This window comes from Panicum hallii, chromosome 9, assembly GCF_002211085.1.
Source record: "Panicum hallii strain FIL2 chromosome 9, PHallii_v3.1, whole genome shotgun sequence".
In the NCBI taxonomy this organism is placed as follows: domain Eukaryota; kingdom Viridiplantae; phylum Streptophyta; class Magnoliopsida; order Poales; family Poaceae; genus Panicum; species Panicum hallii.
Window position 1 is genome coordinate 39,407,350 of NC_038050.1, and position 72,089 is coordinate 39,479,438.

A 72,089-nucleotide genomic window follows, 5' to 3' on the forward strand; every position below is an offset into this window, starting at 1 on the left:
ACTCGTAGCAATTAGTTTTAATAAAATTTGCCAAGACTAAAAGCTAATGCAGTTGAGTCAGCTAACCTTAGAGCCTCATGCTCGTGTTATACTTGTTGAGTACTAGTTTGTGCTCACACTTGTCTCTCTACCCTTCTGTTCTCTTTCGGATATCTTCGACTGCTGCTCAGTGCCCGGCAACGTGGAGGACTACGTCAGCGGCTTCGACGACTTCTAGGCGTTTGTCTCCCAGTCGACGTCCCTGTGGCGCCCAGCTTTTCATGTATTCATTTTACGCTTCCGCATTCCTTGAACTGATTCTTGATTCCGTTGTAATAAAGATATTCATTTATTAATTTATACGCTTTTATTCGTGACATGTGTTGTGATATCTTGATAATCTGTTGTATATATGCGTGACTTGATCCTGGCGCATATATGATTGCTCGATTTATGTTCTTATAAATCGGGTGTGACATAACGTCCCGATAAACCACCGATACACAGGATCAAATAAGGTTACCTCACACGAAGGTGAGTCCAGAGATACAATCACCATCACATTTTACATCACAGAGGAAATTACGTTACAAGGGTTTCCAAAAGAGGTACGAAGATTTAAATTCAGAGAAAAGATTACAAGCTATTAAAACTATGGTTTTTAGCAGCGGAAAACATATGCGATGATTTCAACTCGTCGTTAAGACGGATGTCATGCTAAGCCCGAGCACGACATCGCTCGATATCACCAGTGCTGGCCGGGGACGGATCCCATTCCACGGACCAACCTTCTGAAAGAACACAGGGCCAGGGCAAGGGAAGAGTAGGGTCTTCCAGACATTACCTGCAAGACATATAACTAGCAAGGCTGAGTGTACTAATACCCAGCAAGGCTTACCCGGGATTGGGTATACTTAGCCCATAACTAGACTTATGAAAGCTTATAATGGTTCTGGGTTTAGTTTCAGCTGAAAAGTAACAAAGAGTAGATCCTTAACTTCAAGTTTTAGCTTTCAGATTCTAGTTAATTATCCATTCTAGGTAAGCACCTATAACTAAGCAAGCATGGTATAATCTTTGGTCAAGCATCATCTTTGATAACCATAATATTGCTCTTGTTACTCTATGCGATAAAGGGATTAAGCAGTCTCAATCTTCGTGAGAGGCGGACGATTCAGAATCGAATTTTTCAACCTTGCAAGGTAAACCTAACTCACACGCTTGGAACATCCAACATTTGCTCCGAAGCAACCGTTTGCCTTTCATTCCGACTCGTGGACAGGTCCACCACAAGTGACTGCAGGAACATACGCACATCACTCGTGCAGGACATACGTCTGTAGCGCGACTACAAAACCCGTATTCCTGGTTGCCCTTGCAACACATATTTCCCCAGTCGAACATAAGTAACCAGAAGAAGCAATCGAGTGGTGGGAGGTATGTCCACTCCTCGGGCTGATTGGTTACTAGGCTTACCGCTTACCATATTTCGCGGCATGTGGTTAGTACTTTCAAATGCTTAACCACCGCTAACACACCCCGAGGCCTTATCCAATTCAACAACACAGACGGGGTATCACCTCAACCATGATACTTCACAAAACTCCCGTCCGGCATCCTTATAGTGATAACAGGAATGTAATCATTACAACTCCTATATCGCGCGAGTGACAGGAAATGCAGCTAGGGTTTCAAGCAATTCCTGAGAACTTAATGCATAGAATACGTAAATAGATATAGATTGCAGTATAATTAAAATAGTGGGTTATGTCCGGGGCTTGCCTTTACTGGCGGGGCTGGGGTTAGTCAAGTTAATAACGTCCGAACTTTGGTTCGGGCCTTCAGAGAATTCTCTGACGAAGTTCTCGGGATCTTCAGAATAACCTCCTTCTGGTTCCGGGATTAGCTGATAATTTCCGTCGGCGGGAGAGATGAGTCTACATGATATGCAAGATGAAGTTCAATGGATGCACACACTTTCATCTTAATTCATGGTAAAGTTGCATTCCAAAAGCTAACACTCAAGCACTCATGGCATAAAAAGGAATCTAAGCCTTGAATCATAAGCATTATCTCATGACTAAAGCATTAATTAATTGAAAAATAGAAATTAAGTATTCAAGTTTAAATTAAATCCAAATTTGAATGTGAACCCTAAGTAATTAGAGTTATAAGGTTTTGAAAACTTAAACACAACTTATTGTGTATTTAAAAGATTTTTATTAACAGATCTAATTAGATAAGCTTCACTGAAAAGATTTAGTTAATTGTATTATAAACAAATTGAATTAATCCAAGATAAACATTAAAACATAAATTAGAGTTAAATTCAGATTTAGATTTGAATTTAAACTTTTTGAGTAAAGAATGTTATAAGATTTTGAATATTTAAAAATAGATTACTTCATAATTCATGATTAAGAGATCTTAATTGATTAAAGTTTAAAAGGTATGCTTAGCAAATTTTTGCTCAAAATAATTTGAAATGGTTATCTTAAAAGAAATTAAATTATATCATGAATTTAGATTTGAAGATTTTATATCGCTTTATATGTCATCTATAGAAATTTGTATATCAAAAATCATGATCACAAAGTTAACCTGTAGGGTAAAAAAATTGGAATTGCTGGTTGAATATTACATTTCCATGTCTTAGATTCAACATTGATTCAAAACTATTTGGTTTCAAATCAAACTCACTTAATAGAAGTTATAGAGTTCAAAATCTAGTTTCAAACAAAACTGGTTTTGTAATTTTTGGAATTCTCTACAATTCTCTATTGAATTTACAAGTCAAAAATATCACTCACATGAAATAACGAACACCCATTCACTTCTATTCTAAATACAGTACAAACTATCTATTTTCACAGCATGGTCACAAAACAAAAGTGATAGACTTTGAAATGTCAAGTACAACTGGTTTCATATTTTTTTGAATTTTCTACGATTTTCTAGGAGTTTTCAAAGTTCAGCACATTGGAAAGGTTGAAAACTTTCATTTGGACCCTTGGAAAGATTTGTGACTTCGCAATTGGGTCCCTCTGCCATAGATGGCCGGAGCAAGCTCGGGTTCATCCCGATTCCGGCGATGGAGTGGTGAATCCGCAAGGGGAGTAGGGTGGGGAGAGAGAGGGCATCCGGGCGCACCGTTTGGCACACTTGGGAGGAGGAAGAACGGCCGGACGTGGGCCACCGGCGTTGAGGCAGTAGGGCGGCGGCGGGCGGTACTGGGGGCGGCACTCCGGCGAGGGCAGGGCGCAAAGGGGGTGGGGAACAGCTTCAAGAGGGCTTGGGGGTGCTATTTATAGGGAAAGAAAGGGAGGAGAAGGGCGGACGGCCGGGCGCCACGGCGGCGGCACGGTGGCGCGGCACTGGCAGCTCGGCAAGTGGTGGTGGGTGCGTGGCGGCACGGGAATGGGTGGGGGAAGTAGGGGATAAGGGCGGGGAAGGGATAAGGCGGCGCCTGGGGTGGAGAGGGGGGCGAGGGGGGCTGCACCGACGCCGGGATTAAAGAAGAAATGCGGCAGCGGCGCTGAAACAGGGAAACAGGGGAGGCGTCCAGAGGAAGAAGACAGGTTGTAGGCGCCAAGGACCTGTTTGTAAATTGCAAAAACTTCAAGGGCCCGGAAGTAAAACTAAATTTCCCACTGATACAGGGCTCAAATGAAGAAATGCCCAAAATGAAAGTTGTACAACTTTTCAAGTTCTACAACTTTGCTTAAGGGTTTGAACTCCGAAACTCAAAGTATGCATCTTTATTTTTAAACTTTGGACTAACTTTAAATTTCATAAAGATTTGTCCTTGTTACATATTTTACACACAACTTGGGCCTAAATGCAAGTTTCCAGGTAAGCCATGATTACTTGCATTCTTATAATTTGGCCCCTAGTAACTTTTGAAAATTACTTTTGTAACTCGTGCATTTTGCACAAAAGGACTCATATTTTTATAAAATTACACATAGGGTCTTTTTGTTACAAATACATCCAACCTTTAACAAATCAACCCATGCATTACATTTTATACATATTATGGTACAATTTTGACACCTAGGGTGTCACAGCCCTTCCCCCTAAAAAGAATCTCGTCCCGAGATTCGAAGGCAGAAAGAATCAGATGATTAGGTTTGGGGATTGGCTTGAAGGAAGTTTGGGAAATTTTGTTGAAGATAAGATTCTGTTTCCCAGGTTGCTTCTTCTTCAGTGTGGTGATCCCATAAGATCTTTTACATCTTAACTGTCTTTCTTCTGGTGGCTCTTTCCTTGGTATCCAAAATTTGAATAGGTTGCTCGGTGTAAGACAGATCAGGCTCAATCTCAATGGCGGTGGTTTCAATGATCTCCGTAGGTACTTTAATACACTTCTTGAGTTGAGAGACATGGAAAACATCGTGAATGGCAGCCAATTGAGATGGAAGGCGGATTTTGTAAGCCACTGGGCCACAGACTTTAAGAATCTCAAAGGGTCCAACATACCGTGGTGCTAATTTCCCTTTTATGCCGAAACGTTGGACACCTTTGGTAGGAGATACTCGGAGATAAACAAAATCTCCCACTTGGAACTGCAAAGGTTTCCTTCTTTTATCTGCATAGTTTTTCTGTCTAGACTGAGCGGTTTTGAGATTGGCTTGAATAACCTTGACCTTATCTTCGGCTTCTACAACCAGATCGGGTCCGAAGATGTGGCGTTCACCGGTCTGAGACCAATTCAAAGGAGTTCGACATCTGCGACCGTATAACGCTTCAAAAGGAGCCATCTGAAGGCTAGATTGATAACTGTTGTTATAAGAGAATTCAGCCAAAGCAAGATATTTATCCCAGCTTGTGCCATAGTGGATAACACAAGCTCGGAGCATATCTTCAAGAATTTGGTTGACTCGCTCAGTCTGTCCATCAGTCTGGGGATGATATGCAGAGCTTCGAATTAGTTTAGTTCCAAGAGCTGACTGCAACTGTTCCCAGAAGCGTGCAATGAATTGGGGCCCTCGATCAGAAATAATGGTCTTAGGAATGCCATGCAACCGAACAATTTGATCTAGATAGACTTCGGCATACTTCTTAGTGGTGTAGATAGTACGCACGGGAATAAAATGAGCAGTTTTAGTAAGTCTATCTATAATTACCCATATAGAATCATGCTTTTGAGATGTATTGGGAAGACCAATAATGAAATCCATACTAATGTCTTCCCATTTCCATGATGGAATGGGTAATGGCTGAAGTGTACCAGATGCCTTGAGATGATTGGCTTTAACTCTCTGGCACGTATCACACTCAGATACATATTTGGCAATTTCTCTTTTCATTCTGGTCCACCAAAAATTCTGGCGTAGATCTTGATACATTTTGGTACTACCAGGATGAATAGAGAACTTGGATAGATGTGCCTCATCAAGGATTTGCTTGCGAAGCTGATGATCTTTAGGTACAACAATTCGATTGTTGAACCATAAAGTTCCTTGATGATCAGTGTGAAAACACTTATATTTAGCTTCTCCCTGAGATAACTTTGATTTAATAATTTTGATACCCTCATTATGTAATTGAGACTTGATGATTTTATCTCGAAGGGTATTCTCAATGGATAAATGATTCAGACTACCTTGAGGAATGATTTCTAAGTTGAGTTTCCTCATCTGATTGCAGAGAGTGTCATTGAAAGCCTCAACGGATAAGCAATGACATCGTGCCTTGCGGCTAAGTGCATCTGCAACCACATTGGCTTTGCCAGGATGATAGTGTACCTCAAGATCGTAGTCTTTGATCAATTCTAACCAACGCCTTTGCCTCATATTTAAGTCAGCTTGGGTGAAGATATACTTGAGGCTCTTATGGTCAGTGTAGATGTTACACTTAGCACCCATAAGATGATGTCTCCAGATCTTGAGAGCATGAATAACCGCTGCCAATTCAAGATCATGAGTTGGATAATTTTGCTCATGATTTCGAAGTGCTCTCGATGCGTAAGCGATGACTCGGTTGTTTTGCATAAGAACACAACCAAGGCCAGTTCCAGAGGCATCGCAATAGACATCAAAAGGCTGAGTATTGTCCGGCTGAGCTAGTACTGGGGCGGTTGTCAAAAGTCTTCTCAAAGTGTGGAATGCTTCATCACACTTAGTATCCCAGCAGAACTTAACTTCTTTCTTCAGTAGCTCAGTCATTGGTTTAGCTATCTTGGAGAAGTCTGGAATGAATCGGCGATAATATCCTGCCAATCCAAGGAAACTTCGAATTTGATGGACTGAAGTTGGAGGTTTCCAGTCCATAACCTCCTGGACTTTGGTTGGATCAACCGATATGCCTTCACTGGAGATAGTGTGTCCCAAAAATTTCACACTATCTAGCCAAAATTCACATTTCGAGAATTTGGCATAAAGGCGATGATCACGTAGTCGTTGAAGCAAGACACGTAGATGATTCGCATGGTCTTCTTTAGTCTTGGAATATATCAGAATATTGTCGATGAAGACCACGATGAATTTGTCAAGTTCCGGCATAAATATTGAATTCATAACATACATGAAATATGCCGGCGCATTGGTAAGACCAAATGACATAACCAGATATTCATAAAGTCCATATCTGGTTGAGAAGGCCGTTTTTGGAATGTCACAAGGCCTAATCTTGATTTGATGATAACCAGAGCGTAAGTCAATTTTTGAGAAGACCTTAGCTCCAGCTAACTGATCAAACAATATGTCAATGCGGGGAAGAGGGTATTTGTTTTTAATGGTAACCGCATTGAGTGGTCGATAGTCGACACATAGCCTTAGGCTATTGTCTTTCTTCTTTACGAAGAGAGTAGGACAACCCCAAGGTGACGCACTTGGGCATATAAAACCTTTATCAAGGAGATCCTGGAGTTGAATTTTCAATTCAGCTAATTCATTTGGAGGCATGCGATACGGCCTCTTTGAAATAGGAGCGGTGCTAGGTTGAAGTTCAATAATGAACTCGATGTCTCTGTCTGGTGGCATCCCAGGCAAATCATCTGGAAAGACATCGGGGTATTCACAGACCACTGGAATATCTTTTACTTTGATGTCTGTGATGGCATAAGTACAAGAGTACAAATACTCTTGCTGAGGCAGATAGAGGGTAATTGCTCCTTGATGTGGTGAATCAATCTCAATAACTCGGGAAGAGATGTCTAGCAGTACTCTATGTTCCGCCATCCAATTTGTCCCAAGTATAATATCAATACCCTCTAGGTTTAACAAAATCAAATCAGTTCTGATTTCTTTGCTACCCAATTGAATTGGCACCCTTTTGACCATTTGGCCAGATGAAATTTTTCCTCCCGGGGTAGAGATCACATAGGACCCCTTAGTAGGGCAAGGATCAAGTCCTATTCGGATACTGCAATTGTTACTAATGAAACTATGAGTTGCTCCAGAATCGAATAATGTAACAACTGGTTTGTGGTGTACCGAAAATGTACCCGACATGATAGGAGCTCCATCCGGAAGTTCTGCAAGGGTAGTGAAATTGAGGTGTCCATACCGGACTTGCATCATCGGCCTCTTACCCTTGTTCTGATCATTCTGACTGGAATTCTGCCCTTGATTAGGTCTTTTGAGTTGCGGACAATTTCTAAGAAGATGATCCGCACTTCCGCACTTTAAACAGCAATGAGTGTTACTTTTCTGTCGAGCTTGTTGAATATTCGGCCGTGGGCCAAATTGTTGTGGTTGTTGTAGAAGTATAGGAGGTTGATACTCTTCTTGCTGTTGAGGCGGCCTAAGAACCAGTCTGCCGATCGGAGCATTTCGTGGTGGTGCTTCAGGCAATACATTTTGATCAAACTGATACCACGAGGGTTGAACGCTCGTGGATCCAGTGGAGACCTTACGCTTCTTTTCAGCACGGTGTGCCGTAATGCAATCCTCCTGAGTTAGTGCCATGTTGACCAACTCACTGAAAGTATTCGCCTTGACAAGGTTCAGATGTTCTTTGAGCTTAGTATCCAAACCTCGACGAAAGCGATCCTGCTTCTTGGCATCATTATCAGCATGATAGCCCGCATACTGACACAGGTGGTTAAAAGCCTGTGCATACTGCAGTACAGTGCGGGTGCCTTGAGTAAGTGCCAAGAATTCATTCAGTTTCCGTTCCACCAGCCCTTCAGGTATATGATGTGCCCTGAAGGCATTACAGAATTCTTCCCAAGAGATGACATGACCATCAATTTGCATAGCACAAAAAGTATCCCACCAAATACGGGCAGCTCCATGCAATTGTTGGGCAGCAAATCGAGCCTTGTTGGAATCCGCACATGGAATCGTAAGAAGAGCAAACTTAGATTCAATGGTGTGGAGCCAAGCATCGGCATCCAAGGGCTCCTCCGCTTTGCTGAACAGCGGGGGCTGAGTACTGAGGAAATCTTGATAGGTTGCTGCCAGAGGTTCGTCACGACCTTGTGACTGCTGGTTTTGTTGCTTCTGCTGTGCTTGAACCAACAGATTGAGAAGTTCAGTTTGCCGAGCCATAGCCTAGGCTAGATGTGAAAGTGATGGGGATGGTGGTTGGGAATTGCTGGATTGATCTGCCCGGAAACCTTCCGGGGTTCCACGTGTGGCTCCAACCATCTGAAACAAGAATTTAGATGATAAAATTTATTTACCCTGCTGAAGACTTACAGGGTAAATAGGATGAGATATCTAATTTTGATATAGCAAGGACTGGAAAGCAGAAAGATACTTAAGAGACTTAATCAACACTACTACAAAAATCCCACTAATCACACCAAAGATCAACATTCTAACACACATCCTTAGAAGAACCAAAACACACATTATATGATGATGAATTATGCATGCACGTTCTACTCATCCTCACAAACCAAAAACAACTGCCGAATATCTTCGGACTTACGTGGTTAGTTTCGGTGGCATAATACGTACGTCTCTTACTATTAACTAATCGATAAACCCTATCTGTCCTAGTTTCGTATTCGTGGTTAGTGTACCTGCAGAAAACCACAATATATATCCAATGAACCTTTCATGCCAGCATGTCATGAAAGCGTTCCCATTCATTACTGTTCACTATAGAAACAGCATCTGTACAATTACCGCCGTACAGACAACGTTAGCATACGTTATCGAGATAACGTATTCACGGAGTACCGCAAAATGCGGGGATATGAACAGCGATCGCCATATCCTGCGCCGAACCATATACTCCCAATGTAGTCAACCGAGGTTGGTATATTGGCAGCATCTCAAGTAGGCCACTGCTTGAGAAACAGCGTTCGGTTCGTATCACCGACGGGAAGGCCAAGCTCCCTCAGTTGGCTGAGGATCCTTACCTCCTTACCTCACGATCGAAGATGTCGTTACAGAAAGTAAGGTTGGGTTGTGCATGAATTTAAGTTTTGACAGAAAAGTAATGCTGGTAGTTAGGATTATATACATATATATAGCCACCTCTATTTCCCTTATAAACATTACCCTAGGGCTTTACGTACTATACATAATCCTTAACGAATCCAACGTAGTTTTACCAAACATTTTGTTGATCAAACTTTTATACTGAAAGTATTTTTAAGGTAAAATGTATCTCCAGGGCAACCTTATAGCTCTGATACCAGCTGTGGCAGAACCAACCTGAATTATACCAACTCAAGTACGCGAGTCCACTTCCGAGGGCTCCAACGTGCTTCAAACGGTATAATCCCTTGGCCTGTCGGGTAACGTCCCGATAAACCACCGATACACAGGATCAAATAAGGTTACCTCACACGAAGGTGAGTCCAGAGATACAATCACCATCACATTTTACATCACAGAGGAAATTACGTTACAAGGGTTTCCAAAAGAGGTACGAAGATTTAAATTCAGAGAAAAGATTACAAGCTGTTAAAACTATGGTTTTTAGCAGCGGAAAACATATGCGATGATTTCAACTCGTCGTTAAGACGGATGTCATGCTAAGCCCGAGCACGACATCGCTCGATATCACCAGTGCTGGCCGGGGACGGATCCCATTCCACGGACCAACCTTCTGAAAGAACACAGGGCCAGGGCAAGGGAAGAGTAGGGTCTTCCAGACATTACCTGCAAGACATATAACTAGCAAGGCTGAGTATACTAATACCCAGCAAGGCTTACCCGGGATTGGGTATACTTAGCCCATAACTAGACTTATGAAAGCTTATAATGGTTCTGGGTTTAGTTTCAGCTGAAAAGTAACAAAGAGTAGATCCTTAACTTCAAGTTTTAGCTTTCAGATTCTAGTTAATTATCCATTCTAGGTAAGCACCTATAACTAAGCAAGCATGGTATAATCTTTGGTCAAGCATCATCTTTGATAACCATAATATTGCTCTTGTTACTCTATTTGATAAAGGGATTAAGCAGTCTCAATCTTCGTGAGAGGCGGACGATTCAGAATCGAATTTTTCAACCTTGCAAGGTAAACCTAACTCACACGCTTGGAACATCCAACATTTGCTCCGAAGCAACCGTTTGCCTTTCATTCCGACTCGTGGACAGGTCCACCACAAGCGACTGCAGGAACATACGCACATCACTCGTGCAGGACATACGTCTGTAGCGCGACTACAAAACCCGTATTCCTGGTTGCCCTTGCAACACATATTTCCCCAGTCGAACATAAGTAACCAGAAGAAGCAATCGAGTGGTGGGAGGTATGTCCACTCCTCGGGCTGATTGGTTACTAGGCTTACCGCTTACCATATTTCGCGGCATGTGGTTAGTACTTTCAAATGCTTAACCACCGCTAACACACCCCGCGGCCTTATCCAATTCAACAACACAGACGGGGTATCACCTCAACCATGATACTTCACAAAACTCCCGTCCGGCATCCTTATAGTGATAACAGGAATGTAATCATTACAACTCCTATATCGCGCGAGTGACAGGAAATCACCCGACTTCTACCGGCCCTATTAGCATAGCAGCTAGTCGGACTCAAGTACTAGTATTCATTACATTGGTTCCTAGGGAAATGCAGCTAGGGTTTCAAGCAATTCCTGAGAACTTAATGCATAGAATACGTAAATAGATATAGATTGCAGTATAATTAAAATAGTGGGTTATGTCCGGGGCTTGCCTTTACTGGCGGGGCTGGGGTTAGTCAAGTTAATAACGTCCGAACTTTGGTTCGGGCCTTCAGAGAATTCTCTGACGAAGTTCTCGGGATCTTCAGAATAATCTCCTTCTGGTTCCGGGATTAGCTGATAATTTCCGTCGGCGGGAGAGATGAGTCTACATGATATGCAAGATGAAGTTCAATGGATGCACACACTTTCATCTTAATTCATGGTAAAGTTGCATTCCAAAAGCTAACACTCAAGCACTCATGGCATAAAAAGGAATCTAAGCCTTGAATCATAAGCATTATCTCATGACTAAAGCATTAATTAATTGAAAAATAGAAATTAAGTATTCAAGTTTAAATTAAATCCAAATTTGAATGTGAACCCTAAGTAATTAGAGTTATAAGGTTTTGAAAACTTAAACACAACTTATTGTGTATTTAAAAGATTTTTATTAACAGATCTAATTAGATAAGCTTCACTGAAAAGATTTAGTTAATTGTATTATAAACAAATTGAATTAATCCAAGATAAACATTAAAACATAAATTAGAGTTAAATTCAGATTTAGATTTGAATTTAAACTTTTTGAGTAAAGAATGTTATAAGATTTTGAATATTTAAAAATAGATTACTTCATAATTCATGATTAAGAGATCTTAATTGATTAAAGTTTAAAAGGTATGCTTAGCAAATTTTTGCTCAAAATAATTTGAAATGGTTATCTTAAAAGAAATTAAATTATATCATGAATTTAGATTTGAAGATTTTATATCACTTTATATGTCATCTATAGAAATTTGTATATCAAAAATCATGATCACAAAGTTAACCTGTAGGGTAAAAAAATTGGAATTGCTGGTTGAATATTACATTTCCATGTCTTAGATTCAACATTGATTCAAAACTATTTGGTTTCAAATCAAACTCACTTAATAGAAGTTATAGAGTTCAAAATCTAGTTTCAAACAAAACTGGTTTTGTAATTTTTGGAATTCTCTACAATTCTCTATTGAATTTACAAGTCAAAAATATCACTCACATGAAATAACGAACACCCATTCACTTCTATTCTAAATACAGTACAAACTATCTATTTTCACAGCATGGTCACAAAACAAAAGTGATAGACTTTGAAATGTCAAGTACAACTGGTTTCATATTTTTTTGAATTTTCTACGATTTTCTAGGAGTTTTCAAAATTCAGCACATTGGAAAGGTTGAAAACTTTCATTTGGACCCTTGGAAAGATTTGTGACTTCGCAATTGGGTCCCTCTGCCATAGATGGCCGGAGCAAGCTCGGGTTCATCCCGATTCCGGCGATGGAGTGGTGAATCCGCAAGGGGAGTAGGGTGGGGAGAGAGAGGGCATCCGGGCGCACCGTTTGGCACACTTGGGAGGAGGAAGAACGGCCGGACGTGGGCCGCCGGCGTTGAGACAGTAGGGCGGCGGCGGGCGGTACTGGGGGCGGAACTCCGGCGAGGGCAGGGCGCAAAGGGGGTGGGGAACAGCTTCAAGAGGGCTTGGGGGTGCTATTTATAGGGAAAGGAAGGGAGGAGAAGGGCGGACGGCCGGGCGCCACGGCGGCGGCACGGTGGCGCGGCACTGGCAGCTCGGCAAGCGGTGGTGGGTGCGTGGCGGCACGGGAATGGGTGGGGGAAGTAGGGGATAAGGGCGGGGAAGGGATAAGGCGGCGCCTGGGGTGGAGAGGGGGGCGAGGGGGGCTGCACCGACGCCGGGATTAAAGAAGAAATGCGGCAGCGGCGCTGAAACAGGGAAACAGGGGAGGCGTCCAGAGGAAGAAGACAGGTTGTAGGCGCCAAGGACCTGTTTGTAAATTGCAAAAACTTCAAGGGCCCGGAAGTAAAACTAAATTTCCTACTGATACAGGGCTCAAATGAAGAAATGCCCAAAATGAAAGTTGTACAACTTTTCAAGTTCTACAACTTTGCTTAAGGGTTTGAACTCCAAAACTCAAAGTATGCATCTTTATTTTTAAACTTTGGACTAACTTTAAATTTCATAAAGATTTGTCCTTGTTACATATTTTACACACAACTTGGGCCTAAATGCAAGTTTCCAGGTAAGCCATGATTACTTGCATTCTTATAATTTGGCCCCTAGTAACTTTTGAAAATTACTTTTGTAACTCGTGCATTTTGCACAAAAGGACTCATATTTTTATAAAATTACACATAGGGTCTTTTTGTTACAAATACATCCAACCTTTAACAAATCAACCCATGCATTACATTTTATACATATTATGGTACAATTTTGACACCTAGGGTGTCACACGGCCTAACCCGACCCCTCCTCTGCGCACGCCGTGCCGTCTTGGCGCTCGCGCTGCCCCTGCCTGCCACGGCGCCGAGCAGTGCCGGCCGCCGCGCGTCGCCTCGCCACTGGCCGCCTCTTCCCTGCGCCGTGCGCCCCCAGGTCGCCCCTCCCCGCTACACGCCACCGCCCACCCCTGCACAGCGGCGACCGAGCGCCACCGCCGCCCCCACCGCCATTACTGGCCGCCCCCGAGCTCACCGGCCTCCACCGCGCCATCCTCTTCTCCCCCCCCTCGCCGGCCTATAAATACACCCCGCCGTGCCCAGCCACCGCCACAACCCTCCCCCGCAGCCCTAGCCCCCTCCCCGGCCCTGCACTGCCGCCGCCGCCCAGCCCTCCGCCCGCCGCCCCTGGCCTCCGTGGGCAGGCCGCCTCGCGCCACCCCAGCCCGTGGTGAGTAGAGGAATAGAACCCCCTCGCTTCCCTCTCCGTTTTGCCCCTGCCCCCGGCCGCCGCTGTGCCCCAGGGCCGCCGGGATTGGTGGCGCTGCCGGCCCCCATCCCCTCCCCTGTTTCTGGTGACGGGAGGAGGAAGAAGGGCACATTTGCCCTGAGCCCCCTGCCCCTTTTGCCTATTCCCTTAAGAGCCCACCCCCTTTTACCCCTCTTTACAAATAAAACCCCCCTGCTCATTCTATTTAGGAAATGAACCCCTCCACTACACAAAATAATTACGGATAAGTCCCTGGCTGAAGCGTCCCCCCATCAGGGAAGACTTAAAAGTGTCACTTTATCAGTCCCAGGAGGCTGATAACACTTTTATTACATCAGATGGTACATCACCGTACAACTCTACGCGGTAATGGGCAGTGAAGCGCCACTATCGCGAGGATTACAACCAGAACCCACACAACTACACTAGCTACGAACAAAGGATCATCAGAGTCTTGCGCCATGCGGAGCTCCAACGGTGACCTCACCCACAGGCAAGACTGGGTGCAGGACGGGACCCTACTCGTCGTTCTCGGGGTTGTAGTCGGGATCCTCCACTGTAAAGTAATAACGGGGTGAGTACAAACGTACTCAGCAAGTCCAATCACACCCACGGGGGGGTTATAACAGAATTAGATGCACGGGATAATCCAAGGATAAAGTTACGGTTCTTTTGCGGAAACACAATTATATGCAAGGGTTCGTTTTAAAAGCATTTTTCAAAACAAGTTTTCAAGTGTCTAAGAACGCACAATGTCGATCCTCACAGATCCAAGTTTCAAGCCGCTACCGGACTCCCCGTCCGTCGTAGCGCACAGCACCATTGCCGGATACTTTTCAAACAACTCACACCAGTTCAACCATTTCCCAGGGAGAAACACTAGTTATGTGACCACACCGTAACCTGCCCAGTACCGTGGGCACGGCTATTCGAATAGATTTTAACTCTGCAGAGGTGTGCAACTTTACCCACAGGTGGGGTACCACAGCACGAACACCTTAGTGCCGGTGCAGATCCCATCGAAACCCTTACCCACCGTAGCTAGACCTGACTAGCCACCACGGGATCTATCAAGGGGTCATTCGACCTAACACCGAGGTTTAACCGGGGCATAAGTCACACAGAGCTTATCCCGTCTCCTTGATCACCCGTTGCTCCCAGCTCTCCTGATGGCTATCAGACTAACTAGTGGGGTTAGGCCACGCCGTTGCCCATACAACGGTCAAGTGGTTTGCACGACAGGAAGCTAGGTGAGATGTCACAACAACTCGGTCCTTAGGGGTGACAGGACGGACATCTCCCTTCCACGCTCAACCACACAGGTACGAGCACACCAACGGCAATTCACACAGAAATGCCATCCATCCCGTCTAACTCGCTTTCCAAAACTACATTTTATCCCTTCCCACACACACACATTTCCTTTATAAATCAAGCGGTCAAAGCATGGGTATTTCAAACCAGGGTGGCTATCCTACCAGGTTTCAAGCACGCAAATCCATGCAATTTTATAAAACAGGCCACTGGGTTGTGTTTATAAAAACTAGGACGAAAATATGCATCAAAGGGCGGAATTGAACTTGCCATCGTCAAACCCTTGCGAGAAGTCCTGATCGAAGCACTGTCCTTCGGGTTCGGGGTCGCCGAACTGGTCCTCAGTTGCTTGGTCGCGGTCGGGAACCTCGTCGTTCACTCCGTGTCCTACGACGCAAACAAACAGACACCCAATCAAGCGAAAGAACTAAAAGCTTTTATCGTTGGGCTTGAATCGGAAATAATTTAGTTACGGAGTTAGGGGTGGTATCTCTAGGTGGTATCTTAATGGCATGGCTAAAACTATACTAGAAAGGATGTGGTAAAGTTTTGGGTCAATCGGAGGTCGTTTCGCACATAAAATGACGCGCTAAAGGTGGTTTCCGGGCTCAAACGGGGGTTCGAGGGCTTGTTCGTAAATATCAGAAAAGAGTAGGGATCTATTTGCGAATCTTAAAAATATTCTAGGCATGCTAAAAGGTTGTCAAGTATATCTAGATGTATGCATTGGAGGGTTTGAATTGAAATACAAAACAGGCGAGGTTTCATTTGTAAAACGGGAACGGATAAGGGTACTCTTAGAGAGGGGGGGGGTTTTCTTTGGAAAACAGAAAAACAGCAGGGGGTTTTGGGCAAAATGGTTTCTTCCTCCTCTCCTCCCCCGTGACAGAAACAGAGGAGGGATTGGGGGGGCGCCGGCGGCCCAATCCCGGCCGGCAGGGCACGGCGGCGGTCCGGGGGGGGTGGGGGAAAAGAGGGAGGGGGGCGCGGGGAACCCATCCCCGGCCTCACCTTGGCTCGGGCTGCAGCGAGGGGGGCTGCCCACGGGGGCTTGCGGCGGCGGGCAGAGGTGTCCGTGGGGGCGGCGCCGGGCTGGGGGAGGCGAGGGGCCGGGTGGTGGAGGTGGTCGTGGTGGTGGTGAGCCACGCGGGCGGCCTATTTATAGGCCGAGGGGAGGGGCGGTGAGGTGGGGGAATTGAGGCGGCCGGCGGGCGGTGCGGGCGCCATTAATGGCGTCCCGGCCGCTTTCTTTCGTCGTGGCGTGGCGTGCGGGCGAGCACGGGGCTGTGGCGGCGTGCGGCGCGTCGGGGCGGGTGCGGCAGCGGCGGACGGCCCGGCGCGGCAGCGGCGGCGGCTCAGCGGGCGGCGCGGCATAGCGGCGCCGGGTGCGGGCGTGTGCGCGCACGGCACGCGCGGCGCGGGCCAGGGGCGAGGCACGGGCGACGGGCGCCGCGGCGCGCGGCGCGTGAGCACGCGGGGCACGCGGGGCGCGCGGGCGGGTGCGTGCGCGTGCACGCGGCACGGCCGGGGGTAGCGCGGGCGCGGCGCACGGGGCTGGCGCACGGCTGTGCCGTGCTCGGGAGCAGGGGGGGGAAAGGGGAAACAGGAAGGAAGGGAGGAGAAAGAAAAGGGAGGAAGGGAGAAAAGGAAGAAAAGAAAAGGGGAGAAAAGGAAAAAGGAAAAGGGGAAAGGAGAGAAAAGAAAAAGAGGGAGGGAGAAGGGCCGGCGCCGGTCGCGGCGGTGACCGCGGCCGGTCGGCCACGCGGGGAAGCGCGCGGTGCGAGGGGAAACAGCGAGGGAAAAGAAAGACGCGTCGGCGCCAATCGCGGCGGCGGCCGCGGCTGGTCGGCCACGCGTGCGCGGCATTCGTGCGCCGAATCGTGCCGGCGCTAATCGAGGAAAGCGGTCGCGCGCGTCGACAAGCTACCGAGCGGTGGAGGACCTGGTTAGGGTTAGGGTTTCGTCGTCGGGTGGTCTCTGAATGAAGCACCCTAGCGCGTGTTTTAATTTGGTGGATTTTCAGGGCGTTACAAACCTACCCCACTTAAATGAATCTCGTCCTCGAGATTCGGCTGGCTTCTAAACAAATGGGGAAATTCCTTCTTCAGAGCCTCCTCGCGTTCCCAGGTTGCTTCTTCTACTCCGTGTCTGCTCCACTGAACTCTGCATATCCGTACTTCAGAATTTCTGGTCCTCCTAGTGACAGTGTCTAGAATCTTGACCGGCACTTCCTGATATCGCAAATCCGGCTGCAGGTCTATTGTTTCCACCGGCACATGTTCTCCCTCGGGTACCCTTAGACACCTTCTTAATTGCGAGATATGAAATACTGGGTGTATATCCGACATTTCTTCTGGTAACTCCAGTTGATATGCCACGGCTCCGACTTTCTTTAGAACTCGATACGGCCCAATGTATCGAGGGGCCAATTTTCCTTGTACTTGAAACCTTCGCGTTCCTCGAATGGGTGAGATTTTGAGATAAACAAAATCTCCTGGGTGGAAACTTATCTCTCGCCTCTTTCTGTCTGCGTAACTCTTCTGTCGGGACTGAGCTGCTTTCAATTTCTCGCGGATCTCCGCTACCTTTTCTTCTGCCTCTTTTATAAGTGCGGGTCCCACTAGTGCACGCTCTCCAACTTCCGACCACATCAAGGGAGTCTTGCACTTTCTTCCATAGAGGGCTTCGAACGGCGACATACCCAGGCTGGCTTGATAGCCATTATTGTACGAGAATTCCGCATAGGGCAGACTCTGTTCCCAATCATTCCCATAGGTTAGTACACATGCTCTCAGCATATCTTCCATGATCTGATTCACCCTTTCGGTTTGACCATCCGTCTGTGGGTGGTACGCGGAGCTAAAATCTAACTTCGTGCCCATGGCTTTGTGCAGGCTTTTCCAAAACCTAGATGTAAATTGGGTCCCTCTATCTGAGACAATTCTGCTAGGCACTCCATGTAACTTTACTATATTTTCCACGTAAAGTTTTGCCAGCTTTTCTCCGCCATAAGTGGTCCTTACGGGTATGAAATGTGCCGATTTAGTGAGTCGATCCACAATTACCCATATGGAATCGTGTCCCTTCTGTGTCCGGGGTAGTCCCACTACAAAGTCCATTCCTATCTCATCCCACTTCCACACCGGAATAGGCAAGGGTTGCAGTAATCCCGCAGGTTTCTGATGTTCGGCCTTGATCCTTTGGCAAGTATCACAATGAGCCACAAATCGTGCAATATCCGCCTTCATTCCATTCCACCAATATTTTTGCTTTATGTCCATATACATTTTGGTGGATCCCGGGTGGATAGAGTAGGCCGAGTTATGGGCTTCGTCCATGATCAATTGCCGGAAATCTCCATTCTGGGGTACACAAATTCTATCCTCGTACCATAATGTTCCCTTATCGTCCACTCTGAAGCCCGGTGCTTTGTTTTCTCCAGTTTGTTTGCGAATTTTTACTAACTCTTGATCCGAGCTTTGGGCTTCTCTAATCTTATCCTCTAATGTTGATTGGACGTCTAGCACTTGGCTGGAACCTCGAGGTATAATGTGCACATTTAATCGTGCCATTTCCTCTCGCAGATGGTCATTCGTGGGCCCATAGGATTTTCGACTTAAGGCATCGGCTACCACGTTCGCCTTTCCGGGGTGATACTGAATTTCCAGATTATAGTCCTTGACCAACTCCAACCATCTTCTCTGCCTTAAATTTAAATCTGGCTGAGTAAAGATGTACTTTAGACTCTTGTGGTCGGTGTAAACCTCACACTTATTTCCGATCAGGTAGTGTCTCCAAATTTTAAGGGCATGCACTACGGCTGCTAGTTCCAAATCATGGGTCGGATAGTTCTGCTCATGAGTCTTGAGTTGGCGGGAGGCATATGCAACGACTTTCCCGTCTTGCATCAGTACGCACCCTAATCCTTGTCGGGATGCGTCACAATAGATGACAAAGTCCCGATGAATGTCCGGTAGGGTCAGCACTGGGGCGGTTGTCAGTCTTCGCTTCAGTTCTTGAAAACTCCTCTCACAGGATTCTGTCCAAGCAAACTTTTTCTCTTTCTTAAGAAGTTCCGTCATAGGTCGGGCTAACTTGGAGAATCCCTCAATAAATCTCCGATAGTACCCGGCTAGCCCAAGGAAGCTCCTGATTTCACTGACGTTAGTTGGTCGCTGCCAATTGGATACGGCTTCAACCTTCTCTGGGTCCACTGCTACTCCCTCCGCGGTCAGAATGTGACCAAGGAAAGCTACTCTCTCCAGCCAGAATTCGCATTTGCTGAATTTTGCATATAGTTTGTGTACCCTTAATTTTTCCAACACTACCCGCAGATGTTGTTCATGTTCCTGAACACTCTTGGAGTAAATAAGTATGTCGTCGATAAAGACTACGACAAACTTATCCAGCTCGTCCATAAACACCTTGTTCATGAGGTTCATAAAGTAAGCAGGGGCATTGGTTAGTCCGAAGGACATTACGGTGAACTCAAACTGCCCGTAGCGGGTGACAAAAGCTGTCTTAGGGATGTCACCTTCCTTAATCTTGAGCTGAAAATATCCTGATCTTAGATCGATCTTGGAAAAGTACTTGGCTCCTTTTAGCTGATCGAAAAGGTCATCAATCCTGGGGAGAGGGTACTTGTTCTTAATGGTAACCTCATTCAGTGCTCGGTAGTCCACGCACAACCTCATACTCCCATCTTTCTTCTTGACAAACAGCACTGGGGCTCCCCATGGCGATGAGCTTGGTCTGATGAAGCCAATCCTTTGCAGTTCCTCTAGTTGCTTCTTTAATTCCGTCAATTCAGAGGCTGCCATCCTATAGGGTCTCTTGGCTATCGGAGATGTTCCGGGGATAAGGTCTATGACGAACTCTATATCCCTATCTGGCGGCATACCGGGAAGCTCTTCGGGGAACACATCTGGGTATTCGTTTACTACCGGGACTCCTTCTAAGGGCTTGATTTCCACGCTAAACACCATTGGATCAAACTTACTATCTCGGGTACGGCAGACCACTTGTACTCCCTCGTGGTTTGTTAAGTGTACCACTTTGTCGGTACAGCCTATGAGACCATTATGTCGGCTTAACCAATCCATCCCAAGGATCACATCTATTCCCCCAGGCTTAAGTACTACTAAATCTGCTAGAAAGTCTACCCCACTTAAACTGATCCTTACCCGGGGACAACCTAATTGACAATTGATGTCGCCTCCAGGCGTCCGGGTTAATAGGGGTGTTTTTAGTAGTACTGTAGGTATTTTGTGCTTCTCCACATAGCTCGAGGATATAAACGAGTGTGATGCTCCAGAATCAAATAATACTGTCGCCAGAGCTGAGTTGACTAAATACTCACCGAGCACTACGCCCTGGGCTTCTTGAGCCTCCTGCGCGTCGATGTGGTTGACGCGGGCTCGTCCAAATGATTGCTGCTTCACCTGCTGGCTGCCGTCGTTGTTGCGGACGGGCACTCGGTTGGCACCGGTCAGGGCTGGTCTGGGCCCACTCACTGTGTTGGAGAAGGCCGATGTTGCCGGCTTATTCTTGGCGTAAGGGCAGTTGGCGATGAAGTGCCCTGTCTCCCGGCAGTTGAAACAAGCCCTAACATTGTTGTTGTCGGAGGCGGCCAGACTTGTGTTGCTCTGCGGGGTCCTCATGGTGTTTTGACCCTTGGGCTGTGCTTCAGAGGCTCGTGACCCGGTCACTTGGGACTGAGTCCTATACTGCATTGGGGCCTGGGATCTTGGTGCAGTGTAGTTGGAGTTCCTCGACTTTTGGAAGCGGTCCTGCTGGCGAGCCTTACTTTCCAAGAATTTGCGTTTATTGTCCTTTCTCTCTTCGGCCTTGGCTCTTTCTGTGAGGATGGCCTTGTTCATCAGGGTGTTGAAGTCTGGATAGATCTGGGGAGTAAGCAAAGTCCGGAGCTCTGGGCTTAACCCTTTCTTGAACATGTCTTGCTTTTTGTCGTCGTCATTCACCTCTTCCGGCGCATATCGGGCCAATTCTATGAACCGGTGGGTGTATTCTTCCACCGTCATACTCCCCTGTTGTAGTGCGCGGAATTCATCCGCCTTGCGCTTCATGGTGGCTGAGGGAATGTGGTAGCGGCGGAACTCCCTTACAAATTCTCCCCAGGTGATGGTAGAGGCGTCTTCGGCTGCAGCACAATAGTTTTCCCACCAGGATAATGCCGTTCCGGTGAGCTGATGGGCCGCCAGAAGGACTTTATCCCGGTCCTGGCATTCGAACGGCTCGAGCTTCCTCTGAATCACTCGTAGCCAGTCATCTGCGTCCAAAGGGTTGCATGACCCGGCGAAGGTAGGTGGCTTGGTCCTTAGGAAGGCCGTCAGCTTGTCGTTCATACTCTGCCCTCGTGGCTGCCGGTTAATGAGGGCATTAGCCAGAGTCTCCAGTATGAGGGTCTGGTTATGGATGATCTGCGCCAGGTCTCCGAGGGGTGGGGGTGGTGGTAGTTGTTCTCCTTCTTGACTTCCCCCTCGGTTCTGGCTTACTTCTTGTTCTCCTTGGGGAAGATCTTGTTCAACGGGATGTGCTCCGACACTAGCGGCTACGGGGTTCCGGCCACGGGAGGCCCTCGCGACGTTCCGGGGGGTCACCTGTTGATCGGGTAAATCGGGGTTACGTTTATGTGATGTTTAAGTTGTTTAATTCGTATATATATATAAGGCAGAATCTACCTCCTGCCGGTACTCATATAAATAATCAGCACACAACAAACCAGCACACGACATCACAAACAACAAGCACAAACCATTTTATTACTGCAAAAGGGGGGTTACAACTTAAGGTAAGGCTGGGTATCGTACTACTTCGTCTGGGATCAGGTACCACAACAAAAGTGGCTGGGGACACATTACTAGGGTGGCGCCGGCCATTCTACTCGCGGGGAGTGCCTTCTTCTGGGACGGAAAGCGTGAGGGATCCTTGGTCGCCATCCTCTGGATTTCCATCGGTCGAGGGTTGCGCCGCAGCATTTTCTTCAGCGGCAGCAGCGGAACTTTCAGGGTTCTCGGGTGGGGCTTGTGTGTTTCTGAAGAGTGTCCCCCATCCTATGACGGGTGTCCCGAGTAAAACATGGTCCTCCCCTATCGCCGGGACTGGTGTTCCGCTTTGGGTCCAATCTTGCATACGCCGATCTCGGGCCTGCCTGAGGCTCTCTTGGGCGACCGCTTCGCTACTGACCGCGGCCGCGGCTCTCGCCTCGGCATGGGCGGCTCGGATCTGCTGTATCCTCACTGCGAGCTCTGCTTGCTCAGCTCGGTGAGTCTGCTCCCTCAGAAGGTTGGCTTGCTCGTCAAAGAGTTGGTCCAGGGCGGCTAGGTAAGTAGCCACTTGGTACAGGGGGCCTTCTTCGTGGCGACGTCGCTCCAGGTTTCTCATGCGTGCTTTCCAGACTGGGGTCCTGATGGCCGGCGGGAAGAACTTCGCTGGCGTGGGGGCGAGGTGTTCTTCAAAAATCCGGCACAAGTAACGGAGTGCTTTCCTGATGGCCAAGGGGTAGGTGTCTAGGTGTCTAAACCCTGTGGCGGTCGCGCGCCACGGCTGGATGTCGGGGTAGCGGTTGCTCCTGGCGATGACCAGGATCACCCTGCAGCGGAGGGTACCATGGTGCTCGTACTCTCGGCTGTAGTACCTTGGGCGCTCCGTAACGCCAAGGTCTTCCAGGGTGTTGATTAAGAGACTGGGGAATCCAGGTGCAGCTTGGCAATCGCCCTGGGTCCATCCTTCCTCAGCCATCTGAAACAGAAACAGGGTAAACGATCTGGTACAGGTGCAACGGGAGTAGATGATATTTATTATTACAACAAGAGTGGTACAGTTTTTATGGATACGTGGTCATTCGGGTAGGGTTTTTGCTAGGGGTGCTAATCCTATCATGGGGATTCTTCCTCGGTCCTGATAGAGCGCTTCTTTATTGGAAGGAACCGATCCATCTCGTTTTCGGTCTGCGTACCCTTATCCCAATGAGTCTCCATAGGCTCTTCTTCTTCTTCTTCCTCTATCCATCCACCTATTCCGTTGCGGCTCTCGTACTCTTGCATCTGGGCTTGGAGGGCGGCTAAGGAATACTCGGCGTTCGCGGCTCTTGTCTGTTGTTCCTCCAGCTCCTGGGTTATCTTTTCAATCCCCTGGATTAGCTTCTTCAGTTGTGCCGACTGTTCGCGGCAGAGTGCATCCAAGCCAGTAAGGTAGATGGATAGGTGGGAGACCGCATCTTCTAAGTCTTCTTCTTCTCGTCCAAATCTCCTCATTCGGGCAATCCAAGCGCGTCCACCTCTTTCCGCGGGTGGGAAAAATCCCATAGGGGTCCGCTGAAGGTGGTGCTTGTAGAGTACACGCAGCCGTCGCAGGGCTTTACGAGCGGCTTTTCGGTACGTGTCGGGGAAGCGAAAGCCAGTGGTGGAGATGAACCAAGGGTCCACATCCGGGTAGCGGGTGCTTCTCTCCACAAAAATCATCGTGTCGCACCGAAGGGTGCCACCGGAGATGTATTCTCGGTAGGCGTACTCCGGCGTCTCCATAACCCCAACACGTTCCAGGCTGAGCAACAATAACTTAGGAAGGCCAGGCTCTGCGTAACAGACTCCGTTGACCCATCCGTTGTCAGCCATCTGGAACAGGGTAAAAACCAGTGGTGAGTGTTCGTGCAGAAAAATATCGAAGTCAGAACAAGTCCTAGGGTTTAAAAAGGGGTTTCGCTCCTAGGGTCACGTCCTACGGCCAGCCTACGGCTCTGATACCACCTGAAGCGTCCCCCCATCAGGGAAGACTTAAAAGTGTCACTTTATCAGTCCCAGGAGGCTGATAACACTTTTATTACATCAGATGGTACATCACCGTACAACTCTACGCGGTAATGGGCAGTGAAGCGCCACTATCGCGAGGATTACAACCAGAACCCACACAACTACACTAGCTACGAACAAAGGATCATCAGAGTCTTGCGCCATGCGGAGCTCCAACGGTGACCTCACCCACAGGCAAGACTGGGTGCAGGACGGGACCCTACTCGTCGTTCTCGGGGTTGTAGTCGGGATCCTCCACTGTAAAGTAATAACGGGGTGAGTACAAACGTACTCAGCAAGTCCAATCACACCCACGGGGGGTTATAACAGAATTAGATGCACGGGATAATCCAAGGATAAAGTTACGGTTCTTTTGCGGAAACACAATTATATGCAAGGGTTCGTTTTAAAAGCATTTTTCAAAACAAGTTTTCAAGTGTCTAAGAACGCACAATGTCGATCCTCACAGATCCAAGTTTCAAGCCGCTACCGGACTCCCCGTCCGTCGTAGCGCACAGCACCATTGCCGGATACTTTTCAAACAACTCACACCAGTTCAACCATTTCCCAGGGAGAAACACTAGTTATGTGACCACACCGTAACCTGCCCAGTACCGTGGGCATGGCTATTCGAATAGATTTTAACTCTGCAGAGGTGTGCAACTTTACCCACAGGTGGGGTACCACAGCACGAACACCTTAGTGCCGGTGCAGATCCCATCGAAACCCTTACCCACCGTAGCTAGACCTGACTAGCCACCACGGGATCTATCAAGGGGTCATTCGACCTAACACCGAGGTTTAACCGGGGCATAAGTCACACAGAGCTTATCCCGTCTCCTTGATCACCCGTTGCTCCCAGCTCTCCTGATGGCTATCAGACTAACTAGTGGGGTTAGGCCACGCCGTTGCCCATACAACGGTCAAGTGGTTTGCACGACAGGAAGCTAGGTGAGATGTCACAACAACTCGGTCCTTAGGGGTGACAGGACGGACATCTCCCTTCCACGCTCAACCACACAGGTACGAGCACACCAACGGCAATTCACACAGAAATGCCATCCATCCCGTCTAACTCGCTTTCCAAAACTACATTTTATCCCTTCCCACACACACACATTTCCTTTATAAATCAAGCGGTCAAAGCATGGGTATTTCAAACCAGGGTGGCTATCCTACCAGGTTTCAAGCACGCAAATCCATGCAATTTTATAAAACAGGCCACTGGGTTGTGTTTATAAAAACTAGGACGAAAATATGCATCAAAGGGCGGAATTGAACTTGCCATCGTCAAACCCTTGCGAGAAGTCCTGATCGAAGCACTGTCCTTCGGGTTCGGGGTCGCCGAACTGGTCCTCAGTTGCTTGGTCGCGGTCGGGAACCTCGTCGTTCACTCCGTGTCCTACGACGCAAACAAACAGACACCCAATCAAGCGAAAGAACTAAAAGCTTTTATCGTTGGGCTTGAATCGGAAATAATTTAGTTACGGATTTAGGGGTGGTATCTCTAGGTGGTATCTTAATGGCATGGCTAAAACTATACTAGAAAGGATGTGGTAAAGTTTCGGGTCAATCGGAGGTCGTTTCGCACATAAAATGACGCGCTAAAGGTGGTTTCCGGGCTCAAACGGGGGTTCGAGGGCTTGTTCGTAAATATCAGAAAAGAGTAGGGATCTATTTGCGAATCTTAAAAATATTCTAGGCATGCTAAAAGGTTGTCAAGTATATCTAGATGTATGCATTGGAGGGTTTGAATTGAAATACAAAACAGGCGAGGTTTCATTTGTAAAACGGGAACGGATAAGGGTACTCTTAGAGAGGGGGGGGGTTTCTTTGGAAAACAGAAAAACAGCAGGGGGTTTTGGGCAAAATGGTTTCTTCCTCCTCTCCTCCCCCGTGACAGAAACAGAGGAGGGATTGGGGGGGCGCCGGCGGCCCAATCCCGGCCGGCAGGGCACGGCGGCGGTCCGGGGGGGTGGGGGAAAAGAGGGAGGGGGGCGCGGGGAACCCATCCCCGGCCTCACCTTGGCTCGGGCTGCAGCGAGGGGGGGCTGCCCACGGGGGCTTGCGGCGGCGGGCAGAGGTGTCCGTGGGGGCGGCGCCGGGCTGGGGGAGGCGAGGGGCCGGGTGGTGGAGGTGGTCGTGGTGGTGGTGAGCCACGCGGGCGGCCTATTTATAGGCCGAGGGGAGGGGCGGTGAGGTGGGGGAATTGAGGCGGCCGGCGGGCGGTGCGGGCGCCATTAATGGCGTCCCGGCCGCTTTCTTTCGTCGTGGCGTGGCGTGCGGGCGAGCACGGGGCTGTGGCGGCGTGCGGCGCGTCGGGGCGGGTGCGGCAGCGGCGGACGGCCCGGCGCGGCAGCGGCGGCGGCTCAGCGGGCGGCGCGGCATAGCGGCGCCGGGTGCGGGCGTGTGCGCGCACGGCACGCGCGGCGCGGGCCAGGGGCGAGGCACGGGCGACGGGCGCCGCGGCGCGCGGCGCGTGAGCACGCGGGGCACGCGGGGCGCGCGGGCGGGTGCGTGCGCGTGCACGCGGCACGGCCGGGGGTAGCGCGGGCGCGGCGCACGGGGCTGGCGCACGGCTGTGCCGTGCTCGGGAGCAGGGGGGGGAAAGGGGAAACAGGAAGGAAGGGAGGAGAAAGAAAAGGGAGGAAGGGAGAAAAGGAAGAAAAGAAAAGGGGAGAAAAGGAAAAAGGAAAAGGGGAAAGGAGAGAAAAGAAAAAGAGGGAGGGAGAAGGGCCGGCGCCGGTCGCGGCGGTGACCGCGGCCGGTCGGCCACGCGGGGAAGCGCGCGGTGCGAGGGGAAACAGCGAGGGAAAAGAAAGACGCGTCGGCGCCAATCGCGGCGGCGGCCGCGGCTGGTCGGCCACGCGTGCGCGGCATTCGTGCGCCGAATCGTGCCGGCGCTAATCGAGGAAAGCGGTCGCGCGCGTCGACAAGCTACCGAGCGGTGGAGGACCTGGTTAGGGTTAGGGTTTCGTCGTCGGGTGGTCTCTGAATGAAGCACCCTAGCGCGTGTTTTAATTTGGTGGATTTTCAGGGCGTTACACTGGCCCTTTTTAGAGTACCCTAGGTATTCCCGGAAATTCCAATCAAGCCCTCCCCCTCCCAACAGTAATTACAAATAGGTCCTTAGACCCTTATCCCTTCCCTAAAACCCCGTTCGGCCTATCATTTCATGCGCCAAAAATCTTCCGTTTGCCTCGAAACTTTACCACGCCATTTCTATCATAACGGCGGCCGTGCCATCAAGAAATCCCCCGAAAATATTCTTTCTACCATTGTTTCTTAAGTTATCTCTGATTCGGGCTTGTAGATAAAACCTTTACCTCTTTTCTTTATTGAATGTTGTTTGTGTGCGCCGTAGATCACGAGGTGACCGAGGGAGAACCCGTCGACGAGCAGTACTACGAGCAAGAGTCCGAGAACCAGTGCCGTGAGCCAGAACCTGAAGGACAGTACCTCGATCAGGACTTCCCGGAAGGCTTTGTGAATGGCAAGTCCAATCCCATCCTTTGATGCATATTTATCCCAGTTTTATAAATACAACCTATTAGCCTATTTTATAAAATGCATCGTTTTATTGCAAGACATGGTTGGATAGCCACCCCTTGATTAATATGACCACTCTTTGATAACCTAGGATTTGCTTCGCTAGGCGTTACCTACCGCTAGAGATGCTTATTACCTGTCATTCCCTTGATTATATTTTAAACCATGACCACAAGCACTTTACCAAAAATAAGGGTATAAGGGTTTTAAAAAGATAAAATAGGGTTTTGAGAAAATACAGGGAAGGCTTAATCTGGCGAGATGGACGGCGTTTTCTGTGTGAAATGCCACTAGTGTGCTTGTACCTTTGTGGTTGAGCATGGTCGGGAGATGTCCGTCTGGTCAATATAAGGATAAACTGAGGTGTCATCTTGCCTAACCCATTTATCGTACAACCACTCGACCGTTGTTTGGGCAACGGCTTAGCATAAACCCCACTAGTTGTTCTACTAGCCGAAAGGAGAGCGGGTGAGCAACGGGAGGCCATGGAAAGGAATACGATCTGTGTGAGTTATGTCCCGGTTACGACCTTGTTGATAGGTCATTAACCCCATGGTAGCTTCCGTGTTGGCTAGTTAGATTCAGCTAAGGTGGGTAATGGCTTTGTTAGGATCCGCCGCGACATTAAGGTGTTCGTAGCGCGGTACCCTACTTGTGGGTAAAGTGTACAACCTCTGCAGAGGGTAAAAATCTATTCAAATAGCCGTGTCCACGGTATTGGGCGCGTTACGGCATGGTCACTTCAATAGATGTTTCGGGATGATTGGTTTTGTGGCATAGGTTGTTTTGAAAGTACTCGGCAGTTATGCAGTAAGCTACTGTGGACGCCGAGTCCGATGACACTAAAACTTGGATCCTTCGTGCAGGATCAACACTACTTAAGGTCCGATTACTATAAAAATGTTTTGAGAAAGTGCTTTTGTTAAATAAACCCTTGCATGTGTAAAATCTTGCTTTATCGCAAATAAACCCTAACCCCACCCTTGATATAACCTGCATGATCTCTGTTATCACCCCCTCCGCGGGTGTGGTTGGACTTGTTGAGTACCTTTGTACTCACCCTATATATATATGTGGTTTTCTCAGAGGAAGACCCGGACTACGTGATCGGAAACGACGAATAAGGGTTGTGTCCGCGCCCAACTCTGCCTGTGGTGTTGGCCCTCCGCAAGATGCTTCTGCTAGCGTGTTACTCTGAGCCCGAGTTGGATCCCGCGTGGGTCACGCTTTGGTGTATTACCATAGCTATTTTATTACTAGTTATCATCTGTATCGAGTGCCCGCCTCCTCGGAGGTTTGTACGGTAATGTACCATCTGATGTAATAAATGTGTATCAGCCTCCTGGGACTGATTTGTATATCACATTTAAGTCTCCTCGGATGAGGGGACGCTTCAAAGTCCTATGTGATTAATCATTCTAGATAAGCACCTATAACTATTCAAGCATGGTAGAATCTTTAGCCAAACATCATCTTTGATAATCATAAAGTTGCTCTTGTTACTCTATGTGGTAAAGGGATCAAGCAGTCTCAATCTCCATGAGAAATGGATGATTCCTTAATCGAATTTCAGCCTTGCAAGGGTAAACCTAACTCACACTCTTGGAACATCCAACGATTGTTCCGAAGCAACCGTTTGCCTTTCATTCTGACTCGTGGATCAGATCCACCACAAGCGACTGCAGGACCATACGCACATCCAATGTGCAGGACGTACGTCTGTAGAGCGACTACACGACTGTACTCCTGGTTGCCCTGCAACACGTATTCCCACACGTCGAATCAAGTAACAGGAAAAACCAAATACGAGTGGTGGGAGGTATGTCCACTCATCGGGCCGATTGGTTACTGGGCTTACCGCATACCATATTTCACGGCATGTGGCTAGTACTTTCAAACGCTTAACCACCGCTACCACACACTGTGACCTTATCAAATTCATCAACACAAACGCGGTATCATCTGAACCACGATACCTCACATAAATCCCGTCGTCATCCTTATAGTGATTACAGGAATGTAAACATTGCAACTCCTATATCGCGCGAGTGATAGAAAATCACTCGACTTCTACCGATCCTATTAGCAGAGCGGCTATTCGAACTCAAGTGTTAGTATTCAATACATTGGTTCCTAGGAAAATGTAACTAGGGTTTCTCATACAATTCCTATGAATGTAATGCATAGATAGATATAAATAATATAGGTTGCAGTGTAAATAAAATAGGGGTTATATCCGGGGCTTGCCTTCTTGCGTGGGGTTGGGGCAGTAGTGTCAAAGTTTTCCGAACTTCGGTTTGGAGCTTCAGTTAGATCTTCGACGGCGTTCCCGGAGTCTTCAGCTAATTCCACTCCTTGTTCCGGGATTAGTTCGTAGTCACCGTCGGTGAGAGGAGTCGAGTCTACAAGATATGCAAAGTTATAAGTTAAGGGACGCATATTATTTTATTTTATTTCATGATAAAGTTGCAATCCAACAAAAATATAATTTACTTTTTACACATACCATTTATTTCTCCAATGGGCAGTCATTTATCGCGTATTAACCATTTTATCTAGTTACATTAAGTAACAGATTTGGTCACCCTAAATATTTAACTAATGGCATGAGGTAATAGGGTGAATTGGTTTCAAATATTTAAACTAATTATTAATAACTTTATCTATTTTCTTTGCTAATTATTTATACTAACCCTAGGTTATTATTTAACCATGGACTTATTTTATTTAGATAAGAGTAAGACATTATCATAGCATGTTTCATTTGTTCTGGTGGTTGTACACCTAATCCTAGGGTGAGAATTTAGTGACAGTTTACACCACCCAAGAATAGTACCTCAAAATATTTTCATGATTTTTGAACATTTAAAACCATAGATATTAAATATACAAGGTTAAATAGGTATTATTCATAATTAAACTCACATATTATGGAAATATTTCACACACAGCAGGTTAATTATTTTTCCAAAGTCCTACATGTCAAAGCAAAGCTAACACAATTGAGTTTACATTTTTACTATTTTTCTGCTATTTATTATGCATTTTCTTAACCTACATCTACTTAAACTTAGTATTTAAATTAGAGCACAAACTATTCAGAACATGAAAGTTAATCTCTAAAAAAAGTTGTAGATCTTAAAATGAGGATTCCAACAAATTTTAGTTTACACTTTTATGATTTTTCCTTGAATTGATATAGAATTTCAAAGTTGACAGCATAAATAACACAAGGGGGTCCCTAAGGCACTATTCACATGAGTCTTAAGCCTTGCAGATAGCCCCCTAGGCTTTTGCATCTTTTAACCCGTGGTCCTTGGCTAGAGGTGAAAGGGGGAGCAGGGGTTGGACGGCCGTGTTCCAGTGAGGAGGGTCACCGGCGGCGAGAGCCGAGGGGAGGGAAAGCTTCAGGGGCTCACGGCGGTTTGATTGGGCCACGTGTCGAGGGTTGAGGTGACTGGAAAGGGGGATCTCGACGGGAGCCCGAAGTGGTGGCGGAGGGGTCAACGACGACGGTGATACTCTGACGGCCAACACCGGTGAGGAACCTACGCGCAAGCACCAGTGAGTTGTGGGGAAGGTATTGGTGCACTCAATTGGGAACATAAGCTTCGGATTAGGGGCAACCGGCGGAGACAGTGACGATGGCGGCGGAGGTAAACGCCGGCGATCGTCGGGGAGTCGATGCAGTGCACTAGGGAGCTAATGGAGGGGTCGTAGAGCTTCACGGGGTTGATGTGGAGCTAGCTAAGGGTTGTCGTGGTGCGGGAGGGCTCGGAGTGGGTTGCCCACGGTGAGCAGGAGGCGGCGGCGGAACTCGAGCTAGCCGGAGCTGTGGAAGACGAGGCTTGGATGTGGGAGGATGAAATTGATCGGGCTGGAGAGCACCAGTGGGTCACTGCGGTGCTCTAGCCACGCTGGATTAGGGTTCAGAGGGAGCGAGGGCGGCTGACGACGGTGGGCAGTGGGGGTGGTGGAGGTCCGGTGAGGGAGTGAGCTCGGAGAAAGGAAAATGCAGCGGAAAGGAAGTGCGAGTAAACAAGATCACAGAGTGGTCCTCGGACGTGTTTTGAGGCCCAGAGCAGTGCTGGGGATGCAAGCAGGAGCTGGCAATGGCGACGAGGGCATGGCGGCCGGCGGACGGCTCGGGAAGTTGTGGCGTGGCCGGAGGAGGGCAGCAGGGGAGGGGAACAGGACCGGGGCAGGGGGAGATGGACGCGTGGAGGTTATCTCAGCAGGAGGTGGAGCGGCGGCGGCGGCAGAGCGGTGGCCAGAGGCGAAGTACTGCACCGGCGGCAGGAGGCAGAGCAGAGCAGCATGAGCTCGAGGAAGAAGAAGAGAGGGGAGGAGGTCCGGGGGGCCTATTTGGAAATCTCAGAAATCTCAAGGACCTCTCGGTAAACTAAAATTTCTCACTGATGTAGAGGTCTAATGAGGAAATGCCCAAAATAAAAGTTGTAGAGTTTTTCAAACTCTACAATATTGTTTTAAGGTTCAAGTTCAAAAAGCCAAAGTTTATAGCTTTACATTTTAAATTTTGAACAAAAGTAGAATTTGAATTACTTTTGTCCTTACCAAGATGGATTTGATGAAATTTTGGTTACATTTGTAAGTTTTCATGGGATGTCATGATGACTTGTATTCTTGCATTTTAACCCTTAAGTAAACTCTGAAAGCTACTCTTATACTTCAATAATTTGCATAAGAGGACCCATATTTTTGCATTAATTATATTTAGGCCCCTGCTTTCACATAAAGACCTATTTTTCTTAGGATTTAATCTATCTATTGCATTTTCTTTCCTATGGTGATATAAATTTGATACCTAGTGTTATATTTTTCCTAGGTTTTGATGCTATCTCCCATTTTACCCAATCAACACTTAAGGACCTATATTTTATAGAAATACAATTATACCCCTATTCCTTTGTGCTATACTCATACACCATAACAAGCATACACTTTTCACACTAAAATCTAGTGTCTATATTTCTAATTACCTGAATGTCACAGCCTTCCCCCCTAAAAGGAATCTCGTCTCGAGATTCTGAAGCAGAATAGAATTGGATGATTAGATTTGGGAATTGGCTTGAAGGAAGTTTGGGAAGTTTCGTTGAAGATAGGATTCTGTTTCCCAAGTTGCTTCTTCTTTGGTGTGATGATCCCATAAGATCTTATATATTTTGATCTTCTTCCTTCTGGTGACTCTCTCCTTGGTATCCAAGATTTGGATGGGTTGTTCGGTGTAAGATAGATCAGGTTCAATCTCAATGGCATGGGTTTCAACGATTTTCGTAGGTACTTTGATACATTTCTTGAGTTGAGAGATATGGAAAACATCGTGAATAGCAGCCAATTGAGATGGAAGACGAATTCTGTAAGCCATTGGGCCACAGATTTTAAGGATCTCGAAGGGTCCGACATACCGGGGTGCTAACTTCCCTTTTATGCCGAAACGCTGAACACCTTTGGTAGGAGATACTCGGAGATAGACAAAATCTCCTACTTGGAATTGCAGAGGTTTTCTTCTTTGATCTGTATAACTCTTTTGTCTAGATTGGGCTATTTTAAGATTGGCTTGAATAACTTTGACCTTATCTTCAGCTTTGATGACTAGATCTGGTCCAAAAATTTTGCGTTCGCCGGTCTCAGACTAACTCAAAGGAGTTCGACATTTTCGACCGTATAACGCTTCAAAGGGAGCCATCTGAAGACTAGATTGATAGCTATTGTTGTAAGAGAATTCGGCCAAGGCAAGACACTTGTCCCAGCTTGTACCATAGTGAATAATACAAGCTCGGAGCATGTCTTCGAGGATTTGGTTAACTCGCTCAGTTTGTCCATCAGTCTGGGGATGATACGCAGAACTCCGAATGAGTTTGGTTCCAAGAGCAGACTGCAATTGTTCCAAGAAGCGTGCAATGAATTGGGTCCCTCGATCAGAAATGATGGTCTTAGGGATACCATGCAACCGAACAATTTGATCAAGATAGACTTCGGCGTACTTCTTAGCTGAATAAGTGGTATGTACCGGAAGGAAGTGCGTGGTTTTGGTAAGTCTATCAATGATTACCCATATGGAGTCATGTTTTTGGGACGTGTTAGGAAGACCAACAATGAAATCCATACTAATGTCTTCCCATTTCCATGACGGGATGGGTAGTGGTTGGAGTGTACCAGATGCTTTTAGATGACTGGCTTTGACTCTCTGGCACGTATCACACTCGGAAACATATTTAGCAATTTTTCTTTTCATTCTGGTCCACCAAAAATTTTATCGAAGATCTTGATACATTTTGGTGCTACCAGGATGAATAGAGAATTTAGATAGATGTGCTTCATCAAGGATTTGTTTGTGAAGTTGATGATTTTTAAGTACAACAATACGATTGTTGAACCATAGAACTCCTTGATGATCTGTGTGGAAACACTTATATTTGCCTTCTTCCTGAGATAGTTTTGATTTGATAATTTTGATACCTTCATCATGTAATTGCGACATGATGATTCTATCTTGAAGAGTAGATTCGATAGATAATAGATTTAGACTACCTTGAGGGATGATCTCTAGATTGAGTTTTCTCATCTGATTGCAGAGAGTGTCATTGAAAGTTGCTATGGATAAGCAATGACAATCTGCCTTGCGGCTAAGTGTATCCGCAACCACATTGGCTTTGCCAGGATGGTAGTGTACCTCAAGATCGTAGTCTTTGATCAGTTCTAACCAACACCTGTGGCAGAACCAACCTGAATTATACCGGCTCAAGTACGCGAGTCCTCACTGAAAGACTACCTCGTACTTCAAAAGGTATAAAACTATTGGTCTGTCGGGTAACGTCCCGATAAACCACCGAACGCAGGATCTAACAAGGTACCTCACACGAAGGTGAGTCTAGAGATACAATGCCAAAATATATTACACCACAGGCAGTTATATTACAAAAATGTACAAAGCATCATTAGCTCCCACGGAGGAGAGATTATTACAAGACAGGCTTTAGATTTCAGTCAAAGCAGCGGAGTTTTGAAAAACGTAAACATTGTACACATCGTTATTATAGATATCATGCTAGCCCTGGCATGATATCACTCGGCAGAATCTGTGTTGGCCGGGGACGGATCCCATTCCACGAACCAACCATCAGGCAAGGGGTAGGGCCACGGTGTAATGAAAGCTGGCTCATCAGGGAGATTACCTGGATTAAATCAACAAAAGCAAGGCTGAGTATACTAATACTCAGCAAGACTTACCCGGAATTGGGTATACCTTAGCCCATAACTAGACTCATGATGGCTTTTAGCTTTGGGTAGGGTTTTCAGCTGAAAAGCATCAAAGAGTGGATCCTTACTTTCAACTTTTAGCTTTCCGGTTCTAGTGGATTAACCATTCTAGGTAAGCACCTATAACTACTCAAACATGGTGGAATCTTTAACCAAACATCATCTTTCATAATCACAAAGTTGCTCTTGTTACTCTATGTGGTAAAGGGAATAAGCAGTCTCATACATCGTGAGAGGCGGACGATTCGGAATCGAGATTCAATCCTTGCAAGGTACACCTAACACACACGCTTGGAACACCACAGGGTTGTTCCAAAGCAACCGTTTGCCTTTTATTCCAACTCGTGGATCAGTGCCACCACAAGCGACTGCAGGTCATACGCACTTCCAAAGTGCAGGACGTACGTCTGTAGCGCGACTACAAAACCCGTACTCCTGGTTGCCCAGCAACACGTATGCCTACACGTCGAACAAAGTAACCGAAAGAAGCAAATACATGTGGTGGGGGGTATGTCCACTCCTCGGGCCGATCGGTTACTAGGCTTACCGCTTACCATATTTCACGGCATGTGGCTAGTACTTTCAAACGCTTAGCCACCGCTACCACACACTGCGACCTTATCAAATTCCACAACACAGACGGGGTATCATCTTGACCATGATACCTCATAAAACTCCCGTCCGGCATCCTTATAGTGATAGCAGGAATGTAAACATTACAATTCCTATATCGCGCAAGTGACAGGAAATCACTCGACTTCTACCGGTCCTATAAGCAGAGCAGCTAGTCGAACTCAAGTTCTAGTGTTCAATACATTGGTTCCTAGAACAATGCAACTAAATTTTCCAAACAACTCCTAAGAACTTAATGCATACAGATATATGTAAATAATATAGGTTGCAGTGTAGGAAAGTAGAGGTTATGTCCGGGGCTTGCCTTCGCTGGTGGGGTTGGGGTTAATCAAATTTATATCTTCCGAACCTTGGTTCGGGGCTTCAGAGAAATCCACGACGAGATTCCCGGAGTCTTCAGAATAACCTCCTTCTTGATCCGGAATCAGCTGATAGTCCCCGTCAGCGAGAGTGGTCGAGTCTACATGATATGCAAGATGAAGTTTAATGGATGCATACATTTGTATTTCAATTCACGATAAAGTTGCAATTCCATGTAAAGGATGTTATATTTCGATAAATAACTTAGTTACCCTATACTGGGCAGTCATTTATCGAGCATTATATGTTTTATCTAAATCCATTTAAACAACAGGGTGAATTACATTAATTAACTAACTAGTAGCATGAAGCAACAAGTGGGGTGGTTCTTAATATTTATATTAAAGAGCTTTATAAATTGACCTCACTAATTATTTATATGAACTTTAAGTTGCTATTACATTATAAATCAATTATATTATATCCAATTTATTTAACATCTAATTCTTAGTTGAAAACTTAATAATATGTTGCAATAATACAAAACAGAACCATAACATATTTTTCATGATTTTTGAACATTTGAAAGTGTGTTTATTAATTATATTAAGGAAACTACACCTTATTTCTAATAAAACTTGTACATTAAGAAAATAATGCTAAAGTACAAGGTTAATTATTTTTCTTCAATCCTACATGTTTAAAGAAAATTATCACCACTGGTTTTACCATTTTATCATTTTTCTATGAATTACCATGCATTTTCTAAGCTTACAAGCAACTAAATTTGATATTTAAGTTTGATCATCAAACATTCAGAAACTGAAGTTGACCCTTTAAATAAAGTTGTAGATCTTTATCTAAGGATTCCAACAAAATTTAGTTTACAATTTTATGATGTTTTCTCGAAAAGATATAGCATTTCTAAGTTGACAGCCAAATTTACATAAGGAGGTCCCTCGGCACTATTCCTCTGAGTCTACTCCTTTGCACAAAACCCCCTGGATTTCTTTTCCTTCTAACCCGAAGCCCTTGGCCGTGAACCCGAACAGAGCAAGGTGGAGGCGACCGTGTTCCGGCGACGGTGGTCACCGGCGGCGAGGTTCAAGGGCAAGGAAAGGCTCAGGGTCTTACTGTGGTCTCGTTGCGCTACTTGTCGTGGACGGGGATGGCCGGAACAGTGGAGTTCGACTTGAGCCCGAGGTGACGGCGGAGGGGTCACCGTCGACGGCGGAGCTCCGGTGGCGAACGTTGGCAACCGACCTGTGCAAAAGCTTCAGTGAGACACGGGGAATGTGTAGGTACTATCAATTGGAAGAAGTCGTGCTGGATTAAAGGAGACCGACGGAGACCGAGGCGGCGGCGGCGAAGAAGAACGCCGGCGAGCGTCGGGGAGGCTCTGTAGTGCACTAGGGAACCAATGGATGGGTCGAACAGCTTCAGGACGATGATGTGGTGCTAGCCAGAGAGTCGTGGTGGCGTGAGAGTGCCCGGAGCGAGCTGCCCACGGTGGAGGCCGAAGGCGGCGACGGTGGCGCTCGTCGGGGACAAGGCTTCAGTGGAAATTAGGGAAGATCAGTGGGTCGTCGAGCACGAGCAAGACACAGGGAAGCTGGTGCGGGTGTTGGTTGGGGCGGAGGAGGTCCGGTGTGGGCTGCCCACGGGCGTGCTGTGCGCGGCCGGAGTGGAAAGAGACGGCGGCGGCGGAATGCAGCTCGGGCGCTCGGAGTTGAGCACTGGGGGTAGCAGAATAGAATGTAGGCGTTGGAGTGGTGTTGCTGCGCGCGAGAGAGAGGGAGTTAAGGCACCGGGGTGGCCTGTCCACGGTGACCAGGAGGTGGCGGCCGGCGAACAGTTCGGGGACGTCGTGGCGTGCGTGGGAGAAGCCACCAGGGAAGAGGAAGGGGGTCGGGATCGAAGGGAAACGACGCGTGGATGTGTGCTGCAGCTGGAGGTGGAGCTCGGGAGCCTGCGCCGGTGGTGAACGGCGGTGGCAGAGCGGGACAGACGGGGAAGTGGCGGTGCCAGAGGAGGAAGAAGGCAGACGGGAGTCAGAAGGACTCGTTTGTAATTCCCAAAAATTCCAGGGACTCCTCTGTAAACTAAAATTTCCCATTGATACAAAATCCTAATGAGATAAATGTCTAAAGCAAAGTTGTAGAGAATTTCAAATCCTACAAGAATGCTTTAGAGCTCGAGTTCAAAATCTCAAAGGGTACTATTTTATTTTGAACTTTTGAACACAACTTAAATTATAAACTTTATGTGTTAATTTAAACAAAATGCTCTAATGTTTGGGGTCTCTTTGTAAGTTTTTCTGCAGTAATCATGACTAGCTCTTTTTACACTTTAGTCCTTAGGTAAAACTAAGTTTTACTTTTATCTTTTTACCATTTCACATGTAAGTCCTTATATCTTTGTATTAATCACATAAAGGTTCTTAATTTCATATAAAGGCTATTCCCCTTAGGTTTATTTAACTTTTGCTCTTTTCTATTCTATAGTCATCTGAAATTTGACACTTAAGAACATTTTCACACACTTGCTCATAAGAATTTATAAAACTCATAATTTACAAATATACCCTTATTGCTTTGTACAACTTGTATACACTATAACCTGCTTACATATAATACACCCAAACTTAGTATCTAGTTGTCTAACTACCTGGATATTACAACACCTTTGCCTCATATTCAGGTCAGCTTGGGTAAAGATATATTTGAGACTCTTATGGTCACTATAAATATTACACTTGGCGCCCATAAGATGATGTCTCCAGATCTTGAGAGAATGAATAACTGCTGCCAATTCAAGATCATAGGTTGGGTAGTTTTGTTCATGATTCCGAAGTGCTCGGGATGCATAAGCAATGACCCGGTTGTTTTGCATAAGAACACAACCAAGGCCAATTCCAGAGGCATCGCAATAGACATCAAAAGGATGGGTATTATCTGGCTGAGCTAGCACTGGAGCAGTTGTTAGAAGTTTTCTCAAGGTGTGGAATGCTTCATCACACTTGTCATCCCAACGGAACTTAACCTCTTTCTTAAGTAGCTCAGTCATGGGTTTAGCTATCTTGGAGAAGTCTGGAATGAATCGGTGATAGTATCCCACCAATCCAAGGAAACTTCGGATTTGATGGACTGAAGTCGGAGGCTTCCAATCCATAACCTCCTGGAATTTGGTTGGATCAACCGATATGCCTTCACTTGAGATAGTATGTCCCAAAAATTTCACACTGTCCAGCCAGAGAATTTGGCGTAAAGGCGATGATCACGTAGTCGTTGAAGAACGACACGTATATGATTAGCATGGTCTTCTTTAGTCTTGGAATATATCAGAATATCATCGATGAAGACCATAACGAACTTGTCCAGGTCCGGCATAAAGACTGAATTCATGAGATACATGAAATATGCCGGCATGTTAGTAAGACCAAATGACATAACCAGATATTCATATAGTCCATATCTTGTCGAGAAACCCATTTTTGGAATGTCACAAGGCTTGATTTTGATCTGATGATAACCAGAGCGTAAGTCAATCTTAGAAAAGACCTTAGCTCCGGCTAGTTGATCGAATAATATGTCAATGCGGGGAAGAGGGTACTTATTTTTGATAGTGACTGCATTGAGTGGATGATAATCGACATATAACCTTAGGCTATTGTCCTTCTTCTTTACAAAGACCTTAGGCCGGCGTAGGGAAAGGATGACGCGTGGAGAGAGGGGAAGCAAGAGGTGGGCGACGACGGCCTGCACAGCGGCGGCCGGGGGAGCTGCACCGGCAGCCGTGGGAAGCAGAGCAGGGGAGGCAGGGGAACAGAGGGGGCTCAGAGGAAGAAGAAGGAGAGGAAAAGTCCGAGGGGCTCATCTGGAAAAAAGGAAAGATCTAGGGACTTCCCTGTAAAGTAAAATTTCCCGTTGCTCTAAAGCTCTACTGAGGAAGTGACCAAAATAGAAGTTGTAGAGGTTTTCAAACTCTACAACATTGCTTTAAGGTTCAAGTTTAGAAACTCAAATTTTATAGCTTTACATGTTAAATTTTTGAGTAAAGGTAGAATTTGAATTCTTTTGTCCTTACCAAAGTGGATTTGATGAAATTTTGGATATGTTTACAAGTTTTCATGGGATGTCATGATGACTTGTATTCTTACATGTTAGCCCTTAAGTAAACATGAAAGTTACTTTTACACTTCAACTATTTTACATAAAAGGCCCTATGATTTTTGTTTTAATCACACATAGGTCCCTGTTTTTACTTAAAGGCTTATTTTTCTTAGGATTTAACCTATCTTTTACACTTTCTTTCCTATGGTAATATAAATTTGACACCTAGTATTATATTTATCCTAGGTTTTAATGCTATCTCGCATTTCACCCAATTAACACTCAAGGACCTATATTTTACAGAAATTACAATTATACCCCTAGTCTTTTGTACTACTCACATATACCATAGCAAGCATACATACCTATCCTTAGAATAACAAATTCAAACACTCATTTTGTTGGTTAATGTATTATGCATGCACGTACTATTCGACCTCACAATCAAAACAATTGCCGAATATCTCCGGACTTACGTGGTTAGGTTCAGTGGCTTAATACATACGTCTCTCACTAATAACTAGCCGATAAGTCCTATCCGTCATAATTTCGTAATCGTGGTTAGTGTACCTGCAGAAAACCACAAGATATATATATATCGAACCTTTCATGCCAGCATGTCATGAAAGCATCCCCAAACATTACTGTTTACTATAGAAACAGCATGTGTACCATTACCGCCGTACAGACAACGTTAACATACGTTATCGAAACAACGTATTCACGGGGGTACCGCAAAATGCGGGGGTATGAACAGCGATCGCCATACCCTGCGCTGAACCATATACTCCCAATATTTATCAACCGAAGTTGATATATTGGCAGCATCTCAAGTGGGCCACTGCTTGAGAAATAGCATTCGATTCGCATCACCGACGGGAAGGCTAACTCCCCAGTTAGCTGAGGATCCTTACCTTCTTACCTCATCATCGAAGGTGTCGTTACAGAATGTAAAGTTGAATTGTGCATCAATTTAAGTTTTGACAGAAAAGTAATGCTGGGAGTTAGAGTTATATATATACTATAGCCACCTCTAATTCCCTTAAATGTCACCCTAGGGCTTTACGTACTAAACACAAGCCTTAATGAACCGTACGTAGTTTTGCAAAATACTTGGTTAGTCAAATTTTATACTAAAAGTATTTTTAAGGCACTTCGTATCTCCAGTGTACACTTGTTAGCTCTGGTACCAGCTGTGGCAGAACCAACCTGAATTACACTGGCTCAAGTAAGCGAGTCCACTCTTGAGGGCTCCCACATGCTTCAAACGGTATAATCCCTTGGCCTGTCGGGTAATGTCCCGATAAACCACCGAATGCAAGATCAAACAAGGTACCTCGCACGAAGGCGAGTCCAGAGATACAAAAGCCATCATATTTTACATCACAGGCAGGTATATTACATGAGTGTTTAAAAGTAACATCAATTCCCAACTGAGGGAAGTTATTACAAAATAGTTTAAGTTTCAAGTCATGGCAGCGGAGTTTAAAACACGGACACTGTACACATCGTCAGTTCAGATATCATGCTAGCCCTGGCATGATATCACTCGGAGGAATCTGTGTTGGCCGGGGACGGGTCCCACTCCAGGGACCAACCATCAGGCAGAGGGTAAGGCCACGGCTTAGGCAGAGCAGAGTCGTCAGGGGGATTACCTAAACAAAAAGTCACAAGGCAAGACTGAGTATTCTAATACTCAGCAAGGCTTACACATTCATGGTATACTTAGCCATGTAACTAGACTTATAAAGGCTTTACTGGTTATGGGTAAATTTTTCAGCTGAAAAGCAACAAAGAGTAGATCCTTATTGTCAATTTTTAGCTTTCAAGTTCTATGTGATTAATCATTCTACATAAGCACCTATAACTATTCAAGCATGGTAGAATCTTTAGCCAAACATCATCTTTGATAATCATGAAGTTGCTCTTGTTACTTTATGTGGTAAAGGGATCAAGCAATCTCAATCTCCACGAGAAACGGACGATTCCTGAATCAAATTTCAGCCTTGCAAGGGTAAACCTAACTCACACGCTTGGAACATCCAACGATTGTTCCGAAGCAACCGTTTGCCTTTCATTCCGACTCATGGATCAAATCCACCATAAGCGACTGCAGGACCATACACACATCCAATATGCAGGATATATGTCTGTAGAGTGACTACACGACCGTACTCCTGGTTGCCCTGCAACACATATTCCCACACGTCGAATCAAGTAATAGGAAAAACCAAATACGAGTGGTGGGAGGTATGTCCACTCCTCGGGCTGATTGGTTACTAGGCTTACCACTTACCATATTTCGCGGCATGTGGCTAGTACTTTCAAACGCTTAACCACCGCTACCACACACTGCGACCTTATCAAATTCATCAACACAGACGAGGTATCATCTCAACCATGGTACCTCACATAAATCCCGTTCGTCATCCTTATAGTGATTACAGGAATGTAAACATTGCAACTCCTATATCGCGCGAGTGACAGGAAATCACCTGACTTCTACCGATCGTATTAGCAGAGCGGCTATTCGAAGTCAAGTGCTAGTATTCAATATATTGGTTCCTAGGAAAATGTAACTAGGGTTTCTCATACAATTCCTATGAACTTAATGCATAGATAGATATAAATAATATAGGTTGCAGTGTAAATAAAGTACTGGTTATGTCCGGGGCTTGCCTTATTGCGTGGGGTTGGGGGCAGTAGTGTCAAAGTTTTCCGAACTTCGGTTTGGAGCTTCAGTTAGATCTTCGACGGCGTTCCTGGAGTCTTCAGCTGATTCCACTCCTTGTTCCGGGATTAGTTCGTAGTCACCGTCGGCGAGAGTAGTCGAGTCTACATGATATGCAAAGTTATAAGTTAAGGGATGCATATTATTTTATTTTATTTCATGATAAAGTTGCAATCCAATGAAAATATAATTTACTTTTTACACATACCATTTATTTCTCCAGTGGGCAGTCATTTATCGGGTATTAACCATTTTATCTAGTTACATTAAGTAACAGGGTTGGTCACCCTAAATATTTAACTAATGGCATGAGGTAACAGGGTGAATTGGTTTCAAATATTTAAACTAATTATTAATAACTTTATCTATTTGCTTTGCTAATTATTTATACTAACCCTAGGTTATTATTTAACCATGGACTTATTTTATTTAGATAAGAGTAAGACATTATCATAGCATGTTTCATTTGTTCTGGTGGTTTTACACCTGATCCTAGGGTGAGAATTTAGTGACAGGTTACACCACCCAAGAACAGTACCTCAAAATATTTTCATGATTTTTGAACATTTAAAACCATAGATATTAAATATACAAGTTTAAATAGGTATTATTCATAATTAAACTCACATATTATGGAAATATCTCACACACAGCAGGTTAATTATTTTTCCAAAGTCCTACATGTCAAAGCAAAGCTAACAGAATTGAGTTCACATTTTTACTATTTTTCTGCTATTTATTATGCATTTTCTTAACCTACATCTACTTAAACTTAGTATTTAAATTAGAGCACAAACTATTCGAAAAATGAAAGTTAATCTCTAAAGAAAATTGTAGATCTTAAAATGAGGATTCCAACAAATTTTAGTTTACACTTTTATGATTTTTTCTTGAATTGATATAGAATTTCAAAGTTGACAGCATAAATAACACAAGGGGGTCCCTAAGGCACTATTCACATGAGTCTTAAGCCTTGCAGATAGCCCCCTAGGCTTTTGCATCTTTTAACCCGTGGTCCTTGGCTAGAGGTGAAAGGGGGAGCAGGGGTTGGACGGCCGTGTTCCAGCGAGGAGGGTCACCGGCGGCGAGGGCCGAGGGGAGGGAAAGCTTCAGGGGCTCACGACGGTTTGATTGGTCCACGTGTCGAGGGTTGAGGTGACCGGAAAGGGGGATCTCGACGGGAGCCCGAAGTGGTGGCGGAGGGGTCAACGACGACGGCGATACTCTGACGGCCAACACCGGTGAGGAACCTGCACGCAAGCACCAGTGAGTTGTGGGGAAGGTATTGGTGCACTCAATTGGGAACATAAGCTTCGGATTAGGGGCAACCGGCGCAGACAGTGATGATGGCGGCGGAGGTAAACGCCGGCGAGCGTCGTGGAGTCGATGCAGTGCACTAGGGAGCTAATGGAGGGGTCGTAGAGCTTCACGGGGTCGATGTGGTGCTAGCTAAGGGGTTGTCGTGGTGTGGGAGGGCTCGGAGTGGGTTGCCCACGGTGAGCAGGAGGCGGCGGTGGAAATCGAGCTAGCCGGAGCTGTGGAAGACGAGGCTTGGATGCGGGAGGATGAAATTGATCGGGCTGGAGAGCACTAGTGGGTCACTGCGGTGCTCTAGCCACGCTGGATTGGGGTTCAGAGGGAGCGAGGGTGGCTGACGACGGTGGGCAGTGGGGGCGGCGGAGGTCCGGTGAGGGAGTGAGCTCGGAGAAAGGAAAATGCAGCGGAAAGGAAGTGCGGCAGCAAGTAAACAAGATCATAGAGTGGTCCTTGATGTGTTTTGAGGCCCAGAGCGGTGTTGGGGGTGCAAGAAGGAGCTGGCAACGGCGATGAGGGCGTGGCGGCTGGCGGACGGCTCGGGAAGTTGTGGCGCGGCCGGAGGAGGGCAGCAGGGGAGGGGAACAGGACCGGGGCAGGGGGAGATGGACGCGTGGAGGTCATCTCAGCAGGAGGTGGAGCGGCGGCGGCGGCCAGAGGCGAAGTACTGCACCGGCGGCAGGAGGCAGAGCAGAGCAGCACGAGCTCGAGGAAGAAGAAGTGAGGGGAGGAGGTCCGGGGGCCCTATTTGGAAATCTCAGAAATCTTAGGGACCTCTCGGTAAACTAAAATTTCCCACTGTTGTAGAGGTCTAATGAGGAAATTCCCAAAATAAAAGTTGTAGAGTTTTTCAAACTCTACAATATTGTTTTAAGTTTCAAGTTCAAAAAGCCAAAGTTTATAGCTTTACATGTTAAATTTTGAACAAAAGTAGAATTTGAATTACTTTTGTCCTTACCAAGATGGATTTGATGAAATTTTGGATACATTTGTAAGTTTTCATGGGATGTCATGATGACTTGTATTCTTGCATTTTAGCCCTTAAGTAAACTCTGAAAGCTACTCTTATACTTCAATAATTTGCATAAGAGGACCCATATTTTTGCATTAATTATATTTAGGCCCTTGCTTTCACATAAAGACATATTTTTCTTAGGATTTAATCTATCTATTGCATTTTCTTTCCTATGGTGATATAAATTTGAAACCTAGTGTTATATTTTTCCTAGGTTTTGATGCTATCTCCCATTTTACCCAATCAACACTTAAGGACCTATATTTTACAGAATTACAATTATACCCCTATCCTTTGTGCTATACTCATACACCATAACAAGCATACACTTTTCACACTAAAATCTAGTGTCTATATTTCTAATTACCTAAATGTCACAGAAGTCAACAACCCGATCTGGTGTGAGCTTAGCTATCGGCTTGTACTCGATCCACACTACTAGATTTTCCCCCTATAACCACGAAAAATTTAGGCAACACCACTGATTTGGGTGCAATTATGGCACCGAAAGAGTGATTTGGTAGTAATATGCATGCCTATTACTACACATAAATTGTGTTGCGATATTTATATTTCGTGTTGCAACAGGGTGTCCCTAATGCACCTATTTTTAGGATTTGTGTTGCAATTGGCTGGGAATACTGCTACACCAATTATAAGTTGCATTAGTACTTCGTGTGTTGCAATAGAAAGGTGCTATGGCGACCATATTAGCGTTGGTTGCTTCTGAACGGCAATTTCGCAACCCTTGATTTGTGTTGCAAATTGCTTGGTGCATTGTGGCAATAGATAGGTGGCTATTGCATCCTTTGTTTCTGCGAGATGCAATAGCATGGACGTATTGCCACAATTTTGCGTGGTTGTCCAACTAGTCGTAGTCGTTGCAACTGTAACAGACTTATTGCAACCAAGTGTTCCTTGGTTGCAGTTAAATTTTTCTATCACCACGCTTTTTGTTCTTACAGGTGGGCCTCCACACAAGTGTTCCTTGGATGCACTTAAACTGGAACAAATCGTCAAACAAACTAGAACAAATCGATAGATCGACTAGGATAAATTGTCAAATGAACTGGAGAAGGGGGTGGCACCGGGCGAGGAGCTCGGAAGAGGCAGCGAGGCGGCGCTGGATGACGAGAGCGGCGGCGGCGCTATGGAGACGGGGCGGCGAGGCGGTGCCGTGCGACGCACGACAGCCCACAGAAGGCCCGTTGCGGTTGTCTTGATCTCGTATGCCTATGTATGTATGTATGTATATATATATATCTCCATCAGGCCCAACAGATCAAAATCGCATATGTAATATATCCTCTAGATATAAATCAAAAAGAGAAAACAGAAAACAGGCCCAACAGAAGGTCCAGTCGGGAGTCCCCTTCTGATGAGGACATGACTAATACGCATATGACTAAGGCCCAAACGAAGATAGAGTTCAAAGCCCAATCCACATTGAAGTCAGATTTATTCGCGAGTCCGGTTCGGACTGCAGGAGCAGGCATCACGAAAACGGACGCCCAGGCCACATACGGGCTCCGTTTTGGGCATTCTATATATTGTTGGAAAGCTAAGGAGATAAGCTTTCCAACCCAACAGATCCCATATCAAAATACGTACGGAGTCGATAGGAATCGTCAAAACAACATGACGACCAGAATCTGTCTGGATGCAGCGATGCCAGTTTTTGGGCCCGAAGGCCTTGTACTCCCTAGGGTTGCTCGGCCACCCCCTCCGCTCGACTCCACCAGATTAATGCCGCCACTGCCGCCACCTAGGACTCCATCTCCATCCATGCCAAGGGCTTAATTGGAATCATCGTCCGCCGAGGAGTCCAATTGAGTGTACTGCAGCTGGGTCGCCGTGCCCGATCGCCGGTGAGAATTCTGAAGAATTTCTTCCTTTGTGGTTGCCGGTCTTCGTACTCTTGCGCGTGAGACCAATTCTAAGTAGATACATTGTTTGACTACTGTAGAAAAAAATGCGTGTACTGTGTTTGTTTTGTTGCATAAATACTGTCTATTCTTGATTTATTTCCTGAAGAACACACATAGTATTACCAACACAATTGTTATCTGTGAACTGAAAAAGAATTCCACCAACCTGTTCGATATTTCCAGCAATGAAGATGATGAAGATGACACATACATTGATGATGGAGTTGTTGCACCACTTGCTTTTGGGGTAGAAGGCGAAGATGATGAATTTTTTATTTAATACTTGTACATTATACCACTGAGGATGTATTTGATACTTGTCCATTATAACACTGAATGATTAGTTTTTTATTTCATACTTGTACATTACACCCTCATTTCCAGTGATGATGATAATTTATTTTTGTATGCTGTGTCAATAAATTCCCTGAATGTCTGTTCTGTAAGGAGAATGTATGTGGAACAAAATCGAGTGCAGATGAGCAAAGTTCAATAAATATCCAAAGTACAAATCACAATTGCTGGCTAAGACGTGTCCTACGTGTAGCACAACAAGTTGGAACAAAGAACAATGGAAGAAACTCACAGAACAATCAGGATGGCAGTACCGTAAATATTGTACTAGCAATGCCAAAAAGGCACTAGTGCAAAGCCTAGTTGTTTTCGATTTTCTTTTTTCAATGATTTTTTTGATATTTTTCTCAGCACAAGCAACACCAGAATAGGAACCACACCAAGTTTCACCTGTAACAGAGATCAGATGTGGTCTACAGAAAATCAAACAGGTATGCCAAAAAGCATGCTGGACAGAAACTGAATTTTTTAATTATCTTCCTGATTTTTTTTGAATTTTTTAACAAGATCGTTGCCAAGCTCCTGTAAAAATTTCAGCCAAAACGGAGAACCGAGCGAAAAGTTATGCCTGTTTTATGGAAGGTATCTCAAGTTATGTTTTTTCTCGAAGGCACAACCCGGCAGATAGATCAGCAGCGGCTAGGGCACAAATTCTCCCTGGTATGTGCAATGGGTAATCGCGCTAGATGAATCCAATGGGCAAGCTAAAATCGAAGTTTGAGTAATCAAAATTTTCAATTTAAATAAATTACAACTACAAGCAATATGTTAAAGTCTTGAATACTAAAGAGGCGGCGCCCTTTTTTCATCCGAAATCTGCAGCGCCAAATTACCGCGCCACAAAATCACTGGACCCACATGTCAGCCTAAACGCCCATTGATAATAAGCCCCAATCTCCTTCCTTGTAATCCCTTCGCAAGGCGGCGGCATTGGGCGCAGTTAGGGTTCCACCCGAGAGCGACGATTGGCTTCCTCGTAATCCCTGGATCTCCTTCCTCGTAATCCCTTCGCAAGGCGGCGGCATTGGGCGCAGTTAGGGTTCCACCCGAGAGCGACGATTGGCTTCCTCGTAATCCCTGGATCTCCTTCCTCGTAATCCCTTCGCAAGGCGGCGGCATTGGGCGCAGTTAGGGTTCCACCCGAGAGCGACGATTCTCCACGGAAGGCGAAGGATGCCGACGATCAGCAATGCAGCAAGGGGGACTCATTCCTCGTCGACATCGCTGCACACACCTGAGTCGGTGATGCTACCTGCAATGTTCACACCAACATCTAGGAGGGGGACACCACCAGTCATGTCCAGCAGCCATAGGGCGGCGGCTTCGCTCTTTGGGTCACCTTCGTTCCAAAGAGCAACCAACCATTCGGCCGCCGAAGATGCAGTTGACGACTGCCACGATCCAGAAAATTGGCTGCCTTCGTCTCACAACGAGTCTGACAAAAGGTAACTGATCAACTGCCCCTGCCATCCTTTCTACAATGATTCCTTTGTTGTTTTATGTTTATTCAATGTGGAATATGAACTATTATTTGCTTTTATATGCAGAGCGGATGATGAATGGATCATATATGTAATTTGCAAGGGGAGTGATGAGGGAGAAGAATTTGTGAAGACATATAAAATTGACAAGAGTCAAATCACGCTTGGTAACCTAACAACAATGAAATCAAGATTGGGGTATGGGTCCAGGGACTACATGTACTACAAGCAGAGAAGTGCAAATGATCCTGCGGCAGCAACACTGAATGATATCGATTACGATGTTGATGCATTCAGAATGATAGAGAGTAACGAGGCAGAGAGGGAGGTCAGGTTACTTTTATCGAAGAATCCAGTACCAGTCCGATGTGTGTCCATAACACCAATTAAATCCAAAAGAGTTAGCCCAGATCACTATGAAGAAGAAGAAGAGGAACAATCTGAATTAGATGCATACAAAGATTGGCTAGCTTATATGCATTCAAGGAAACAAGCCATGGGTGAGTTATGATGAAGCCCATTATGTTTAAGTTATTCCTTCTGGTGATATATTTAAACTTGTGCTTCATATATATTCATTAGCTTGGTTAAATGATGCATAAATATTTGAGTTCCCCTCCCAGTTAAATGAAGTCAATAAACAGCAAGTGATCACTTAAAGAATGTTTTCACAAAACTTGATGACATCAGTAATATCCCAGTTAATTTTCTACCTTTGTAGTAGGAAATAGCAGATTAACAATATTTGTAGAATCAATGCGCTCTTGACTGATATAATTGTTCGTTTTCAGAGTTTCAAGATATGTACAGGGAGGACACAATCAAGACATACGAAGAATGGTTGGGGGTTGAAGGAAAACTTGATGACATCAGTAATATCCCTCTCCTAATTGTCAAACAAATTACTATTCTCCGTCAAACTTCAAATTATGCTAGCTCATCATGTGACAATATTATCTGCAGAAGCATTTTTGGATTCTACCAGTCACATACATTCCAGTCAAGACAGCAACCCAACAGCTCCAGTGCAGCCACCATCTCATGCTCGCCGTTGGAGAAACGGAAATAGTAAGTAGTGTTTATTAGGGATTAATTTTGTTTCAGTTTTCTGTGACCGAATATGCATATTATGTGGCTTAATATCTATTATTAAATTCTGATCCAATGAAATAGGCTCAGAAAATGGAAAGAAAAGAGGACGTGGTACCCTAAAAGGCTTGAAGGCAACCGCCAAGAGATTCAGGGCGGGCAATCAGAAGATGAAACTTGACTTCTCCAGACTTGGAGGACCGGCAGGTGACAACTACCGCACGTTCACTGATGAAATAGTAATGTTTACAAGGAAAAGGGCACCACTTATTGGAGTGAGAACGTGGAAAGATATCCATGAAGATGTAAAAGAGTCAATAACAACTGATGTATTGGTAATGATAATGTTTGCTTCTGTACAAATTTAAATTATATACTAACATAACAACTAACCTACATGTTCTTATAAACTATATAACAGGCTAGGTGGGACATTGAGGATAATGATACTTCAAGGAGCATCATATGGGGCATTGCTAAGGAGCAGTACAAAGGATGGCGTTCAACTTTCAGTGCTACAGCCAAGGCATACAACAGCTACCACGAGAGAATGCTACATAAGCCTGAAGAATTAGATATTGTTGAATGGCACTATCTGTTGAAGTATTTTAGGACTGCAAAATTCCAGGTTTGTTCCACATTTGTTACCATTCTTGACATTTCATATTTCAGACAAATGGGTCTGAGTCATTAAAATTGTTCAAATCTATGTATTCTGTAGGCAAGGAGCATACAGAATTCTCAGATTCGAGGCCATAAAAAGACGACACATTTGTCAGGCTCAAAGCCTTTTGCTCAGTGCAGCTATGAGAAGGTAATAACTGCAAGTTCGCATATACAACCTTTGCATGAATTACTAATTTGTTATGTTCTTGGCATATCAGAGAGACCCAGAAACTGGTGAGGAGCCCAATGATATGGAACTTTGGTTCATAACTCATAGTAAGGATGGGCAGTGGAAAGACCAAGAATCTAGGGATGTCTATGTGAGTTCTAAATGAATTAGTACATAACTTAATATAGTCCATCCAAGTAAAAAATACAGGCAATTTCTTCTTCAACTAATTCCAGCATCTGTGCCTTATAAATGTTAGGACAAAGCAAGCAGCCTTATCTCTGAGGCAGAATCAAATGCAGATGGAAACTTCATTACCCAAACGGAAAAGAATGAGATTTTCCAGAAGGCATACAAGGCAGTCACAGCATGCAAGTCAACCAGGTTGCATGGTAATGGGTATCTGGCAAAAAGGCCAACTAGAAGGCAACTGCTGAATGCGGATCGCCAAGATCATATTCGTATTGCAGAGCAACATCATCAGGAACACCTCGAGCTCATGGGATCATTTCAGCAGCTACAAGAACAAATTGCAACATGGGAAGCTGACAGGGAAGCCGAAAGGATAGAACATGCACGACAGATCGATGAAATGAAAAAGGCAAGGGAGGATGATTTACAAGCGCTTAGGAAAGAGTTCCTATCGATGATGCAGGCAGCACCTGGACAGACAGCATTTCAGCAGGTAGTAGTCAAGCTAGTTAAAACCTGATGTGCTCCCTTCACATTAGGTTGTTTGTGGTCCCTTTACATCCTCTTTGTCAAGCTAGTTATTGAATGACTTTATCTAGTTAGGTTCTGTATCTAATTGTCTGTACCATTTAATGATTGTCCAACCTACAACATCAATGCAGGCAAACAACAATGTCACTGAAGAAGTTCAGCCAACCCCACAGGATGTGGTCCCTTCACATCAGGTTGTTTGTGAATTGAGAACTTTTTACTGCTATCATTATATACTTAACAGAATGGCACCTAATTATTTCCTTCTAACATTTTTTATTCCCAGGAAAAGACTCAATCTCATGTCACTGATATACCAAGGGCAAACGGCATTCGCACTACAAGAAGTACCGCATCTGCAAGCAACAAAGAAGCAAATACAACAACAGTTCCTGTATTCCTTACTACAAAACAGCTAAAGGATGAAGCTGCTAAAAGACGTCAAGCCGCCAAAAAGACAGGAGGTGAAATTTTTGTTCTCCACTACCTGCTGTGAATGAATTCTATTGTCACTGTCAAAGTATTTGCTGTGAATGTTTCTTTTTACTGTCAAAGTATTTACCATAATTCTGTTAAATTTATGATGCACAACAAAATTTATGACTGCCTGATGTTGTTGCCTCCTTTTCATATTTCAGCTCACTTCTTGATAACAAATGTAATTCTTTCTTTTCAGCAAACTAAGGCAGTTCGAATAATGGAGCAAACAAGTGATGATGGGACCATTTTGAAGTCACCCTTTCCTGATCAAGTGATGAGATCGTCTTGAAGTCACCCTTTGCTGATCAAGTTGTTTATTTGTTATCAAAATAAGCTACTATGTGTGTTAGAAACAATCTGGTGTTGCGAACTTATTACTTTGTATTTGGGAAGAACTACGTGTGTCAAGGAATTTTACAGTTAATTGTTCGATCTTGTTTCATGAATGATATATAAATGCTTCATTATTTTTGATCATGTATTATATTGATTCAAATTATTGATGGTGATACAAATAATTGAGCGTGGCATAATAGACATGTGGCAATACCTACAAAAGTTTGGAGGCAACACCTTTCCACATGTAGCAACCCAATATTATGGTGGTAATAGAGGCATGAACTTTTGCCCACCAAAATGTTCACGAAGCAATAGAGATCACAACTAACAACCAATCAAGTTTGATGGCAATAGAGTGCTCCAACTATAGCCTCCAAACGATTTTGGTGGTAATAGAACTGTATACCTGTGGCAACCAAACAAACTTGGTGGCAATAGAGGTAATGACATATTGCACCCAAAACAACGTTAGTGGCAATAAAGGTGCTTGCCCTATAGCACCCCAAACACGTTAGTGGCAATACAATGGTTTGCAACGCAAGATTATACACATTGCAACGCATTGGGTAAGATGCAATTGAACCTTTTGCAACAGCAGATGCGTCGCAATAGGATAATTTGCAACCTACACGAGCGCACCCTAAGATGCTACTTGCAACGCCTAATTGTGTTGTAATAGAAAAAATTGCAACCAACAAAAGACATTCGTGGTTGAAGGCTAATACCACAAGACCTTTTGCATCACTTTTTTACAAAATTTTTTGGGTGCAATTGTGGCTATTGCACCGAAAAAGGGCATATTGCAACATATTTCCGGCGTTGCATTAGGGGTAAAATCTAGTAGTGCCACTTGGTAAACTTGTCGATAGCCACCAACACATGGGTGAAACGGCCCGGCGCCGTTGTGAAGGGCCCAATCATATCAAGGCTCCAGCAAGCAAAGGGCCAGGATGGCGGTATGGTGATGAGGCTGTGGGCTGGAACATGAGACTGCTTGCCGAAGAATTGACAATTTTGGCACCTGCGCACGAGATCCTCCGCATCGGATACCGCGGTGGGCCACCAGAAATCGGCGTTCTTGAGGCTGCGTGGTTGCCGCAGACACCCTCGTGGATCTCCCGCAGTATGTCGTAGCCATCTTCCTTTGTGACGCACTTCATAAGAACACCTGAACTGGCACCATGCCGGTAAAGCTTGTTGTCGACTAAGACAAAACCCTTACTCCTGCGCATGACGTGTGCCACCTCTGCACTCTTGGCGTCAATTCCCACCGGTAGCCTTTGATCTCAGATGAAGTCGATGAAAGCCTCTCTCCAGTCCTCCCCCAGCGCCATAACCTCTCGATCGGGTTGTTGGGGACCCGCATCGATGGTTACCTGTGGGGGAGACTTGATGGATGGCTGCTTGAGCTCCTGGACAAAGACTCCCGGTGGAACCTGAGCACGAGTTGAGCCCAGCTTGGACAGAATATCTGCGCCAACATTGTGCTCTCGTAGCACGTGATGAACCTCCAAGCCGGAAAATTTGTTTTCCAACTTGCGCACTTCCTGCACATAGGCATCCATCGTCTCCTTGTTGCAGTCCCACTCTTTGTTGACTTGCTGAACAACAAAAAGAGAATCGCCATAGACAACTAGTCGTTTGATCCCTAGTGATATCACCAAATGAAGCCCGTGAAGCAATGCTTCATACTCGGCTTCATTGTTGGATACCTCCCACAGGATCTGAAGGACATACTTCAATTGTTCACCTCGTGGAGAAATAAGCAAAACTCCAGCGCCGCCGCCATCGAGCTTGAGGGACCCATCAAAGTACATGGTCCAGTACTCTGGCTTGTCGACTGGAGTTGGGACTTGATTCTCCCTCCATTCAGCCATGAAATTGACTAGAGCTTGAGACTTGATTGCAGTGCGTGGCTTGAAGTCGATTGACAAAGCCCCCATTTCCACTACCCACTTTGATATACGCCCCGTGGCATCTTGATTATGAAGAATATCCGCCAGCGGAAAATCCGTAATCACAGTGATCTTGTACTCGTCGAAATAATGGCGTAGCTTTCTTGATGCGATTAGAATTGCATATAAAAGCTTTTGAACGGCGGGGTATCGTACCTTGGATTCGGAGAGTACCTCGCTGACAAAGTAGACAGGCTTCTGCACTCCAAATGCATGGCCTTCCTCACCTCGCTCGACTACAATAGCACTGCTGACAACATGAGTTGTTGCCGCGATGTAAAGTAGTAGATCTTCCCCCGGCAATGGTGCTGTAAGGATCGAAGGAGACTGAAGGTGATGTTTCAGATCTTGCAGAGCCCACTCGGCCTCCTCCGTCCATTGGAACTTATCTTGGCATTTCAGGAGCTTGAAGAAGGGTAGTCCTCTCTCCCCGAGCCGGGAGATGAACCTGTTCAGGGCTGCCATACAACCTGTTAGCTTCTGCACATCCTTGATTGTGGCCGGAGCCCCCATATCAGTAATGGCCGAAATCTTTACAGGGTTGGCTTCGATGCCACGATTGCTGACGATGAACCCAAGAAATTTCCCTGAAGGTACTCCAAAAATGTCACACCTGATTTATAAAGAACATAAATCGAGCAATCATATATGCGCTAGGATCAAGTCACGCATATATACAACAGAATCATCAAGATATCACAACACATATCACGAATACATTAATATAAATCGTAAATAAATCGTAAATGAATCATTTCATTACAACCGAATCAAGAATCGGTTCAAGAGTTGCGGAAGCGTAAAAGAGATACATGAAGAGCTGGGCGCCACAGGGACGTCGACTGGGAGACAAACGCCTAGAAGTCGTCGAAGCCGCTGACGTAGTCCTTCATGTTGCCGGGCACTGAGCAGCAGTCGAAGATGTCCAAAATAGAACAGAGGAGTAGAGAGGCAAGTGTGAGTACAAACTAGTACTCAACAAGTATAACACAAACTATGAGGCTCTAGGCTAGCTGACTCAACTGCATTAGCTTTTAGTTTTGGCAAATTTTATTAAAACTATTTACTACAAGTGGATGAATTACCATAACCCCAAATTGCATAAGAAATTAATCCATATTAATTAAGAACTACTGAGAACCATCCAAACCAAAACCACCCAGGGAAATCTCCCTAATCAAAGGTTGATAACCCCACTAATCAGACGGAGGATCTAGGCCGCTCATGACTGTGAGCACAGCTGATATATCAGTTTTACACTCTCGAGAGGTTGCACAACTTTACCCACAAGTCATGAGCTACGCTAGTTGTTCATCACACTTCCTTAGGTGAGACGGCTAGCAAGCACACTACGAGACCGTTACAAAGGATCACATTGGTAAGGTGTAACCGCTAAGGATTCTGCTCAGCGATGATGGGGCCCACCTCCGGGGGTACAAGACACACAGCACAGACCAAGCCGGAGGAGCAGGGACCATTGAAGCTTACCACCCCTCTTGCCCATGCAGGTAAGTTACTCCCGAACCAACATGACCTAATTAGTAAGTCAAGACCGTCCCATTCCAGTCTTGTGGTTGCGCGGTTGTCCCAGGTTGTCGCTCTATCAACCGGTCCTTATGGAGAGTGGCCAACCAAGCACTAAGCACTGTGCTGGCCCCCTAAACCATGTTTCTACAAAAACATCTTTTAAGGAGACGTGAGCCACTCAAGCACACAGCACAGAGGGCCACTCTCAGGATTAAGTTGCATAAGACCATTAATCAAATTAATTAAAAAGGACCCAGTGTGTTATAGCGCAGCAACCTAGCACAACTAACCAAAATGCAACCCAAAGGATATATATATATAGGATATAAAGTGGCTAGGAAAGTCCTTATAGGCATACAGAATTAAAATGCAGTATGAAATTGTATTAAAACGTGACAGGAGGTTCATGTTATACTTGCCTTCCTCGAAACTCTCCTACTGCTGCTCAAACTGCTCAGAAGATGGTGGCTCCTGGTACTAGTCCAAAGGCTCCGCGTCTACTCACGATCATCAGGCATGGTCCAGACATACACACATGCACAAACAATAGCAAACTATAAGAGAACAGTACACCAATACAATAGAACAGCACACCAAACTATGCTAGAACTATTCTATGCGTTACAACGATCGCGTGGATATAAAGAACACCTAAAACGGAGCTAAGACGCGAAAACTACGCTTGAAACAAGATCCAGGGACCTATTTGTAAGAAAACTGGAGGTTCTAAGGGGTTCTGCGCAAAAATCGAGGGTCTAAACGCAAATAAAGGGTAGACACAAGGGCTAGCACGTGAAAACCTAGGGCTTGGACGGCGGGTTCAAAAACCGGAAAGCTCAGGGGTCTAAACGAATAAGACAGGGCCTAACTGCGAATACTTTTGAACTAAGGGTGGACTGTGGGTTGATTTCCTGAAAGGGCAGGGGCTCTTTAGCAAAAGATGCGGGCCGAAGCGGTATCCTTTGTTTTGGATCGTCAGATCTAATGCCAACGGCTCGGATTAGGTCCATCTCGCAAAGGGGTACGCGCTAACCACGTCCGTCAGATCTGGATCCAACGCCCTTGACTCCCTCTTCTCTCAGATCTATTACAGCGCGCCGGATCTAGGATGGACGGCTCAGATTTAAAACAAGGGGCGAACTGGTACGCGCGATTCGGGTCCCTCGGATCTCGATCTCACGGCTCAGATTCACCTCGAGCTCGATCTAATCTCACGCGCTCAACACCGATCGGACGGCTCAGGGAAAAGGGGGGAGGAGGGGGCGGCGCTGCGACGCCGGCGGCCAAAACCCGCGGCGGCGCGGCTCGGGACTCGCCGGAGCTCGACGTTCCCGCCGCTCCGGGGGCCAAAACTTTACGACTTCAAGCTAGGGAGCACCACCGCGGCACGGGGAAACGAGCTAGGGCTACGGCTGGGCCTAGAGGGGCTCGGGCTTCGCGCGCGACGGCTCGGGGCGGAGGACATCGCCGGCGTGCATGCGGTCTAGGCGCTGCGGCCAGCTAAGGACCACGACGCCGGGTGCAAAAGAACCAGGGAGCGAAGAGGAAGCTCACCGAGGGTTCGCGGTGCCCAGAGCGTGGCGGAGGACGGCCGGCGGCGAGGTCCTGCGGAGGCGACGCTCGGGATGATCACGGACGGCCGAGGTGGGACTGCTTCAGGTCTGCTGGTCCCCCAAATCGAAGCACACGGGCCCTGCAGAGGTGCTCCAGGGGTCAGCCCGGCCGGATGCCTACCGACGACGAGGAATTGTTGCGGCGGGGCAACTCACCGGTGACAGTTCCCTCGGGAAATTCCGTCATTATCGAGGCGTGGAGCTCCAATGCTGAGCTCGAGGGGCTTTAGGATGGCGAGGTGGAGCTTTTGCGGGGGATGCGGCGGCCTGGAGCGCGGCGGAGCGGCCTGACCACGGTGAGGCCGAGGGTGTAGCGCGGCGGAGGAAAAAGGGGGCGGCGGCGCTGGAGGTCCTCGGGCGACGCAAGAGCTAGGGTTAGGGTTCAGATGGTTGGGGCTGCTCTTTGTAGGGCGGCGGAGCCACACTGGCGTGCGGGCCCGGGGAGAGAAGGTCGCCGGCAATCTCGGGGGGAAGTTGAGCGCCGGGGAAGAAGGAGGAGAGGGGGGAAGAAGGGCGCTGACCGGTGGGGCCCGGCGGTCAGAGAGAGGAAGGAGAGAGCGCGTGGGGTGGCCGGGCTGAGGGAGGAAACGGGCCAGGCGCGGTCCACGCGGGGGAAGGGAAAGGGGGGAAGAGTGCTGGGCCTGGGGGGGAACTTGGGCCAGGGGGGAGAGAGAGCCCGTGAGAGAGGGAGGGAGAGGGTTTTGGGCTTCCTTCTTTTATTCCTTCTCTTTTCCTTTTCTCTTTTTCTATACTCTAAACATTCACACAAATCTAGTTGAATTCAAATAAATTTGAATTCAAACCCTACAACTCAACACAATTAAAACAATGCTCCAGCATGAATGCACAAGCAAGTTGATCCTATGATAAATTTTAATTACTTGCGTTATAAAATTACTTTAAATGCGAGATAAAATAGAGAAAACCTTGGAAATTTTATTTAAGCCCAAATAAATTCCTTAAAATTTGGGGAAATTACATTAGGGTTTTACAAAAAACGCACTTGGTTGGGTTGAGCTTCCACCGAAATCTATGCAGACTGCTGAACGTTTCTTCCAAATTTGCGATCAAGTCGTCGGAATCCCTGGTCTTGATGACCACGTCATCCACATAGGCCTCAACGTTCCGATGCAGCTGATCCGCGAAGCACATCTGGATCGCACGCTGATATGTTGCTCCTGCATTTTTCAACCCGAAGGACATGGTTTTGTAGGCATACGTCCTGTACGAGGTGATGAACGCTGTCTTGATTTGGTCCTCCTCCTTGTGCGCAATCTGATGATATCCTAAATAACAATCAAGGAAACAAAGAAGGACACAACCAGCCATCGAGTCGACAACTTGGTCAATGCGCGGGAGCCCAAAGTGATCTTTGGGATAGTGCTTGTTGAGATCAGTGTAGTCGACACACATTCTCCATTCATTATTCTTTTTTCTTACAAGAATGGGATTAGCTACCCACTCTGGATGGTTTACTTCTTTAATGAATCCAGCCGTGAGAAGTTTAGCTATTTCCCGCTTAATCGCCTCATGCTTGTCGTGGGCAAACCTTCGCAGGCTTTGCTTTTTCGGCACAACCTTTGGGTGTACATTCAGACTATGCTCGATCAGCTCCGTGGGCACCCCTGGCATATCCACTGGCTTCCATGCGAATATGTCTCAGTTAGCCTGTAGGAAATTGACGAGCGCGAGTTCCTATTTCTCACCCAAGCCCGCGCCAATAACGGCGGTCTTAGATGGATCACCCTCCTGGAGCTGGATCATCTTGAGGGCCATGTCATCCGTCGACTGGATGCTCGACTTGCTGGCCTTTCTCGAAGGAATCTCCAGCCCGGACTGAGAGAGCTACTGCGCGGCCGCGATTACTTCTCCCGAAGCATCTGGCACACGAGTAGTCGAAGCGTACTGGATCACCTCCTGATTGCAGTCATACGACTTCTTCAAGTCACCCCGGAGAGTGAGTACTCCACTGAGTCCTGGCATCTTGAGAAGCAGATAAATGTAATTTGGCACTGCCATAAACTTGGCTAGTGCCGGACGACCCAATATTGCATGGTAAGAAGATTCAAAGTTAGCCACTTCGAATTTGATGAATTCAGTGCGGTAGTTCTCCCTTGTGCCAAAGGTGACTGGGAGAACTACCATACCAAGTGGGTGTGCCGCGTTACTTGGGACGATGCCGTAAAAGGGGGACTTGCTCGGAACCAGCATGTCCTTGAAGTCCAGGCCCATCTTCCTCAGAGTGCTGGCGAAGATGAGGTTAATGTGACAGTTCGAGTACTTGCAATGCTAGAAATATATTTTGTTAGTGTGAACTATGTGTTTGTTAGTATAAAGCTTATGTGTGTTTATGTGAAGCTTTTGAAAATTTAAAGTGCAAGTAAAAAGGGTATTTTTGTAATTACAGAAAAACCTAGGGTTGTTTTTGCAAAATGTAATTGGATTAGGGTAATTTCAAAATAAGTGAAATGTGATTTTGGTAAACATGTTTTTCTTATGTTATCCCTTGTAAAAATATATGTTTATTTAAAAGTTGCAATTGAAATGTGTGTGTTGAAGTGTGTAAAAAAATTTGGGTAAAATGGTGAAAATAAGGGTGTTTATGTAATTTTATAAAAGTATAAGTCCTTTTATGCAAGTATTTGAATTACAAAAGTAACTTTCAAAATTACTCAGGACTAAAGTGTAAAAGTGCAAGTCATCATGACATGTCTATCCACTCATTATGATGATTTTATCCCGTCATCATGACATGTCATAAATGCTTGCATTTAGGTCCTGAATTTTATAAAGTTTCATTCTTTAGGACAAAAGCTATACAAATCCGACTTTTGTTCAAAGATTCACGTGTAAAAATATAAGTTTTGAATTTTTGAACTTGAGCCCTAAAGCAATGTTGTAGAGCTTGAAAAACTCTCCAACTTTCATTTTGGGCATTTCTTCATTTGGGTTTTAAATCAACGGGAAATTTTGTTTTACAAACAGGTCCCTGCAGTTTTCGGAAATTACGCAAAGGTCCTTGGGAAATCCTTGTTCCCTTCCTCCTCTGCTTTTCCTCTCTCTGTTCCTTCTTATCCTCCACTGGCGGCGCCCTTATCTCCTGTTCCTCTCTCCCTCTCGTTTCTCTAGGCCGGCACGGGAGCACACAGCTCCGGCGGCGAGCGGGCCTAGCGCAGGTGCGCAGCTGGCGCACAGGGGCGCGCGGGTTACGCCGGCTCAGGCGCGGGCGCGCCCGAGGCGGGGTGACGCCAGTGCGGAAGCTGGACCGGCGGGGGCGGCTCGGCCCGAGCGCGAGCGGCGGCCAGGACGGGCGCTGCACGGGCGAGCCGGTGGCTGGCGGCGCAAGCGGGCTCGAGCGGAGGCCGGCCCAGGACGGCGCGGGAGCGCGCGGCCCAGGCGCGGCTCAGGCGGCCGGTCGCAGGAGCGCGAGCGGCGGCTCGGCTTGGTGTGCGGCAGGGCCAGGCGGCGCGGGCCGAGCGGCGCGCAGGCACTGGAGCGCGCGGAGGCTGGCGGCAGCGGCCAGGCGCGGTGCTGCGCGCGGAAGCGGAACGAGCAGGAGGCGGCGCTGGTGCTGGGCGGCAGCACTGGCGAGCGGTCCACGCGCGCGAGGCTGGGCGGCGGCAGTGCGCGGGGCGTGCGGCAGGCGGCCGCGGCCCAAGCAGCAGGCGGGGTGGCGGTGGCCCAACGCGGGTGGCGTGCGGCGCGGCTGGCGGGGCGGCGTGCGGGCAGCTGCGACAGGCGGCACGCGGGGCGCAGGAGGGCGAGCGGAACGCCAGGCGTTCGGGCGGCGCCAGAGCGAGGGGGCGCGGCACTGACGGCCGTAGCGGGCGCCGGGCGTGTGGGCGCGGAGGCGCAGGAGCCAGAGCGGGAGTTGGGAGAACGCGTGTGAACGAAGCGCGCGCGGCGAGTGAAGGCACGCGGACGGCAGTGGCTCGGCACAGTGGTGGATGGCGTGAACTGGAGCAGGCGAGGGCCGGTGCAAGCAGAAGAGGCGGCCGCGGTAGGAGCTGGGTGAGCGGCGCCTAGGTGCTGGCAGAGCGCGGATGTGGAACGGCACAAGCGGAGGCATGCGATAGAGGATGGTGTGCGGAACGCGCGCGGGAGCAGAGCGCGCGAGCGACGATCGCAGCTGGGTTGGCGCGAACGGCTCCGGCGTGAGCTGATGCGGCGCGACGCAAGCGAACTGGCGTCGAGCGAGTACGGGAGCTAGAGCGGCATGGTTTCGGCGGTGCAGGTGCTGGAGCGGCAAGAACGTGAGTGACGCTGAGTGGGTGGCGCGAGCGTGCGCGTAGTGACGCGCAGAAGCTGGCAGGGTGTGCAGGTATTAGGCGGCCGGAGTAAGCACGGCACAGATGCAGGCGGCGTGGGCGTGTGAGTGCAGGAGCAGAACTTGAGCGGAGGTGAACGGCCCGGAGTGAGCAATGACGTGCAAGGCGGTTTCAGACACGTGAGCAGCAGTGCGATGCGGGCCAAGAACGCGCGCGGTTCGGGCGTGCGCGGGCGGAAAAGAGACGTGGCGGATCGGGACAGACCCACACGAAGGGCGACCAGGTCGCGCACGGCAGTACCTTGGCAAGGACGGTCGCGGAGGGACCTGCGACGCGGCAAGGCCGAGGTGAGTGCGGGCCTGACAACAGGAGGAAGAGGAATAATCATGCAGGGCGACGACGTGCAGAGCGATGATGTGTGGAGGTGGTGTCCGGATGCAGTGAGCTCAGAGGAACCACGCACGGTGAGCTCCCTTAATCCTAGCGGAGGCGGAAAAGCGCTTATGGCGCGGCAAGTCAGAAGGAGGAGTTAGCCTAGCGAATCAGTTCGGCTCCATCGTCATGTCTCAGAATCCACGACATCCAGCAACTTCTACTCTTCGTCACCGTTGAGCTCTTCTCCTAACCAATCTTGTTCGGGAATTCACTTTCCGTCTGTTCTTCTCCATAACCAAGGTTTGCTCTGATTCTTTGAATCTTTCTAATGCCGGCGATTCCTTTGCCGGAATATCGTCGTTAATTTTCTGTTATCGGTTTTCCCGAACTAGGGACTTGATTGCTATGTTTTAGAAAGTTCTAGGGTGTCCTTTGTAAAATTTTCAAAACTTTCTTTATTTCAAATCAGGGAACATTTATAAGTTTGTGTTATGCTCTTGAATTGAAAATCTTGATCTGTGGTCTAGGTTAAATGTTAGGGAATGAATGCTTTGTTTGTACCATATATTGTATGCATGTGTTTTAGCTGAAGGATAAATCATAGGATGTATGTTTCAAGTGGAAAAGTGTGGTAATTAGTTAATACATCACACAAACGCTCATATCCCTGCCATCAAGACATTGTTCTCATCTTGATTGCAACCTTCTTAAGACCCTTTTTCGTATAAGGATTCCTGTTAGTCCAAGTGTATCTGCTGCTTAGCTAATACGTCTCGACAGCTATGCTTCAGTGTCAGGTTATCAACCCAACCGCTAAACATCCGTTTCCTTTGAGTTTAGAATACTTCTGTGTAACAGTTATCGGCCGATGCATTTCTTTCGGTATGCTTCTACCATCGGCTGGTTAACTGATACGATTGTTATCCTTCTAGTATCGGCTATTGCCGATACAATTCTTTTGTTCTGTCCTACATCGACTGCACAAAGACGATGTATCGAAAAGACACCCACAATCTTAGGGTTCTTGCTATCGGCCGATCCAAGCCGATTCTAGTCGTTTTCCGTATCGGTCAAACACGGCCGATCGATCCTTAGCTTTCCCACCCTTATCTATACACTTCTATCAGTCGATTTATCAACTGAGAAATCGGCTACATATCTATCGGTTCTATACCCTTAACCATACCCCATCGGCTGTACGTCACTCAATAGTTGTGCTGACGTAATCGAGTCGATACAACCACACTTAGTTACCTAGATAACACCTAAGCACATCTCAGTTAAGACAACTACTTTAGGAATCATCTTTCTGCCAAGGTAATCGATGATTTCATCGATCACCTAGGAAATCGACGCACTCATCAATCAGCTAAACCCTCGTTGTTTCCAATTGGCTCTGTTGTAATCTTCAACGAGTAGCCGATTCTAGTTAGTTGCCCCCTATAGCTCTGTCTAGGTTTAGCTCAGATCTTTCTGGTTGATATATGAGTGATATGTTAAAGGGTGTTAAATTGCAACTTTGTTGTGAGGTGAAATGGCTTCACGTGCATGCTCTGAATGTGATGTCGCATTGCATATAGATACGACTACTTCGGCAATGGTACCTACGAGGTTTCCCCAAGTCTGCCGAGGATGTTCCTGAAGACCAAGTGAACGTCACCAAGGGATTAACTGAAGCCCCGAACCAAAGTTAGGAAGATATTAACATTTCTGACTTCAGACCCACCAGTAAAGGCAAGCCCCGGACATATCCCATTATTTTATTTACACTGCAATCTATACTTATTTATATTATATCTTGCATTAAGTCTAGGAGTTGAAGTGAAACCCTAGATGCATGAATCCTAGGAATCCAATGTAATGCTCCCGAGTCCTTATCGGATAGTTGCTCCGCTAATAGGGCCGGTAGAAGTCGAGTGATTTCCTGTCACTCGCGCGATATAGGAGTTGCATGTTTACATTTCTGCAACCACTATAAGGATGACGGACAGGGTCATGTGTTGTATCATGACCTGGAAGTTTACCCTGTCTGTTTTGATAAAAGTTTTAAGGCCGAAATGTATGGTAGTGGTGGCTAAGCGTTTGAACAGTACTAGCCACATGCCGCGAAATATGGTAAAGCGGTAAGCCTAGTAACCGATCGGCCCGGCAAGTGGGTATATTCCCACCACTCGATCTATTTGGTTCTTTTCACGCACCGACCTGTGGGAGTACGTTCTGCATGGCAGACAGGAATACGGGTTTTGTAGTCGCGCTACAGACGTATGTCCTGCACGAGTGATGTGCGTACGGTCCTGCAAGTCGCTTGTGGTGGCCTGCCCACGAGTCGGAATGAAAGGTAAACGGTTGCTTCGGAAAGCCCTGCCGGTAATCCCAAGCGTGTGTGTTAGGTTTACCTTGCAAGGTTAAATTCGATTCGAATCGTCCGCCTCTCACGAAGCTTGAGATTGCTTATCACTTCTGCCACATTGAGTAAAAAGTGGAACTAATGATGGATAATCTTGATGGATGATAATCACTACCTTGCTTGCTTAGTGTAGGTGCTAATCTAGAATAAATACTCAGCTAGAATCTGAAAGCTAAAACTTGAAAATAGTTCATATTCTTTGTTGCTTTTCAGCTGAAAATAAACCCAGAGCCTTTACAATACCTCCATGAGTCTAGTTATGGGCTAAAGTATACCCAATCCCGGGTAAGCCTTGCTGAGTATTAGTATACTCAGCCTTGCTAGTTTTATGTTTTTCAGGTAAAGCCTTTGAAGACCCTACTCTTTCCCTGTCATGGCCCTGTGCTCTTCCAGATGATTGGTCCGTGGAATGGGATTCGTCCCCGGCCAGCACTGGTGATATCGAGTGATGTCGTGCCCGGGCTTAGCATGACATCCGTCCTGACGACGTGCTGTGCGTTGACGCGTATGTTTTCCGCTGCTAAAAACAATAAACTTTATCAGTTTGTAATGTTTTCTCCAAATTTGAAACTTCGTACTACTTTTAGAAACTCTTGTAATGTAATTTCCTGTGATGTAAAATATGATGGTGACTGTATCTCTGGACTCACCTTCGTGTGAGGTAACCTTATTTGATCCTGTGTATCGGTGGTTTATCGGGACGTTACCCGACAGGCCAAGGGATTATACCGTTTGAAGCACGTTGGAGCCCTCGGATGTGGACTCGCGTACTTGAGCCGGTATAATTCAGGTTGGTTCTGCCACAGTTAAGACCACTCCCACCATCGATGAGCACCTTGGTGAGCCTGACCTCTGCCACCACAGGATCCAGAACCAGGGGAAACTTGCCGGGCACTGAAAAGCTCATCCACTGGTCATCGTAGGAGAACAAGTTGGGGACCTCTGACCAATGGAGTGGTCGTGGTACCGCCGGCTCAATGGACATGATCTCCCGAAGAAGCAGCTTCTGGTCCCGCCTGGAGCCGAAATCCCCATCACCTCCGAAGATGATGTTGACGGTCTTTGAAGCGTCCTAAAACTTCGAGTTGCGCCCTTGGTCCTCTTGGTTGTCATCCTCGGGTTCTTTGTCCGCAGGCTTCTTATTCTTCTTACCACCGCCGGAGTTGCTGAACGTCCTCCAGAGATGGTAGCAGTCGATGGCCGCATGGTTGGCACCTGGATGCCATGGGCACTTCTTCTGCAGGAGCTTCTCGAACTCTTCCTGCATCGTCGACTTCTTGCCCCGCGAGGGATGATCCACAGCCGCGATGAGATCATTCGGCTTGCATTTTTGAGGTGGACCCGAATAGTCCCGCTGGCCTTTGTCATTGCGGTTGTCGTTTGGGTGCCTCAGATTGCTATCTTGGCGCCGCGGGAACCGCTCCCGCATCTTCTCCTCCTGCTCGAACCAATCGTGCATCATATCACGAAGACCCGCAACAGTCTTCGGCTTGTTCCGCCCAAAATCCCTGTAGATGCCTGAGTCGGTGATGCCGTTGTAGAAGTAGTCGATGATGTCGTCCTCCGAGATGTTCGCGATGGTGGTGCGGACGTCGAAGAAGCAACATGTGTAGGACCGTAGGAGCTTGTTACGTTCCTGTTTACACTGAGCAAGATCGTGATGAGTACCTGCGCGAGCAATTGCTCCCTGGAAGTTGTTGATGAAGACCGTCTTGAGCCGTTTCCAGGAGTCGATGGAGTTGTTGCTTAGGCTCTCCAGCCACGTGAGCGGCGCAGGGTCCATAGCCATCGGGAAGTAGACGACCTTGGTGATGTTCGAGCCCCCTGCGACCTCAATGGCCTTGGAGTAGAAACATAGCCACCGCTGAGGAGCCTGCTTGCCGTCGTACTTGGTGATGCCGATCGGCTTGAAGCCCACAGGGTACATGTAGCTTGCGCCTGGAGGAGATCACGGACCGCGCGTCGCAGCCTTCATTGATGTGCTGGCGCAGATCTTCTGCAGGAGGCCGAGAGATGACCTGTCGCGGGTTACCCACTGGAGGTGGCTGCTGCCTCCCGCCAGGGGCCTGACTCCCGCGAGCGTTGTCATTGTTGAGCTGGGCTGAGGTCGAGGACGTCCGCCAGCCGTTCGGTTGTGGCCGTGGCTGCGGCTCTCGCCTACGCGCTCATCCCTGATGGTGGACGCCGGGTTATGCTGATCCAGCTGGATCCAGGCCCTCTGCGCGTAAAGAAGTGCTTGACGCACATTCGGGTCATTACTGCGCTCGAGGATGGCTGTAACACTGGCGATGTTGGCCACCGGAGTCCTGAAGCCTCGTTAGCTTACGGCGGTGAACTCAAGGTCAAGCTTGCGATGCATAGATCGCCTGCGCTCGTTGACCCTGCGCTGCCGGATTGTGCGGGCCCTGTTCCTGGCACTCCGTGCCTCACGATCGGTGTCGTTCTCGTCGCCGGCATTGGCTGTGACCTCGTCTTCGGAGATCGCTTCAAATTTGATGATGGGAAGATCCCCATCGTCCTCGCCTTCTTCTGCCATTAGCACCTAGCGGGAGGCGAGCTCATCGGAGCTCGTGTCGACTAGTTCTGTCGACTCCTCCACCACGGTAGCCAACAGCCTACCCTCCTGGAAAGACAGAGGCTCGAGATGGGCCACAAGTTGAGACTCCGCCTCGAGTAGATCGGAGAGCTTCATCCCCCTCCAATGTACAAAGCACCCCTCGGGTGGGGAGGTGATCATCAGATCACTGGCGCCAAAACTACCCGAGGCCCCCCGACATGCGGTGGCTTCGAGCCCTCCAAGTTGGAGCAGGGAATCCAGGTCCTCCTCCAATGCAGAGAAAGACTCGGAGAAGTTGGCCTCCTGAAGATCAGTGGCCAAGTTGCGTGAATCGAGTTGAGATCGGTTACGTGAATCCTTAGATCGGAACAAATCCAACCCAAGGGAATTTGCCACAACACTGGATGAAGTCGAGCCTGGAGCAGACTCCACCTCGATCTTTGTTGCGGAAGCATGGGTTGACAACTCATCGAGCCTGTCGATGAACTTGTCGAGGTCGCTGCGGGGATCCGTAGCGGAAGTCTTTGGCTTCATGTCGATGAGGAATCGACAGAAGTTGCCTGCACCATCTGCGATGCAGACCCACGAGCCAAAAACAAATGTCGTGCCCTGAGAGGGAACTGACCTGGAGAATTGGAAAGTTGCCATCGAGCTCGCTGGTGGATCTTCGACGCGCTCCCCTACCTGGCGCGCCAGCTATCAATGTTTTACCGGCTGCCACTGAGGGATATACCCAAGGTGGTAAGTTTTGGGTGAGGAGATGGCGAGATTAGGAACTCGAAGGTGCAAGGAACACGAAGCTTAGACAGGTTTGGGCCGCTAGGTGCGTAATACCCTACATCCTGTATGGTGGTTTGTATTGCCTTTGGTGTAGTATGATCTAGAGATCGTGTTTTGAGAGGGGTCCCTGCCCTCCCTTATATATCCGAGAGGCCAGGGTTAAAAAGATACTAACCAACTCCAGCTAAGGAATCGTACCAGAACATGTCTCGGGTAGATTCCTTCTGTATCGGTTAGCTCTATCTCCTACTTAAATGGGATAAATAAGAGATAAACAAGATAAATAAGCGATAAAACAAACTTAATCTCCTAAACCTCTTTAAACTACGTTATGTACACAGTCCCGTGGCCCCGGGTTTGACATATCCCACTCACCAAAAGATCGGGCATTCCAACTCTATCATAAACAAGACCGCGTTCAGAGTGCCTGGGGTAGTAGGATTGTTTGAGTATGTGGTTATGACCTTCGGGTTGAAGAATGCCAGTGCTATGTATCAACGTGCCATGAATTACATCTTTCACGATCTGATCGGCAAGTTGGTGGAGATATATATTGATGACGTAGTGGTGAATTCTGTGTCGGTTGAAGGACACTTGGGAGACCTACGGCAAGTTCTGGAACGAACCAGAAGGTTCAGGCTTAGGATGAATCCGAAGAAGTGTGCTTTCGGCGTATCGGCCGGTCAGTTCCTAGGTTTCTTGGTTCATGAAAGAGGAATTGAGATCGGCCTAAAGAGTCAAGAAGCTGTAAAAACTATGGTGCCACCTACTACAAAGAAGGAGCTTCAGCAGTTCATTGGCAAAATCAACTTTGTCAAAAGGTTTATTTCCAATATCTCCAGGCGGATTGAGCCTTTTATGGAGTTGGTGAAGATTAACACCAATGATGAGTTTCGTTGGGGGGCAGAGCAACAACGGGCATTTGAAGAGATCAAGGAATATCTGTAAGAACCACCCGTGTTAGTTCCACCCCAACAGGACAAGCCATTCTATGTTTACTTATCAGTAGGCAACACCTCCATCGCTTCAGTAGTGATACAAGTGCATGACGGCAAGGAAAGGGTTGTGTTCTACCTCAGCAGAAGAATACTAGATGTGGAGACAAGATACCCTGACATTGAAAAGTTTTGCCTTTGTTTGTTCTTTACATACACAAAGCTTCATCATATCTTGCTATCAGCCGAGACGATTGTCATCTGCAAATCGGATGTCATCAAGCACATGCTATTGGCTCCTGTGTTGAAAGGCCGACTCGGAAAGTGGATGTTCGCATTGTCATAGTTCGATATCCGATACCAACCCACGAAGGTAGTCAAAGGGCAAGTGCTAGCGGATCTCATTGTAGAAAGGATCACTGATATAGCAGCACTCTCCGTACGCGCATGGGCCATGTACTTCGATGGATCGGCTTGTGGAGATGGATGTGGCATAGGTATCCTGCTTGTGTCGCCTCGGGGGGCAACATATTCTTTTTCAATCAGATTATCTACCGCTTGTACCAACAATCTGGCAGAATATGAAGCGGTACGTAAGGGTATGGAGTTGCTTCTTGAGGCCGGAGCTGAAGTAGTGGAAATTTTCGGGGATTCAAAGTTGGTGATTTCTCAGCTCACAGAGGAGTATAGGTGTGAGAGCGAGTTGCTCTTCCCATTATGGGTGCAATGTCAAGAGCTGATGGCCCAACTTAGGTACATAAATTTCTATTGGATACCTACGATATAAAATTCAGAGGCTAATGATCTTGCACAGATGGCTTCGGGATATAAGGCTGTGGCAGACAGAGCAGATCTTTAGGTACACTTGCTGGAGCAAGGAGACTGGAGAGCCGATATCTTCAATTACTTGAAGGATTCGGCTCGGGGGGGCACCCAAGAGGATATGTTACAAAGCCATGAAGTACGTCCTGATAGGGGATGACATGTTCTACAGGACTTTAGAAGGATTGTTGCTCAAATGCTTGGGGCCGATTGAATCCAATCGGCTCTTACACGAGGTACACGAAGGCACCTGTGGGTATTATGCTCAAGCGAATGGACAAGCTAAAGCATCCAATCAGAGCCTTATCGAGTTGATCAAGAGAAAGATCGATGAGCATCCTAGGCGTTGGCATGAAGTCTTATCAGAGGCATTGTGGGCATACCGTATTTCATGCCACGGAGCAACAAAAACTTCTCCTTATCACCTGGTGTATGGACAGGAGGTTGTATTACCATGGGAGATTACGGCCGGCTCGAGACGCATAGAGTTCCAAAATGACTTAACAGCTGAAGAATATGTTGCTCTGATGAACAACAATGTTGAGGACCTTACGGAGCTCATACTTTGGTCACTTGAGAAGATTAAAGAAAATAAGGCCAAAGTAGCCCGCGTGTACAACAAGAAAGTCAAGCCAAAAGAATTCCAAGTTGGAGATCTGGTTTGGGAAGCGGTGCTACCATTGGGAACTAAGGATGCAGCATATAGCAAATAGTCTCCAAATTGGCATGGGCCTTATAGGATTGACCAAGTCCTATCTGGGAACGCATATATACTTGAGAAGTTAGATGGCGTCAAGTTCCCTATGGCGATCAATGGTCAACATCTCAAGAAATACTTCCCAAGTATGTGGGATGATGGGCAATAAAGCTGATGCTACGCATTAGGCTATGAGCCGATACGACCTGATGGCCTGTACAGGTGAAAGCCAATGTTACGCATCAGGCTGGACACAAGGAAAGGGGGCCGGCACGTGCAGTCGGCCCGCATATATAAAAAAGCATATTTTGTACCCAACGCACTGAGTTGGTCAAATAGCCGATGTATAGCCATCGACTTTAGAGTTTTAATTTGAATACATGCAGGTTTTGAAACACAACGGGCTACAAGAGGTGATTACAAAGTAATCTACTGAAGGAACTCGTCAATGGCTGTGATAGCCTCAAGGCGGACGCGATCAACTTCAGCAATCACTGCTATATCGTCCTTGTCCTCACCTGACACTACCTGCCAACTCAAAATGCTCAGCTCTACGAGTTCTGTCTTCAGTTGGGCGGTCAAGTCCTCTGCTTCTCGTTTGGAGCTGGCTATGAGGTTCTTCTCTTCCTGGATGCGCTGCTCGGCTGTCACACCCGATTTATAAGAACATAAATCGAGCAATCATATATGCGCCAGGATCAAGTCACGCATATATACAACAGATCATCAGGATATCACAACACATGTCACGAATAACATTAATATAAAACGTAAATGAATTAATAAAATGAATTATTTTTATTACAACCGAATCAAGAATCGGTTCAAGAGTTGCGGAAGCGTAAAAGAGATACATGAAGAGCTGGGCGCCACAGGGACGTCGACTGGGAGACAAACGCCTAGAAGTCGTCGAAGCCGCTGACGTAGTCCTCCACGTTGCCGGGCACTGAGCAGCAGTCGAAGATATCCAAAATAGAACAGAAGAGTAGAGAGGCAAGTGTGAGTACAAACTAGTACTCAACAAGTATAACACGAGTATGAGGCTCTAGGGTTAGCTGACTCAACTGCATTAGCTTTTAATCTTGGCAAATTTTATTAAAGCTAATTACTACAAGTGGATGAGTTACCATAACCCAAATTGCATAAGAATTAATCAATATTAATTAAGAACTACTGAGAACCACCCAAACCAAACCACCCGGGGAATCGCCCTCGTCAAAGGTTGATAACCCCACTAATCAGACGGAGGATCTGGGCCGCTCATGACTGTGAGCACAGCTGATATATCAGTTTTACACTCTCGAGAGGTTGCACAACTTTACCCACAAGTCGTGAGCTACGCTAGTTGTTCATCACACTGCCTTAGGTGAGATGACTAGCAAGCACACTACGAGACCGTTACAAAGGACCACGTTGGTAAGGTGTAACCGCTAAGGATTCTGGATCAGCGACGATGGGGCCCACCTCCGGGGGTACAAGACACACAGCACAGACCAAGCCGGAGGAGCAGGGACCATTGAAGCTTACCACCCCTCTTGCCCACGCAGGTAAGTTACTCCCGAACCAACACGACCTAATTAGTAAGTCAAGACCGTCCCATACCAGTCTTGTGGTTGCGCGGTTGTCCCAGGTTGTCGCTCTATGAACCGGTCCTTATGGATAGTGGCCAACCAAGCACTAAGCACCGTGCTGGCCCCCTAAACCATGTTTCTAATAAAAACATCTTTTAAGGACGCACAAACCACTCAAGCACACAGCACAGAGGGTCGGCTCCAGAATTAAGTTGCATAAGACCATTAATCGAATTAATTAAAAAGGACCAAGATTTGTTATAGCGCAGCAACCTAGCACAACTACCAAAATGCAACCCATAGGATATATATATAAGGATATAAAGGTGGCTAGGAAGTCCTTATAGGTGTACATTATTAAAATGCAGTATGAAATTGTATTTAAAAGTGATAGGAAGTTCATGTTATACTTGCCTTCCTCGTACTCTCCTAGCTGCTGCTCAAACTGCTCAGAAGATGGCGGCTCCTGGT